The sequence below is a fragment of the Lathamus discolor genome, chromosome 4 (genome assembly GCF_037157495.1).
Source record: "Lathamus discolor isolate bLatDis1 chromosome 4, bLatDis1.hap1, whole genome shotgun sequence".
Taxonomy (NCBI): Eukaryota; Metazoa; Chordata; class Aves; order Psittaciformes; family Psittacidae; genus Lathamus; species Lathamus discolor.
The window spans coordinates 9,928,940-10,001,028 of record NC_088887.1 but is presented as its reverse complement, the minus strand read 5'-3'; the positions used below and the strand labels follow the sequence as shown (position 1 = coordinate 10,001,028).

General features: G+C 44.1%; 1 long non-coding RNA gene across 2 annotated transcripts; it reads right to left on the bottom strand.

Moving 5' to 3' along the window:
* Positions 1 to 37,692: 37,692 nt before the first annotated feature.
* On the bottom strand, positions 37,693 to 65,936 carry LOC136012553 (uncharacterized). 2 transcript variants are annotated; one of them, XR_010611807.1, is made up of 4 exons: positions 65,858 to 65,936; positions 59,138 to 59,223; positions 42,730 to 42,814; positions 37,693 to 38,225 (listed from the first exon to the last, which is right to left on the bottom strand). It is a non-coding gene; the product is annotated as an uncharacterized LOC136012553 (long non-coding RNA). The 2 variants fall into 2 exon arrangements; XR_010611808.1 differs by lacking the exons at positions 59,138 to 59,223; positions 65,858 to 65,936 and adding an exon at positions 43,802 to 43,913.
* Positions 65,937 to 72,089: the final 6,153 nt, after the last annotated feature.

The following is a 72,089-nucleotide window of genomic DNA, read 5'->3' as shown; positions in this document are numbered from 1 at the left end:
GTTTGACTGAAGAGACAGGAAAAGGCAGGGACTTCTTTGGACCTCTTCTGTGAGGATGCAGTCAGGTGTGGTGGAAGGTGTCTAGCTGCCCCCACAGAGATAATGTTGGGTCCAGTCTGGCTGCATTTGGTTGTGCAGAGTAAAAGCCATGTGGAAGTCTAGGTGCCAGCCTTGGTTTGTCAAATCTGAGGCCAAATTAAACTAATTATGGAATCATGGAATACCAGGTTGGAAGGGACCTCAAGTATCATCTGGTCCAACCATTCTTGACAAAAGCACTGACTAGACAAGATGTCCCAGAACCCTGAATCTTAAAAGTGTCCAAAGTTGGGTATCCCACCACTCCCCTGGGGAGTAATCTCAATCCCAATGTCTGATTGTTCTCATTGTGAAATATTTTCCTCTGGTGTCCTACTGGAATCTCCCAGGGAGTAACTTGTACCCATATTACCCTATGTCTTTCCATGTGACTTTCTGTAAAAACAAAGTCTCCATCTCCTTTGTAGCCACCCTTTAAATACTGGAACATGGTGATAAGGTCACCCCTAAACTCTCTTTTCTCTGGGCTGAGCAAACCCAGTTCTCTCAGCCTTTCCTCATGTGGCTTCCCAGTCCTTTGAGGATCTTTGGGCCCTTCTCTGGACCCTTTCCAGACTGTTCACATCTTTTTTGTATAGTGGAGACCAAAGCTGAACACAGTATTCCATGTATGTCCTGACAAGCACTGAGCAGAGTGGGATAATGGCTTCTTTATGCCTGCTGGTGGTGCCCTTGTTGATGTAACCCAGCATCCTGTTGGCTTTCTTTGCCACAGCAGCACACTGCTCACTCCTATTGAGCTTATGTCCTCCAGGACACCCAGGTACCTTTCCACAGAGCTTCTCCCCACGCAGGCAGATCCCAGCCTGTGCTGTGCTCTTGGGTTGTGCTTACCCAGGTGCAAGGCCTTACACTTGTCCTTGTTGAACTCCATAAGGTTCTTGTTATCCCACTCTTCCAGCCTACCCAGGTCTTCCTGCAGGGTGGCTCTCCCTTCCAGAGTGTCCACTTTCCCACTCAGTTTGGTATCATCAGCCAATTTGGTCAGGGTACACTTGATCCCATCTTCCAGGTCATTTAGGAAGATATTGAACAGAATTGGGCCCAATGTTGATCCCTTGGGGACCCCACTGGTGACAGGTTCCCAGTTTGAAAAGGTGACCCTCTGGGCACAGCCTGTCAGGCAGTTTTCCACCCTCTGCACACACCACTTGTCTAGACCACAACACATCAGTTTCTCCAGGAGGAGACTGTGGGAAATTGTTTCAAAAACCTTGGAGAAATCCAGGTAGACAATGTCCACCATTCACTCTGTAGCAACCGGGCAGGTTACTTTATCATTGAAGGCGAACAGATTTGTTAAGCACGATTTGCCCTTGGTGAATCTGTGCTGGCTTTCCCCAATCACGTGTTTCATTTGACCTGTGATAGCGCCCAGGAGGACTCATTCCATAACTGTCCTGGGGACAGAAGTAAGATTGATGGGCCTATAATTTCCTGGATCCTCCCTCCTTTGGGCCCTTCTTGTAGGTGGGGGGTGACATTTGCCTTCTTCCAGTCTTCTGGGATGTCCCACAATCTCCATGACTTCTCAAAGATTATGGAGAACAGCTTTGCAATGACAGTAACCAGCTCTCTTAACACCCTTGGGTGGATATTGTCAGGACCCATCGATCTGTAGAGGTCAAGTTCCTGTAATAGTTCGTACACCAACTCTTCCTTCATTGATGGTGGGTCTGTGTTTGCATCAACCTGGATTTTCGTTCCCAAGACTTGAGGCTCAATAGTGCTGGTAAAGAGAGAGGTGAGGAACTGCTTAGCTATTCAGCCTAGGTTTAGGTGTTTATCTGAGTGAGCCTGTAACATGTTGGGTTACACTTAAGGTCAGGAAAGCTTCAGCAGGATGCAGCTGAACTGAATGCACAAACGAATGTGCCAAGTCAGGAGACCTGGCCAAACAGAGAGGGAAACCAGGGAATCAACTCATAGTTTAAAACCAAAAAGCTTTTCCTCCATTTCTCTTCCACCACCTTCCCAAATGTTATGTAGAAGGAGGACCAAAGCAGAATGCGATGCAGAGATGATAATGGTGGAGACTGGAAGGCTTGTGTGCCCCTGCAGCTCTTCGCAGCAATGACCACTGTCATGCTGTGATGGTAAAGAAATAAGTCAAGAGCTAACACAGTTTCATAGTAAAGAGGTGAGAGTGTCTGCATTAGTATGTAGGCAAACAGTGCTCCCATGAGGCTGTGAAATCAGACGATTAAGTGAATGTAGCAGAATTTACCTGTACATCATCTCCTATTTTCTAGCTCCCAGGATCCTCTCCCCTTTTACCTTTTGAGTCCTTCTGCTTCTAGAAAGGAACAGCATACTTTATTTATTGCTTCTCCTCCTCATCTCATCATTTCAGCTGCTGAAGGCACATGGATAGCAATTCAGTGTCCTGAGCAGCAATTCAGTCTCTGAATCAGTGCAAAGAGATGGCCAATAGGTGAGAACATTTCCAGAGCAGCTGCAGCTGACCCACTGCAAAAGACACACAGAGCTATTCACTGTTGTAATAGACTTATGTTTCTTAGTGTACCTGTCACAACTATTTCTGAGGTCAAAAGCAAATAGCATCTTCCTTCCAGGGTGAGAAATTAAAGTTACTTCACCCACATGATTACTTTAACTAGGGAACTGCTAAATAGCTTTAATTGCTGGCAGCAGCTGAGATTCTGCAACACAGGCCAATGATTGTTACAGAGAGAGTTTGTACTCCTCTGCCTTGAAGGAACAGAGCTTTACCCATTTGAGGTATCGCATGAAAAGAAAAGAGGTAAATGAAAAAGGGCACTGTAAAAAAAAATAAGACTGGGATAGATGAACAACAGCAGAAAAGACACAGTGATTATCTCAAATAGCCTGGCAGAGGAGATTAGTTGATAAACAAATTTTAGCAGGCAGGGAGAAGGGAAAGCAAGCCAGGTAATCCGCCTTGACTTTCTCATTGGCCTGCATCTCCTGCTCCTTTGCTTTAGCATGAGTGCTGCCACATGGCGGTTCACCAGAAAAATCCCAGTGAGGAGGTCAAGTGATGCTAAAGCTGCAACAAGGGAGCTGGAAATGGGTACCAATGGGGAGCTAGAGGTTGTCCCTGGGGCCAAAGCAGTGGGACAGCTCTTGTGATGCAGCTCTATGTGGGCTAGGTCCCTGCCAGAGCAGTTTTGAATCAGCCTGCTGCAGCCAGGATGGCAGTGGGGTGCCTGGTCTCTCACGTTCACATCAGGGCTGTGTCAGCCACTGGGTTACTCACACATCAGAGTACTCAGAGAGTGAAGAAGAAGCTGTTGTGTTGCTGTCAGCAGTTTGCGGTATGCCGAGATAGAGCAGTTCAGAGACACAGCTGGAGATGGTCAGGAAAGGAGGGAGAGAGCTGCAACTCTTTTCAAGGATATAACCACCTTCATAGCCAATCAAACCAATTGTCCAGCTGTTGTAACACCTTGTCTCGGACAGTGCTTAGCACCAAGGATAGATGTAAAACACTTAAAATGGGAAATAACTAACTAATACGTCCATTGGGGAAGTTTCTTTATAACCCCAGGCAGTTAGTGGCTGGATTTATGCCCTGAATCTCAAGGGCTGATATTTCTTATAAATTTTTTATTTTCTCTAATGTAACTGTGAATGTTCTCACTATCCACACAAATAGCTTCCTTTCCTTTCCGCCCCCCCTTTTTTTTTTCCCTAAGCCTGGAAGCTCAGTGGAGTTCCACAGGGTTCCACCATTAAAAACTCATATTCTCCACATTTCCAGATCTGTGTTGCCTTTTAATTTCAAAGGGTACCCTTTTGTCCCAGTGCTGGGAACCTTTTTAAGTATTATTATTTATATACTTCTAACATCCCCCTTCTTATTCATCTCTTCTCTGAACAATATCTTCCTTCATCTTTTACAGTATCTCCTTATCAGAAAATCCTTCCAAGCCTCCAAACGGTTTTCACTGCCTATCTCCAAGTCCTGCTATATTCTTCTTTTTTTAAGAGAAGCTGATGAGAAATTAGCTAAGTATGAAAGGTGAGGATTTATCAGTAACTCTATGATGGTATTATATCTTTAATGTTAATTTCTGTCCTACTCTGTAGATATTTTTTCTGTGCATCTAGTTATGCTAAGTTCAAGGGAAGAGGGGGGATCTAACTTCTCTGAATAAGCATCTTTGTACAACAGCTATCTCCTGCTGTTCCTCATCCCTGTGAATACAGCTCTCATCTTCTGTCTTAGAGCACATTATCAGACTGTGTTTCTTGTTGGGGATTGTCATTAGAATGGCGACCTGCTAGGGTTATGTAGCTGCCCAACTCCTATCAAATAAGAACTTAAAACAGTTTTCTGTTATTTTTAAATACAGCCTTGTACCGCCTCGTTTAACTTTAATGTTCTATTTGAATGCATCTCTCTGTAGTCATCTAAGGGAATGCTCCACAAGGAAAAAACACTGGGAAAAAAAAATTGCTTTTTTTTTTCTCCATTAAATTCTGCTCTGAAGTGATGCTCAAAGAGGAAGGATTGCCTGGGTGATAGGAGTAGTCCAAAGCACTATGGTAGAAAGAGTCAAATCCCTGCTCTGCTCTCCCTTCTGCTCTCTCATGCAACCTTGTCACTAGCTGAGACTATGGGTAGGCAATCATAAGTGGTCAAGTTTCTGATGCTTAACTAGGTACTGTTCATCATCTGAACCATAGAAACAAAGATGTCTACATTTCATGTCCATAGAGAGAGCAAAATAAGATCTCCCCACTTAAACTTCCTTCTAGGAGCACACCAAAGGGTGATTAAAGCTGGCCAGCTGTCACTCAGTCAGCTATGAAAGCACATCCTTTCTCTCCAGGTTTCTGCACCTGTAATGATTCCTTAACTCACAAGAGAGTGGAGAGAAAGCAGCAGGAAAAGTGTAAAGGACATGTATAGAAAAATCTGTCACAGCACTGCAGCCCCATGGCTGCGTGTAGATTGCATGCCTGAGAATATAAATCAGCAGCAGCAGCTATGGCACCACACAGAAAAGTGGCTTCTTGACCCAGGCCCCCCTTCTCCCCTCAGTAAAACTCATTACAAGGACCAGAAGCCCAGCCATATGGGGCAAAAAGAGAAGGTGTAGTGGGGGAGGTCTTGGAGCCATAGTGATGCTCCTGACACTGCCAGTGGAAGGATGGCACCAAGAACATGTATCAGGGTAGGCTGGCACAGCAGAGTCCATCTCTGCCCTTTGCTGCTGGGCAGTGTGCAATCTGAAGTAGACACTGCTGCCAAGAGAGGTAAAACCCACATTCTCCAGGGAAAACCACAGGCAAAGTAAGCAGCTTGACTAAGGTCAGTGTTTGGTTAAGGCAGTGGAACAGCTCCAGAAGCAGCCCATTTTGGCTATACTTGAAGCTGGCTCTGAGCTTCCATGGCGCAAGTGCTCTTTGGTGTGAAGGAGAAATATAAAGTTGACAAACACTGCTAATAGGAAGAAGAAGAAAAATAAAAGAACCTTCTCCTCATTACTCCACATTATTATATGATTTTCAGGGTTGTTTTTTTGCAGGTTTGGAAATAAACTCTGAGCTGTTTTGCAAGCCCTTCATATTCAGTGCAAACATTTTGTTATCTGCTTCTTTGTTGCTGGGTTTCTTTCTTCCTTCTTCTCCTTTTCTTTTTCTTTTTCATTTTCATTTAATCCATTCAACAATTTCTTGGATCTTCTATTCTCCAGTGTGCATTTCTTCCATGCTACACTATCTCCTGCTTTTCACAGATAAACACCTCACACCTGGAAGACAGGCTCTTCTAATTAGTATTAAAACCTGAAGATTTTTTTTCCAGCCCTCTTCGAAGCTTTCTAGAATGGCTTTTCATGAATAATAATGTCCTCAATTCAATATAATGCAACGCTCAATCAAAAGGTGCTGTAGCAATCGCTTCTCAGTAAGACTCATTGGCCCTTTCTCCTTCTTCTGTACAGCTGATGATGAGGCAATCGGAAGTCCAGCCTGGAAGAGGTGCTCAGAAGTTGGGGTTTCCACTTGCCCTCAGCACGGTCTATGCAGAAGGCTCAGTGTCTTTCACCAAAGTCCCAGACACTATGAATGCCTACACTTCAGACCACTTCCAGTGGAGTCTTCCTTCAGTAATCTGTGGCATCTGCTATCTTCCAACAGAATATCTAGGCTTCAATGGTTGGGAAAAACAGCATTCTTCAACAACAATCTGTTTCTGGCAGTCCTCCTAAGCACTTCTATTCAGAAACTATCTAGAGTCACAGCCTCTGCTCCCTGGAGCCAGTCAAGCATTACCATTTCATAAATGGTGCTACCAGCAACAGAGAATGTACCTAAGGCTAGATATTGGCTATTACATCCTGGGTCACCCAGTCCTGCAATCTTTAGCATTATTATTCCTTATATTAATATTTTAATAGTGAATTTGTTTGTGTGCACATGCAAATGCACAGAGAAACATTTGTAGGCACATGCTAAAATGCTGAACAGTGGAACTCAAATGCTGTTGTAGGAACATCTGTAACTCGGCACCCTTACACAGGGACCAATGCTACTATCCTTAGGAAGTTCAAATGAGCCTGAGAGGTTTAGGAGCCTCAGCTTTCCCCTTTCTCTCCATTTATTACAATTGCTCTTCCAGTTCCACTCAGCTGCTTCCAAAAAGCCCACTCAGTAAGATTGTATTCTGCTGTACACTGCACCACTGAACTCAGTGGGGCAAGCTGCAAAGCACGATCAAGAATGACAACAGCTCGTAAATAGGTTTTAGAATAAAACAGCTAAGTAAAGAGAGTATTCTAACATCAGTCCATAGCAGGGCAGAGGCACTGACAGTTTTACCTCCACGGAAACTTTTGAAGGCTGTTCCAGTTTGTTACTTCAACTGATCTCAAATATCCAAATCAAAGTAATGCCATAAACATGAAGGACTCAAGTGTATGAACATCAGCCTGTTGTACTACCTGAGATACCAAAGGGTTGCTGGGATGTCTGTGATGTGAGAAAAGAAAACCATGGGACAGCCCTCCAGAGAGGCAGCCAGAGTAGCTACAGAACTGCTTGTCTACCTATGGGTGTCTTCAGGCACTCAGTGGAGAAAGACAGCCTCAAGTTAGGCAGCAGGACCTGTGCTCTGTGGGGTTTCTTGTACCTCCTCAGGCATCTAGTACTGGACCCTGTCACAAGGCAAGGTGCCAAGCTGGACACACTGCTGCTCTTGGATTTTTAATTAAACACAAATCATTGCCTTTCACAGCAACACATCCTTCACTGAGGACAATCTGAGAGTGATAATGGTATATTTCTTTGCTGCTGGACATGGTGCATACATTCATGTCCAACTCAGCTGAGAATTTCTTCCCACACACATTTGATTTGTACCAGTTGCTTTTGGTCTTTTGATGCACAAAGCCAGTGCTGGATGGCAAAGATTCCCACCCCTGATTCAAAACATCAGGGGGAGCATGAGAACGTAGCATGTAATTATTGCATTTTGCTTTTCATTAAATGTTTCTCACCAGTCTCTCCTTCCCCCATCCCATCCCTCTCCTCCCCTCCCAATAAAGAACTAGCTAGGCTCGGTGCACTTCTGAACATGATCTAAATGCCCGCTGGGCTGAGGGGTCAGGCAGTTCACCAACCATATCAATTAAATGCTGGTTATTACTCTTTCATTATTATACAAACTAATCCCATACATCTAGTGAGCTGCTGCTGAGGTGACTTCACGCTCCTTAAAACTCGTAACATTAATTAGAGTGCACTCAGCTCTCCTCTGGCATGCAGCTCCCCCTTCTCCCCATCACCCCTGCAGCCCTGTGTCTCTGTACCCACCGTGCTCCTGGTACCCCTGACTCCTGCCTTGCAGCTCCCTCTCTACCCCAAAGCTGGGGTCCCCATTAATGGCTGTGCCTGTTTTCCTTGCTTTTTCCCTTTTGTTCCTGAGCTCCCCTCACACATTTCTGCTTCTCACCCTGATTTTGAAGCCTCTCTCCACTTTTCTGAGACCCTTGCCTATTGAACCAGCTTTTGCTTGGACAGAACCAGCTAATCATATTGAATTATGCCAGATTTTATGTGGCTTCCTAACATAGACACATGCCCATAGGGATCCAGGCTGAGAACACCAAGCCCACATCATCTTTGATCTAAGACACTACAAGATATAAACCCTTCATCATATTCCTCATGCTAATTAGTCACCACCTTCTCCTTCCTAAGATATATGTGTCTAAGAACATTGTTGCTGATTTGGCCAAGGACAAATTAATTGTTGTATATGCAGAACGTAGTGGTATTCCTATAATGTTTAATAGTAGGGAAGTGGTTGCATTGAATCAAAAATTATGAACTTTTTGCAGCTCTCCTGTAATTGCTATTCAGGGAGTCGTTCTAATAGCAAGCCTCCAAAAGAAAATGAGCAGCAGCGTTTTTGTAACAAAAGCAAAATGTCTTCCACAAAAACCACAGTCCCTCTGTTCCTGGAAGAATTATACCCTGAGAGGTGAAGGCTCGGATCTAAAACACCGACTCCAGCCCTATAATACCTTATCACTTTCTGTAATTTCTACACTGAATCTACTATCATGTAACAATTGCAAAACCAACAATGGTGCATACCCCTTATTTGCTCTGAAGAGTAGCGGCAACGTATCCCTCAGCCACTATCAGGAATCACACTACAGTTCATGCTCTCACGCTACTACAAAATGATCTCACATAATGAACCACACAGGGTGTAATTGACGGAAGCCATATAACTCATGCAAACAAATGGATGTCTAACAAATAAACATATCCAAAATGAATTTGCACTGTTTGTGTGCTCAGCTGAGATAGGAACTGCTGGTGATGAAAAGTGATAGAGATTGGCAAAAGGAAATGAAAACCTAAATATTTACTAATTTAATCAGTTCTTCACTTGTTCTTAACATCTGGTGGAATGTACTGACTAGCAGTCTGACTTTTAATCCCAAGTCTGAGTTCCAGTCCTAAGGTTTTGAGGGACCTAGTATAGAGGCATGAGAATTGCTCCATTAAAAGGTTATGTATGAAGATTTCCACTGGCTGATGTATAATTACTGAATTCCATTTTAAAATCTGGCACCAGGGACAAATGGACTTATTAAATAATGGCTTCAGTTGAAGATTTAGAAACTCTCACAAAGTAGACATTTAAAGATGGCCATTGAAATTCAGGCCTGTTTTCCTCATATTTCTTTGGGTTTCACTATCTTAAATCACATATGCTGTGCACACATCACATTTCACCCAGTATCTCATCTTTACAATCTTTCAGACATAGGGCAGGTATTGGGACTTGAAACGAAGACCTTTAAAAGTTATTTCTATCATTTTTTTGCAACTGGATTTAGCCTAGCAGGGAAAACCAATAGATGCGTGAGCTGTCATCAACACCATGCTCTGCTATGCATCAAGGTGAGAAAGAGACCTTTGTGCACAATGTAGTTTATGGACATTGCATTTCACTTAATGAAAGGGAGTAAAATACAGATGCCTTTTCCAAATAGCAGGGTCTCCTCCTGCTTCACTTTCAAGTGTATTGTCAGCGTAAATGGAAACAAGCAAAACCAAGCCCAAACGGCCCATATCTTTGATAGGAAAAAACAAAAGTTAGGCTCTTAACTCATCGTAACTGCATAGGTGCAAAAGGCTTGTAAAGAAGGAGCCACATTCACAAAGTGCAAGCTAGGAGTGGGTCCTGGCTCCTGACTCATGTGAGAACAACAACTGCTTTGTTTCTCCTAAGATTTTCCCCAGGTTAGCTGCTGTCCTTCCTTGCCAGCAGAAAACCCTGCCAGGATGTCTGTAAGTTAACAGCAGACAGCACTGTGGGAAGCTGACTCGGGTGCACATAAGCAAACAGTAGTGATGGTCTCAGAAGTCACCTCTTCTTAGCAGCCTGTTTCCAAGTCAATCTGCTTGCCACTGCTGCCTGCAGAAGAACTTACTTTAGTTTCTGCTGCCATACACAGCAGCAAACCAAACTCACCTTCCCCAGCAGCTTCTCTTGGCACCTTGGGCTGCCAGCAGCAGATATGCCATCTCTCTACTGGTTTTGGTTCCAGAGGCAGAGAGTGTGGGCAGGCACCAGGGGGTAGCTGTGGCAGCAATACCTGCTAAACACCTAATACCACTGCTGCCAGAAACATTAAGCTGTTAGCCACACTGAAACAAGAACCCAAAGTGCCACCTGAGGTCTTGCTTGCGAGAGAAAGGTCCTGCAGTCATGTCAGTGGGGATGTAGATATGAAATTGAGCAGAATGAATCCCAGCATGGACACCATTATCTTCATATGAGAAAAGGTGGCTTAGGGGTAGAGGGCTGGGGTATTGGAAACAGCTTACCAAGTGACATCAGCTAACCTGAAACAAGCTCTTCTAATGGCCGAAAGATTGCACCCTGGACAAGGATTATACCTGTGAACCCTATCAGTTTAAATCTACCTCTGCAGTCATATTAGAAGGATGTTTCCATACAGGCAGAGTCTAAAGAAGGGATAAAGCACACGACAGGAGGAGCTGGGGACATGCAGGGTCAAGGGGAGAAGAGCTGAAGCACAGCTTGAGAGGAAAGCTGGGAGGGCAGGTCTGACATACCATTGGTTAGGAGTGTGAGGGAAGATAAAATGCCCTTCAGGAGGAGGTTCTTGGGAATATAGCTCTACACCCTTGAGCACACTGCTGTACAGCAGACATGGTAATAATTAATAACAAGGAAATGATTCTCGCCCTGTTCTGGTCACCTTATTAAAGCGAGGATATTGTGGAAATGGAAAAATCCCAGCAGGACAGCACCTGGGATGATAGATGGATGGGATGCATTTTTAACAGAGCTCACTACATTTCAGGAAACATATTTCCGAGGGAAGAGGGGCCGCAATGCTTTTCTATTCCTTTTCTACTCCGCTGATACCAGCTGCTGTCAGAGACAGGACAGGACAAAGTGAGGAGGACCCTTGCCCTGACTGACTGGTGGCCAATTATATTGTGCTCTGCAGCCCTAAAATGGGTGGCCAAGCCTGCACCTCTGCCTTTTGTCACCATTCTCCTTTGCCCTTTGGGTTCTGACTGAGGTAAGGAACAGAATCTGTTAAAATAATGCAAACCAAGATGCTGTTTCTGCATGCCCAGAGCAACCCACAAAATCTGGAAAGACATGGTGTTTGCCCATAGGACTCCTAAAATCTGTTTTTCAACTGTTAGGCCAAACTGTGGTTTCTAATTTAATAAGGGATGCTCTCAAGTAGTCTCAGCATAAGAAGTCAAAACAGGCTTTGAGTGGGTATCCAGGTGTGGCGAAACTGAATTGAACATAAACATGGGACTCGCACCTACACAAATGCACAAGAGGGAACAGATTCCGGCAAGGCTGTGCCAGCCTTTTAGCCACAATAGCTCTGTAAAGCCCGGAGGTCACTTGTGTGAAAGCAAACCAGGATTCCAGCAAAGAAAACTTCCCATGTGAGCTTTGAGTGCTTTCTGCTCTGCCAGTGCAAATGCAGCCCCACGCTGCAGCCCCTCTTGCCAAGGCTTTTTAGGTGACATGGTGGGCTAACAGCAAATGGGCCAGTCACCCTGCTCCCCCCCACTGAGCCATAAAGGACAGACCTCATGAAAGGACCTGTGTTACAGTTTAAAGGGGAGGGAAGAAAGAGAAAGAAACAAAGGGAAACCTTAGCCCTCCAAAACAATTGAATAAGTATGTCCCCAGTTAATAAATAACAGGCTCGGCTGGGGAACTGTAATTGTGTGTATAATGCATCTCAGATCTATGGTATAATTACACTCTGGAAACCATTGACTAATAAAAGGCACCAGCCAGGCGAAAGGATGCCTTCTTGCCATGGTTGACAGGCAAGCAACAAACAAGGTGGACTTTTTCACCTTCTATTCAATAAAATCAGTGTATTAAATATGCAGGCAGAGCACCTCCATTAAGCAATTCACTTCCTTTTCTTTCTCTCTTTTTTTCTTTCTCTTCTCCTCCTTTTGTTTCCATCAAGACAGGGAAGGTTAAGAAAAAAAACAAAAGAGCTATATATGAAACCCCTGGCTATACGTGAGCTGTGTTTTAATGAGGCTGCATCTTGGTCCCTCTGCTATACTAAGTAAACATGTTTCTCCCCCTGCAAAGAAAGGCTTTGCTTGTCTGGGCCAAAGGGAAAAAAGCTTGGGGAATACCAGGAGGCTTTTTCTCTTCCCACACCCCTTCCTCCACTCCCACTAAAATAAAACCCTTCCTTACATTACAGAATGAATGCTTCTTCACAGAGTAAGGGCAACAAGAGCTATTTCCATACAATTCACAATGCATATGGACTCTTACAGGAAATCAGAGACCAAGGAACTCACCTGAAAATCATGTTTCAGTTTCTAAAACTTCTCGAATCACACTTGGATTTAAACAAAAAAGCCATCTCCTTTCCTTCTGCATGCTCTGAACCAATGCATACCTCCAGCCTCGCTGGATTCCAAGCCTGATTAAAGAACTGAAAACCAAGAGCATTACATGACTATTTTGAGGCTCTGGGAACCATAAGTATGGTGCTTTGCTATGGGAGCCCCAGCATGATAGAGAAGGGATGGATAGTGTAACAGGTTCAATTCACAAGCACAATGTAAGCCCCTTTTCAGCCTCTCATTGCACCACTGAGCAGGACTGAAGGACAGGAGCATGGCCATGCCTTTGCCTCATCTTCCTGGGAGCCTAACTCTCAGCTGGTGCTGCCATGTCTCTGCAAGGAAAGAGGCAGCATGAGCCCCACACACACACAAGAAGGAGAGCACTAGCATGAATCCCTGCTTTCTTTGCCTATCACAAGCCCCTAGCATAGACGATTGCTTGGGTCTGAGATGGGTGAACACAGCTGAGCTCCTTCAGCCTCCTCATGCACCCTGTGTTGAGATGCGTGTCTGTAGGCATTTGCTTCTCCTCCATTGCTGAGGAAGGAAGCAGAAGAGACACACTTCCCACAGGCTGAGGAGTCTGCTATTAAACTAGAAACCTGCATCCGCATGCCCCAAGTGGGTGAGCTGCTAACTCAGAATCCCCGCAGCTGATTAGCAAACACTTCTGGTTTCAGATGCTTCCAGCCGATGCACCTCATTTCCCACCCGTGCCTGCAAGAGTGCAAGTCCAGCAATGATCCCACTGAGCTCCCCAGGATGTGGAGCCTGGCCTTGGAAACACACAAGGGAGAGCAATTGAGCTGTGTTCGCTGTCACTGCCTTCTTCCCTGGTCCTGGGGAGGGAGCGGAGAGAGAGGAGTTGAGTCGGGAGCATTTCCTGACTCAGCAGTAACGTGCTCGTTGGCGGAGGCACTGCTGCTGCCACTGCTAATAGGTTGTGGTAATGGAGAGGCGTCTCGCAGGCAGGACGGTGGGAGGCTGATCAGCTCCAGCAGCAGAAGTGAGGTCAGTGGTAATGAGCGACAGCGGAGAGGAATGCAAATTGCGGGAGGATTTATGGAGCGGTTTCTGCTCAGCGAGCAAATTCCAGACAAGTGGACTGTTAATAAGGCAGGCAAACCTGTGCCAGCTGTTAGATGGGGACTGGCATGGGGTTTTGACTGGCATTCACACGAGACCAGGTGCAAGGGTGCCCATAGCACAGACACCATTCCCTCACTGCACACACTCATGCTGTGTTCTGCCGCTACACCGCAAGATAGGTACTTGTGCCAGGACCAAGGAAAGCTGAAAGCAAGCAGGATGGGTGGCATGGGGCTTACCAGCACACAAAGGGAAAGCTGACGAAGAGCATGGCTTAGCAGGCCCAAGCCCTAACTAAAGCCATTTTTATCCTCTCTTCTTTTCATCCCTCCCTCCTTCCTTGGTGTCAGAATATGCTCTGGTGTTAGATGAGTATGTCTCACCAGCCCTTCCCTGAGATGAAGGGACCTGAAGGCATGCACAGCAAATCCCAGCAGAGCCAGCAAGAGCAAGCTTATTTTGCCCACATCTTGCCTGCTTGGGCTTGAGTCTCTGAGGAGCATTGCTGCTGTGAATTACTAATGGTAGGTGTCACGGACTCTGCTGAGGAATGCCACTCTTGGGCCAGTCTGCAGCATGCTGGTGACATACTGGAAATCTTTCTTTCTTTTGGTATTATTCCATTTAAAAGCTGTGGGATTTTTTCACAATAAGCCTCTCAGCATCAGGAGAGTAGCCAGTTTCCCAGCCAACATCACTGCCACCCTTAGCTGCTTGGTGTGGTGACACTCCAGAGCCTGCAAAACATCCCACCGCCGGCCTTGCACCTTTCCTCCAAGCCATCTGCTTGCCTGTGGATTGTTAGATCTTAGTCTCCAGGTTAAGGAGCCCTCACAGACTAGCTGCCATTGAGCCCTCATTGTTGGTAGGATCAAGGTGACCCCAGCAGAGGAGGTGAGCTATGACATCCCAGTCAAAGTGCTTGTTGTAATTCCTGAGATGGGGGCTTGTCGTGGTTTAAACCGAAACACAAACCTCGTTTGTTCACTTCCCCCCCTTCTTGCCCTTCCCCTGCTCCTGGAGGGATGGAGAGGAGAACTGAAAAGAATGCAACTCCCACGGGTTGAGATAAGAACAGTTTAGTAACTAAGGTATAACACAAATCACTACTGCTACCACCAATAATAATAATGATAAAGGAAATAACAAGAGGAAAGAATACAACACCTCAACACCAGCCGACCAATAACTCGCCCCACTCCCCCCAGCCGAGCACCGACCCATACCTCGTCCAACCCTGCAGTCCCAGCCCTTCCAGGTAACTCCCCGTTACATCCTGGGCATGACGTGCTGTGGTATGGAATACCTCTTTGGTCAGTTTGGGTCAGGTGTCCTGTCTCTGCTTCCTCCCGGCCTCCCCTCCTCCCTAGCAGAGCATGAGGCTCAGAAAGTCCTTGGCCAGACCAAACATTCGAGCAGCAACTGAAAACATCGGTGCTATCAGCACTGATCCCAGGCCAAAAAAATGAAAACATAGCATTGCACTAGCTCCTAAGAAGGAGAAAAATGACTGCTGCTGCTGAACCCAGGACAGGGCTGCCCACCAGACTGTGCCCTCGAGAAGGAAAGGTGATGTAAGCATAATTTCTGAAGTGACCATCCGTAGGAGAGAGGAACAGTGATGGGGCCTCTCTAACACTGGACAAAACAGAGCAAGGTCCCAGGCTAAAGGGCCTCCCTTCCCATTCCTGTTCTGAGCCAGCACACAGATATGCATGCACTGGGTGACATGGACAGGGATCCTGGGTCATTCTGCAGCAGTCACTGCACAGAATGTGCTATTTGCAGGACCCCAGCAGCAACTTGGGTTCCTTGGCTTCATGGCAGTACCAGATCTCCTGGATACATTCAGACACATCCTTCTGGAGCAGCAGAGGGTTATGGTACTGTACATCTGCATCTTAGCAGCACCACAACAGGGGGGTGAGAGACAGGAACCAAATGAGCTAATTTCATCCTGAATACATGAGACCTGACAAGTCTATTAAAGGGCTGGAGCTTGCTGTGTCTCATTATGAAAAATTAGTGCTGTCCTATAAAAATTCTGGATACAGTGTGTCACTTACGGAAAGGATGGCTTGAGGATACAGTCTTTTCTTAATAGGCCCTATATCATCAGGGACATACATACCTCAGGAGGGAGGCAGAAGGATTCAGACCCGAGAGCTGAAACCTCTTAAGTCTGACACTCTCAGGATGCTCTAGTTTGCTCATCTCTTTCTGATGGAATGAGGAGAAGCAGCAGCAGCCAGGGGCCAAACGGAACAAGGAAGGGTTTCTCTTGTTTCTTGCAGTGTCTTGGTAAGAAACCCAGTAAGAAAAACAATAAGTTTGACCCAAACAGTAACAAAACTATGAGAAGATTTTCAACAAAATGGAAGTAAATCACAACAATTTTCATCTTGGCCTAATCCCAAACTGGGTCAGTCCAAATGCAATGGTTTATTTCTTCCCTGGGTTATTCAAGCTGTTGCTTAGACTTCTTGTTTTTTCTTAATGTCAATCAGTGCTAATGCTATTTCAAAAAACAAAGACATTTCTCTGAAGAGAACGGAAAAATTAAACATCTGAGCATTTCAAAAAGGAATCTACACTCAAACTCAAGATGTTTCGACATTTATAGTAATTCTTATCTCTCTTCTCTCCCTGCGTTTTGTGGGGGCTTGGGTTTTATTTGCTAAAAGTTTTTTGCCAAATTCTGACTAAACATACCCACAATTTTGGCTTTCCATTTCTCTCCTCATCCCAGGCTCTGCCCCGCCTCTGTTAAAAGCTTTTGTCTTCCTCTGTTTGCAAGGCTGAACCTTCTCTGTGTTTCACTCCATCTCTCCCCCAGCACTGGAAAAGACCCCAGAAACTCAAACAGCTCTGTGACTTCTAGAGCTTTGCTAGCTTTGCTAGCTTTGCTATTACCATGGGCAAGCAAGCAAGCATGTCAACTATATAGAAGTGAATGATCAGTGGAAAGGCAGGATGAGTCCTTCTAAGCTGAGCATCTTTACTGTAGGAATGCATGACCCTCACAGGCAAAAATCTCTAGCTACCCCTGATGAAGTGCGCCAAAGCCCTACCAAGAGAGCTATAGCTGTAATGAGGAGAAGACCTGCAGCATCTCTTGCTGTAACAGAGGCACACTGGACTGGTCAGCCCACTCACACATCAGTTCTTCACATCTCAGGGATGTTCAAACAAAGCTTAACTCAGTACATTTTTCTTGACCTCTTTTCTTGTAATTAAAGTGAAAAGATTTCTCCTGCTAGCTACCTCTCTAGGAATGTTGTCTTCCAGACAGGCAGAGGAAAGAACATATATGACAGCTGGAAGAGAAACCAAAGTGCTTTGTCTCAAAAGAAAATACAAATGAGCAATCTGAGTGACATCAAACCTGCTGTGAGATAGAAAGAGAGAGAGATCCAGGTGGGATCAAATCTCTTGTTAGACTTTAAGCTCCCTGGAATTAGGCCACTTTAAGAAGAAAAGGGACTAGAATTTAAAGGATTCAGAGAATTTCCCATTTCTTCAGACAACTCTGACCTTTGCAAAGAAACTACAAAGAACCCAAAGCATAAGGGAATGAAACATCAGTGTCTTTCCTTTTTCCTCTCTCTCTCAGCTTTCTTTGTAGAAATGGGTAATTGTGCTGCCCTTTCTTGGGAAGAAGCAGATCTCCCTCAGTTAGAGCTTCTTAATGCAAGTGCCAGTACTGCTGCCCCTGGCCTGATGGAAAACCTGTGTGGACACTACAGCTGTGTGAAACTCATCATTAAAAATCTGCCTTCACAATATGCTCTGGAGGAGAGGCAGAAAAGATCCAAAGCCTAAATCCAAACCTACCCTAAAACCATTGAACACCTAGTCTGGTCTGGGAAGGCTCCCAGGTACATTGTGTCCACTGATGCTCCACTCAGATTTGAATCTGGGTGAGGCAAATCTACCTGCTGCTATGTACACTGTGCTTTCCTGTCAGTCTACAACAAAGGCTTACATGCTTGGAAGAATACCCAGCTGTAACCAGCTATAGAGAAGTAACTAGATGTTGCTAGTGTGTGAGCCACAGGAAGCAGGCAAAAGGTGAGAACAAAAGGGGATTTAAAGAGTTTTTTTGCCATGGAAAGAAAGAGTATATATCTTCCATACAGAGACCACTGTGTAGTGACAGGAGCAGTGAGCACAGCACACCTATCACATGTATAGAGCAGCAAAGGTACTCACTGTGGTACCCCTGTATACACAGCCTGCATGGGCACACAAGGAGCTAGAGACACTCAGAAAGACAACTTGAATGGAGAGAGTCAAAACCCAGGCTTGCACCCTGGCAGCTGTTATCGTAAACTCAGGTGTGAATAAAAACCTCTGGGGACATGCAGTCATGTCCACAGACTCAGACAATTCCTGGCATTCGGGCCTGCAGCTGCTCTCATGGTACAAGCTATCCACACTGTGTGACAGACATCGCACATCGTGTGATGTATCCCTCTTTCCAACACATGTATATATGGTGACTGATTTACACATGAGCACAAATACCCTGTTCCTGATAGGTTTCCACACAAACTCAGTAATAAACATCCACGCACACCACTGAACGACTAATTTACCTCTCAGGTATTCCTAGCCACAACCCATGCATGCACAGGCAAACGGATGCAGATCAGTAGTAGGCATAGGAATACCTGCTTACCAGACTACTATGGTGAATGACCAGAAATCACAGCCTCATTGATGAAGGTCTGCCTAACTCTTAGGAACTCAGCCTTTTTCTTTAAAGTTCAGCTTCTTCACCAACTTGGTGTTCTTCTTTGTCTGCAAAAGCTCTTTCCATCGCTCTTTCCCTCTGAAACTCTCTTCAGAGAATAATAACACAGCTGAACTAGTAGGCTAGCACATAGCTGTCTGATGGCCTTCCCTTCACACCTGCCACTTGTCCACGTGAACAAATGCACGTGTAGCTGCCAGTTGTAGCGCAATCCAAAAAAAGCTTAGAAGGGAAATGAAAGGGAGAAAAACTTCAGGGGTAAATCCCTCTCTGGGTGCCAGGCAGCTAAAATCAACAGCATAAGAGGGCTGAACTTGGCACAGCGTGGTGTTGTGACGAACTAAACAATTAATTAACAAATATCTCCCCAGCAGATCTCTTCTTGCAGCAGAGTCTGCGAGGAACACACAGATCCATGTAAGAGCTCTATCGCCACCATTACATGCTGGAGAATAGCATCTAATTAATTATAACGATGGCAAAGATTAGATCCAAATTCCTCTACACAGTGTGTACACAGCCCAAACAGACAAAATAAATCAGAGCACCATACTCTAATCCAGCCGTTTCAGAGGATTAAATAGGTGCATTCTAATCACTGGCTTAAAGCAACCCCGCTTAGTATGCGCTGAGCTGCCCTTGTACGCGACCATGTCTAAGGGATCCCGGGAAAGGTATCTCACTTCAAATGGAAAACGTAACTCAGGCCTTGCCTGCCTGTCATCACTTACAACTTCCTGGCTTGCTTTCCCTCCTCAGATTTTAACCTACGCGTCCCAGGCAAATTCCAGGGGTAATAATTCATCTCCCTGTAAGCCTCTCCTGCAGTGTCAGCTGGGGAAGACACTAGTTTTCATTGCTCTACTAACATGCTGCTGTGTTCTGTTGCTTAACAGTCTAGAGGCAGCAGCATTGCAGACAGAAGGAGGGAAAGATCATCCATGCCCCACTCCCCCAAGACATTTTATTCAGAGGAAGGTGCTTTCTTTCTCTTAATTTTGCATATAGGATCTATATGAGAAGATTGGGGTTACACTGCTCATAAAGTAGGTCTGCTCTCTGTCCATCGAGAATGATTTCCAAATTCCTGTGAAAAAAGTTGCTTCCCAGAATGCAAAAATAAAATACTAAAGAAACACATCTTTCCATGCAATGAGAGTAAAAATCATTAATTGTGTCACCATCATTGGCTTAGCTCCACCCCGGGGGTGGCTGAGACTGAATGAATCCCATTGCACCTACAGTGAAACTGAGCTCTTGTGTTAGCTAAGAATAGAACTGGGTGGTCCAACCCATGCAAAACACCACAATTTGCTGGAGTGAAAAGCTTAATTAATACATATCTCTAAAGGAACACCTTAAAAAAAACAGAACTGGAAATACAGCCATTTTTCCACTTCTCCGATCCAAACAACGTTCTTTTGACATTCCTTGAAACTGAACACTTCATTTTGGGAATGCACTCTTCAGCTCAGTGTATTTCAGACAAGCAGACCAGTCCACAAGAGAGATGTATGTACAACACATCCAAACTACAACTCCCATGAGGTACCACAGCCCCATGGGCAGGTGCTGCTTAATGTCAGATAAATGTACAGCAAAATGCTTTGATTCGCTTCAGCAAGTACAGACGTTCGAAGCAATCCAAGTCAAAACATTCTGTTCAGAGTCTAACATTATAAAGCTGTCAAATGGTGCTTTATTTATGATAGTAAAGAAAGTCATGTTTTCCCTTGGAAAATAATTTCCATAGGAAATCTCATGCCTGGGGGAGTTCTGGAAGCTAAAATCCTTGGTAAATGTTCCTCTTGTCTTTCACAGAGGGTACATCTTCACTGCAACTGAATGCAGGGTAAACTGCAGGAAGCTTGGGCATACATGAGCTAGCTTGGTCTCACACGCTGCTGGTATGACTAGCAGTAAAGTTACAAGAGGTCTGTATGAGTTCACCCGAGAAGATGTGTAAATAAACTGCTAGCCCACACTAGCATTCATGAAGTTCACCACTACTTTCATTTAGTTAGGGTGGTTATTTCTATTCGTGTCTCCAATGTGGACTTGTCATCCACAGGCTGGCTCTGTATCTGATCAAGAGCAAGGCACAGCACCTAGACACATCCCAGATGGGTGAAATGAGATCTTCCAGAGGAATTTTCCTAAGAAGATGGCCTTAAAGTAAAGATAGCAGGGTACTAACATAGGGTGAAAAGAGAGCATGGATCCTTAGGGCTCAGTAACTCACCTGGAGAATTCCATTCATCCAGGAAAAAAAAGGGAAAAAGAAACTAAATCCACACATCCACATGTTCTTGCATCTCTGCCCCTCTTTTTCTGTCTTTCTAAGAGAGAAGGTATAATATATCCTTCATCATTTCATCACAGCCTCGTGCTTGAACCAGTCAATACCTTTTATTGTCACTTATTATCACAAAAGCTGCAACGCTCTCTGATCCATCTTGGAAGGAGCAAGGTCCTGTTCCACCTGCTATTGTACAAGCAGAGAAGAAAAAGACAGTCTTTGCCCAAATTCAAATCTGAATATAAGGCAAGAGAGTGGTTGGCTAGAGACAGGTGGGGAAGAAGGAGGCAATGAGACCATGCATGTCACAGTAACAAACAGACCTCTATACACTGAGTGCTTGACAGTTGTGCTTTTGGTTTGGGGTGGGTTATTTTGGTTTCTTTGAGAGGGACAAGGAATATGTGTTACAATAAAGACGGATTTGAGGGCAGAACACAGAGGTGCCTTTGCAGATACTAGTAGTAAGCAGAAAGAAGCCCTTCTGCAGACCTGGTAAGTGTGTGGCTGGTGCGAACACAAAGAATAGACCAGGGAACAGAGTTGATCTGCTGTGGCTGGGCAGGGAGGCTGTAACGGGCCAATGAATCAAAAGCAAGCTCGTTGTGTTAGAGAGAGGCTGAGGAAAGCTGGACAGAGGGTTGTCAAAGACGAGCAGCAGAGGGTAGACTTTGCACAGCGTCCTGAAAAGTCTTCATCAATGTCCAAGCAAAACGTGCCATAACAGCCAGGGGAAGAGAGGCTTAGCTCTGAGCTGAGGCCCTGGCTTAGAGATGCTGTGCTTGAGAAAGGATCTGCAGCTGCAGAGGTTGAAATGTGTGTGTGGGTAGTGTTACATTTTGCCCTTCGACCATTGTGCTGGGCCTGGCCACTCACAAATACTAGCTGGAAACAAGGAGAGTAAGGCTGAGCATTCAGAAGACCCCTGATTGCAGACCTGGGTTTCAAGGGTGCTGATGTGTGAATCAAGCCAAAACCTGTGTCGTAGAGGATTGTATTCTGAAATCTAAAAAGCATTTTAAACAGCAGCTTTCTCAGAGCTTTCTCCTGAAGTGAACAGAGAAGCATTTTTCTGTCTCCTTTTCCGTTCTTTACCTTTTCCTCTAATTTCTTTTCCTTTGTGAGGAAACACTGAAACCAGAAGGATCTCCCAGACACCAGACCTGACCAAGCGTGGGGCAGAATCTGCTCATTCCAATTATCTGCCAGCCTAATCATAAAAACATCACGGTGCACGCTCCATATGTCATTTTTATTGAATTCATTCAGGAGTTTCTCGATTAATCTTTTATTATTCCTTTCCAAATCCCAAGGTTCCCATAACAGGAGCTGATCGGCTAAAGCAGTTCTTGCAGAGAAGAGGAAATGGTGAGAATTATCTTGGCTCTCACATTCTTCTGTCCCGTTACCTGTATTCCCTATGGCCTCCTCTTCTAGTGCCTCCTGCCTGAAGAAGATCCTCAATGCCTCTTAGCCCCCTGGTGCTTATCCCTCCAGGCAGGAGAGCCTAACCCACCCCAAGGACAGAGCCTAGGTACAATCTTCACAGCACTCCATCTGAAGGAGGAGAAATGAACACTTTCACACTGAATAACCCCAGACATGACAGGTCCGCTCTCGACACCTCTGTGGAGACATCCAGCACAGACCACTAGCATCTTGGTAGTTGTACTAAACTTAGCATCAACGGCATCAGGTAGATCCAATCGAAGGAAGAAGCAGGATTCCTTTTCAACCTAATGTCTCCCTCTTGCTTCCCCTTCTCTAAGAAACATGGATCTTCCGCTGACCTAGCAACAGCATCCCTACTCACGATTCTTTAAGCCATCTCTGCTTATGTTATCAGTTCCTGTGCTGCCACATGCATCACAGACACTATAACGCTCTTGCTTCATCTATACCAGCTCAATAAAAAAGGCAATAAATGAGCTTTCCATCCCACATCTGGGATACATCCCCCCTCTACAATTCTCTATAACCAGGCAGAATGAGACCTGAAGGTACTGAGAGCTTCCTCAGGCAGTAGTGTTGCTAGTGAAAAAAATACTACTGAGAGAATAGTAGCTAACTGTTATCTCTGGGGTGGGGTATTCCTGTCCCAGTATCTTGTTTGGCATCTTCATCACCACCTCATTAAAGCTTCAGTTCATTAATTAAATATTTAATACATTAAATGAGATTCCTTTTGTACGGAGGAGCTGAGATCTTGTTGCTGGTGAGCATGATGCTCTGCTATCCTCCTGGGATGCTCCAATTTGCCATACTAATTGCATAGAGGCTCTTCAAAAAGCCCTGTGCTGAATCTTCAGCTGCTGAGCAAATTGCACACTCCATCTCAACAGGAAAGGAGCTTGGGATGGAGAAGACACAGGGCAGCAGCTCAGTCCTCTCCCTGGGCCCTGGCAGTCACAGGAACTCACTCATATGACAGGACACTGCACAAAGCAAAAACCCCAAGACTACAAGTAACCTTCAGTCCTCATCTACACTGATGATGCAGCAGTCCCCAGCCTTGCTAAATCTGGGACAAGCCTTGCTAATTTGGGCTGTTAGGTGGGAACCAGTTAAAAGCCTTCTATTAACATTTTAAAACATCCCACAACTGTACCAGAGATTTCTGCTCCCTTGGTTATATATTGCAGTTGTGCTCACAGTTGGATCAATGCAATAAAGATGGACAGAAGCCTCTGGTAGGTGCAGAGGTGCAGAAAGCAGAGGCTGAAAGAAAGGAAAGGGTGCAGGAATCTCCCAAAGCAGATGGGCTGCTGGTGGTACTGAAACTTGGACCGGCTGTAAAACCATACTGCTGGCCTACTCTGCCCTCATCTACACTTTCTTGTCCCCAGCCTGCTGTTTGCTTCCACCTCTGTCATTGTGGTGAGAAATCAACTATTCACGTGGCTGAGCTGTGATAAAAAGGGTTGACATTGCTGGCAAGAGAGGGCAGAAAAGCTAATTATTTTTGTAAACCTTTGTCCAGCCCCTTCCCCTGCCTCTTTCACACACACCCATCCCTGATCATACCTATACAGAAAAATTAACAGCCTTCCTTCTATTGATATCCACATAAAGCTAAGGAACTAAACTCCCTGAGGAAACTACAATGTCTTAATCATGTAGTTTACCTCATAGGAGGCCTGTTTCTTAGGCTGAAGGAGAGACACATCATTACCCTACCACTGAGAACATCATCATGTTATAGATCTGTTTGAAATCCAGTAGCTAAACTGCGAAGTCTATGGGCAGTAGAGATTGGGATCCCTGATTTCCAGTATCAGAAGCATGGCTTTTGTAAGATAAATAAATCCTTTACGAATAGGTGGCACAGGGAATTGGAAGTGGCTTGGCTTTCAATGGGAAAAGATGATGTCTACGTGTGAGAGATTTTTAAGCAGCACATGTGGCTTGGACAATTAGGTAACAAAGCTTAAAAAGAGTTTAAAAGGGTTATTGAGCTTAAGTTTTGAGGTGGTAGGGCTTCCCAGGGAGGTGAAAATGTAGATGGGTGAAGGCTTTATTCTGGGAAAGTAAAGGGAGAGGAGGAGGGATGGCAGAGAGAACACAAACTACAGTAGTGGGCTGAAGTACTGAACTGATAAAGAAACAATCAGGAGTCATCAGGTTGTGTCTGGTTAGGAGACTCTTTAAAGAATCAAATCAGGCTGCTAAACAGGGCCAGCAAAGCCCTATTTTACACAGTGACAGCAGGATCTTCCTCCTAGTGATGACCTGCAGCCTCAGAGTAGGTTTGTCTTGGCTACAAGGCACTTGCCCCAGATTGCTTTTGCTGCACTTGCTCTTCAGCTGCTTTTCCAAACTGTGTTCCCCTCAGCTTGAGTGGAAGAGGCCCCCACGTCACATCCTCCCCCTCTTTCTTTTCCCATTGCCCAGGGAGAACAAGGTAATGGAAGAAGCATACCACAAGACATAAGTCACTGAGCAGGTCTCTGTAGGTCACCCAAAGGGACTGACTACTGAGAAATCAGATTCTTAGTGCACAGGGAGGGGAGAGGACACCCACATTGGAGTAGGCAAATCTTGCTGGCTTCTTTTTGCCCTGACACATTTTTCATTACTTTTTTATTCCTCCTTTTAGTGCTATGTTAAGAAAAGGAAGCTCTATAAAACTAAAAAAAAAACCTAAGAGATGGGTAGAATATCAAAAACTGCTGAAGCATTTGGGGGAAAATGGAATTAATTGTCCTTTGGGATGGGGAAGCCACCAGCTGGAATAACTATCTGAGACATCCTCTTCCCAGGAGTGGGATGTAAAGGGGGTGCTGGCTTCTTCTTTCTGGACACCAGAGTGGACACAGACTGCCCAAGCATGGAGCAGCACACAGAAACCACCATGATGGATACAACAGGTGAAGAAATTAATTCTCAGCTAGTGAAATACTTCCATGAGGTTAGGTACATCTTGGTGCTTAATAAATAAGATTTAGTACACTGACAGGGGACAACACTTCAAGAGCTGTTTGGCCATGAGTAAGGACCATCAGCTACAGATGTAGGAAGCAAATCACGTAGACAGCACACGCCTCGTCCAAGATCATGTTGCAGATCAGTGATGAAATCAGAGATCCAATCAGCCCAAGTCCGCTGATATACAATCTCCTGCTCTGCTCAGGAGATCTACTCCACTGCTCACTAAATCCAAGTACCACATATGAGCAACTGTATTGAAGTCAGTGTGGTTACTCTGTCGTGTTTTGTAGAACTGTAGAGTTGAAAGGACAGAAGGTCTTCCTCAGCCCCTAAACCATGCTGGAGAGGAAAAAGGCCTATTGGGAGGGCTAGGTCAGGCTGAAGAAAAGTTTGCTCGTATGAAACTTAGTAGATGGTAATATGAGTCCATAAGTCTTCACTATCCTCCATTTGGCCCCTTCTATAACACTGAATTCGCCTGAAACCATGCACACTTGAAAAATCTCAGTGATGTCCAGGCAAGCTCTATCTTTCTCCAGCAAACCTCAGAGAACATCATCTCCCATGGCAGTCAAAGATCGATGTGCTCCACAGAGAAAATTTTGCCATTACTTATTCCAGAATGAACAGTTCTGATGTTGCAGATCTTTCTCAAATAAAACCCCTGGTATAGTACAGTATAAACACCTGATCGCATGTAAGTCTAATCCATGTCTGTTGGCTGTAAATTGCAAGGTGACCTGTAGCGGACATTGGAACAAAGTCTGAATGCCCAGGATCACAGAACGAGATGAGTGTGAAAGCAGTGTCAAAATATCCCATTACATGAAAATGAATATATATCCAGATTTCTGTTTGTGAAAGCTGCTATGACATGTATTGTCCAAAAACATGCTTTACTTGGGAAGGGGCTGAGAGATTGCCAAAATATATGTATTTTCCCTTGCTAGCTCTAAAACAAATAAATAAATAAAGCCGACAGTTGTTACCGCTTTGGATTGACATATTCTATTTGCCTGGGTCTTATATTTTTCATGCCCTTGCTGCTGATACTGCTGCTGTGCACTAAAGCTATAATAAGTTAGGTAAATCCCAAACTACTCTTAAACAAACACAAGCTCTGGGTTACGAACATTTCCTTCCCAGACTTTTGGGGGCAGGGAAGCAGGATGGTTGTCTTCTTTGTTCCAGCTCTTCTTTCCTATAATACTGAGTTGTTTTGAAAGACACCTATCATCTGCGTTTTATACTCTGAATCACAATTCCACCTCTCCCCCACCAGAAGGTTCTTCGTTTTAAGGCTAATTTCTCACAAAGAACAGGAGGCAAAGTTTTCCCAAGGTATTACCCAGTGAAGTGCTACCAGTGGAGAATTTTGTCATACAGGACTTGAAGCCCATTAGATACCCAGCTCAAAGCCCTGGCTGGGGTGAAAACCTATGCGGTTAGTGCCTGTGCTGCAGTGAGAGCCATGATACTTTCCCATCAACAGCCCACACTCAAGCAATTTATTGTGTTTGGATGCAATTGCTGGCAATGACTTAACTGCCAGCATGGACACGACAAATCACTTTCAGCATCATGTCAGCTCTCTGTGATTAAACTGTGGATCTTAGAAGGCCCAGCCTCATGGGATCTGTATATAAGAACAGGCACAGATAGCTGTGAGTGTTGCCAGGGCCGCATCCAGGTGTGAAATGGATAGTTCTGCACAGACACACAACTATTGCTGTACCCCATGACTTGGAGCATGATGTCAGGGAAAGCTAATGAGGGGGAACAGACCTGTCTGAGCTCTCTCCTTCAGTGTGCATGTGAAATGCATGCCTGAATGTTACATAGGGAGATGCCATCTGTTTAGTCTAGGTCAAGGATATGCTACCCTTTGATTAGGGTAATTCTAAGTAAGGAAACTGAGGGAGGTGGAGGCTAAAGCCAGAAGTAGGGAGCTAAGAAGGGAATGAATTCTCATTCCTGTGGGTCTGCTCCAGGTGGGATCAGGTGGAAAGATAGGGAGCTGAAGTGAGGACGGAGACAGGGGCTCCGGGGACCCTACCCAAAGAGTGGTAATAAGGAAGGGTAGGAAACTCCTGCCAAGCATGGACCAGGACTATGCCACAAGAAGAAAGATTAACTAACAGCTAAGGAACTGACTGTAACAGCAACAGCCAGTTCAATCAAACCGCTTCCAACACACAGTAACACCATTTATCAGGTCCTTATAGGCTACCCAAAACCACAGTACCTAAAAGCTTTCCACAGATGGTGGCAGATCATTACTGTTAGCCCTGTGCTTGTTTGGCCAATGTACTATCCACAGTACATTAGCCATCCAACTGTACAGATGCCTAAAGAAAAGGCAGAGCTCTATGAAACAGCTAGAAAACACACTCTGCAACAGAAGACTGGTTTAAACAAGCCTGGCCTTCCCTTTTGTGTCCATAAACACCTGCTGTGGTGGTTCTGCATGTCTCCATGTAGCATCTTGCAAATTCAGAGCAGAATATGTTTTGTAAATGAACAGAAGCTGTAAATTAATGAAAGACTAAGCAAAGATGGTGGAAGTACCCAAGAGTGATCTTCCCTTCTTCCTTACATAGAAAAGATGCAGGCTAAAGGCAAACAGGGTAATTCTCATCTCAGTTACACAGCACCACTGAAAAGGCAGTCCACAGTCTTTCAGAAGGCATTGATATGATTGCGATCAAAACCTGGCCAAAGGCTGCTAAAAGTGAAACTAAATTCCTTAACTATCTCAAATCTCAAAGGATGGCTGCAGTAAGAGCACAACCATAGTCTCAGGTAGAGGGAGCAGGACTACCCACATCCCTGAACCAAATCTACCTTTAGCAGTAGCTCTAACTGTGCATGAAGCTGAGCAGCACAAATACTTCACAGCATTTACCCAGGGTGTTTTTTTGCCCCTTCATCTAAAAATAGCAAACCCCACACACTCCTCTGGATTTAATTTTCATTGCATATAATATGGGTATTTACCCCAAGGTCTACAAACGAGGGAGGGACAGCCTTTGCACAGTAGAAGGTCTGTGACTTACTACTGAGTTATCATTCTGGTGACTGAAGGTGTAAGACAGACCAGATGTCTACTGGGTTTACTTGAAAATGCTGCTATCTGCAGGGCCTGCAGAGCTGCCTGTTACCAAACGCAGGGAAAGGTGCCACCTCCTCATACCTGCCAGGGAAATTGCTTGCATGATCATTCCCTAAGCCATGGCAGTTGAAACAATGCAGATTAGAGCTGAGCGGGATCATTTTGATGGGCACTTCTTTGGCAGACCACTCACACTAACATCTGTGTGGCATAGGAGGCTGTAAAGGGTAGGCAACCTCTTCCACTGCTCCAGCTGAATTCAGAAAGGGACATGCACTCTGAATCAGACTAGGACTAATCTCCTTTTTATAAATAAGAATCAGAAGCTTCTTTTTGGCATAATCCCTTCACCTTTGTAGCTACTTTTCTGTCTCACTGGACACACTGCTGCCAGTTTTCAGAGGAATGGTGATGCACTCCTGCAATGAAAGGGGAGGCTTGCAGGAGAAGCCTCCAGGTTGTCTGACCCAGTGCTGAAAGGTAGCTACAGAGGCAAATCCCACACTATCTCTCCTGCAGAGTCTAGGGGGTTCAATTTGATTGCTTAAACACAGACATCTAGAGCCATGGGACGATACCCACATGATCTCAAACTAGAAGGGCACAGGTATCCTATGGTCTTTGGTAATCTGCAGAAGTCTCAGATACCCTAGAGCATCTTCAGTGGGAAGAGTCAGCTAAATTTAGATAACTAAACTAAGATATTAGCTCAGCAATAGATTCTTCTTTCTGACAGTGGCTGTGGCAAACATCAGCCAGAGGCAAAAGTTGCCAAGCCACAATTCAACAAATACATTTAAAGTCTTATATGAAACAATATGGGCACCTGAGGAATGTGGGCCTGCATCTGAGAGACCAAAAGATGCAGTTAGACACATTCAGTATTTAGGAGCCAGCACACAGGATCCTAACTGCCGCTGAAATCAACACCAAGGCAATTTGCAGCATCCTGTTAGATACCTTCAGTGCCTTTCAAAAGTCCAGCTCCCTACACTAAATACCAACATAGATCTCCAAGTGGGAGCAGAGTCCACAGTCCCCAGACAGCACAAATGCAGTTAGGCAGAAGGTACAAGAGCACACAACTACATCCTCTGCAGCTAGAGCTAAAGGTTGTGAAATACATGTGGCTAGGCAAGCTGGGCAAGGACAGAGATACAGCTTTGCTACCAATAGAATACAATCAGTCCTGATGATTGCTTTCTGTGAGTGCAATGAGGAAAAAATAATTCAACTCTTGATGAAATAACATGTAACTTTTGAAATAACATATAAGTCACCATGTAACATTTTTTTCCCCATAGTAGTGGGGCTTCGAGTTTAAATCCAATTCCTACAAAAGAAAAATCAACCCTAATTTCATTTCTCCTCTCTTCCCAACTTATTCATTCCCTCTCCCAAACCACAATGACTTACATATGCCTTCTTCATGTTGTTGACTACACTTACCCAGTCAGAGGCAGGGAAGGAAGAGGGCAATGCCGTGCGAATAAATCTGACCAATAGTCTTTTGTCACTGCAATACCCAATAACAAACACACTTAGGAAACCTGGTTAGTGAGGAATCCACAGGCTGCAATTTGCTCATAAGCAGCACTCATTGAATAAGTTAGCAAATACATATGTAAAATTAAAGTTTGTTGAAGCTGCATCGATCAGACAGGTAGCTCTTAAAAGTCAGTTTGTCTCTCCCACATTAGTCAAACAAGAGGCTAGATAGACAAGCAGATAGGCTGACAAACGGAGAGATAGAATTGTTCCTGCAAAGCTGCAGGTTGCATTTGCAGAGAGGCAGTTCGTGTGGAATCAATAAACCAATTTCTGGAAGCTGGAGTGCTGCTAGTAATTAGAAAAAGGCCTCTGCAGCCACCCCATGCTCAGCTGTGAGATCTCCCTTCATGGGTTTCAATGAGAGCGAAATTGAGTGACTTCAATAATTTCATGCCGGGTTATGGGAGGGAGGTGAGGAAGGGTGAGTTCCCAACCATCTAATAGGTCTCTAACAGCTCGATAATTGGCCCATCCTGTGGGTGATTAAGGATGAAAATAACTAATTTCCGTTCATCTTACAGACTAATCAGATCACCTCACCCCTATCATTTTCTCCTCTATTTAAAGACACAATCTCTTTCTTTCTGGCATCAAAGGCTTGCAGGATGCAATCATTTAAGTTAGAAAAGTAGCTGGTTTAGGCCAGGCTGGAGTTAGTGCATTAAAGACACCAGCTCTTCAATTGCTTGCTCTGTAATAAACCTTTTTGCTTCTGGTTTCTGCTGCAGAGCTCCAGCCCTGCATGCAGCATGCGAATCCTGCTACACGAACCAAGTGCTGTGTGCTGGAAAGGGGGAGCAATAGGCTAAGACCTGAACCAAACTCTGGACGTAGCAGTGCTTGGGCACCCTCCCCAGCCTTCGCTTCCTAGCCAATTCCTTATGCATTCAGCAGTCCATCTGTCAAACCCCATGTCGCTCCAGTTTAAAGATAAGGAGGACACATGGGACAACATCAAATGCTTTGCACAAGTCCAAGTGGATGAAGTCAGTTGCTCTTCCCTTATGCACGAACACTGCCACCCTGTCATAGCAGGCCACCACCAAATGCCCTTAGTGAAGCCAGCATGGAACCAGCTTTCTTCTTCAGTAAGAAAGAAGCAAGCAAGATTTTTCCTGAGGTAGAAAAAGATATAAGCAGCTTAATGGAAAGAAGAAAAAGCTGGTTGGCAGAGCCCCCTTGTATTGCGCTTGCCATTCTGGCTACCAAGCACGCTCTTCTAAACGTCTGCAAAGAGCAGAATATGGTTCATACAGAAAACTCAATCACAACTGCTTCAATCCCATGAGTCTCTGCCAGGACAACAGAGATCAAGACGATGGAATCGAGACTGGGACCTCATGGGTGGCCCCTGCACTGCTGTTCCTTTGCATTGAGCAATTAAGCAGTATTCACAGACGGAGAACTCCAGCAGCGGAGTTGAATTGGGTCAGCTCACTAGCATAATCCTGATTATTTGCAAAGAATGCCAGTGTCAAGCCCTATTTCCCTGAATGTAGCAGCAACCATAATGAACAACAGTTTTCTCTCTCATTATTTTCAGGTCTGTTTTTCCAGTTAGTTTGGTATCCAACACATCTTACTTACCTGCTTGCTTTCAGTGCCACATTCACAACTGTTTCCCTCCCTTCATTTTTATCCCTGTTTTGCTGTTATTACCCTAGAGACCTCTTGGCCCCCATAACTTTTGCCTCATGCCTTAAGCTGTAGCCTTTTCTTCACCTGTAGAGAGGACAGAAGCATCCTGCCTGAAAGGAAAGATCAAAGTCACAGCCACTGACTTTCATCATGTCTCTGCCAAGAAGGATGGCACTGTTGTAGCTGCTCTATGGGACTTCTCTTTCAGGCACATCCTTCATTGCCTTTCCTATGGAACTAAAAAGTCATCCTCTCCCCAGAAGAAAGCCGCCAATGCACGCTTAGCACTACACACACTCATTCACAAGAGATGAACAAGGCTGTAGGTATGACAAGCCAAAACTTCTTACCGCTCATTCTGCTCTCATCAAAAACACATCTCTCTTCAGGACATAACAATCCCATAGCAGAAGCAGCTGCTAGTATTCCCTATCATCACTGCTTCCCTGTTTCTCACCAGAGGTATCCCATCTCCAACCACCAGACACAGCCTGCCAGCTCATTTTCTGTGTGCTGCTCTACAAGGCTAGAATTTCCAGTCAGGAGCGGGCCCGGTAGCTAATGGCAAACGTGCCCATGCAAGGACATCTCCTGCTATCTTGAACTTCAGCCTGGGCTCCTGTGTGTTTACTAACACCCTCAGACAGCCCATCAACAAAGATGATGGAACACCAGTCATTTGCAAGGCAAGGACTGAAGGCTGAGTCAGCCTCACCAAGGCTTTGAAGCCCATTACAGTATGCAAGAACATTTATGGGTGCCCTCTGGGCAATTGTTTCAGAGGTTCAGGGAACCATAGCCAAGCGGCTGTGGAGCTGTCACAGACTGAATGAGTGAGGTTTTAAGCTTCTGAGCTGAAATGCGTAGCAAAAGTACACCGCAAAACTATGGCTCAGAGAAAGGTGAACCCTCCTGCCCCTTTCAAGGGCTCCCACTTCTCCCTAGCAGGAGAAAGGGCACTAGTGTTAACTGTTTCACTGCTGGTTGATAAAAGAAGAAAGTAAAAGCACCATACTGAGAACTACAGTAGGGATTTCATACGGCACCTCAGTGTGGTGTTTGCAGCTCATAGGCTAAGCTTGGAAAAACATTCCCTCTTTCATTCCTTTTTCATCTATTCTGCCTGCAGTGTAAGTGATCTGGGATCCTCTGAAATAACCAAAGTGTTAATTCACCCTTTGACAAACTAAGGCAAACAGAACAAATTCTTAACAACAAATATTTTACTCAATGAAATGCAAGTATTTTTCTCCCCTCTATCCCAGCTTGTGGAACATTCCTGTGCAAATAGCAATTTCCTTACATCTCTATGCTACTGAAATTGATGTGAGAAATACCCATATTTTAGCACATATTTTGATGGTGGAGTGACCCCAGATATTCAGTTTGAGATTGCAGTGCTTAGCCCCAGTTGGTAACTTCCTGCTTATCCACTGGAAGAGCTTATAAGCATTTCCAGTGTGAAAACCTCCTTATGGGGTTTTTCAACTAAATTCTCTTGATTGCAAGCTCTTTCACAAGTCCTCAAGTTAAGTGTGCTAACAATTCACTTCTTTGTATCAGTAATACCTAAAACCGCTTCCCAGTGGGCACAGTGAGAAGAGGAGGGTATGGAGGAAGGGGTGGAAACCAGGCACCCAATGATTCCATTCACTGAAAGAGGAGTTTACACCTTTTTGAACACATTTACACATTCTTCTTAATGATTTGCCAAGCTCCAGGGTGGACTCAGCAGCAAGATCAGAAGTGCAGAGAGTCCAATGTACTTTCAAGTATCTCACACAGCTCAAGGCTTCCATTAAGCACACATTTGAGCATGTGCGTTATTCCTAATACCCAGACAGCTATTTCCAGCTTTTCCAGGAAATCCTGTTGTAAGACTCTCTAAAGAGGCACATGCTTATGTGCATGGCTGAATAAAGAAAGAGTGCTTAGCTGAGGTTTTCATTAGTAACATATGCATGTGTACACTCACACACACATGCAGGATGCATGGCTTTTACCTGTTCTGGTACACTTTGCCTCCAGCACAACGCGCCGTATTCACTCACAGGATTGATCTGCCCTTAAAACCACTTCTCTCACATTTCTAAATCTCTTAGCGTAAAACCTGTTATTCTCTTGACATTAGGCTATTCAACACCTGTCACTTCCCCCCCCTTAGCAAAAAAATTGACTTCCGAGTGACATTATATGATAAGCAGTTATATACTGAGACTTCTAACCAGATGGAGCCCTTCCATCACTGCAGACAACACAGAGCACATGGGATAAATGTTTGCCGTCGCATAGTCCCTCTGCTCACAGCCTCGCAGAAGAAGCTGCTCCTTGTGTTGCAAAGCCCTGCTGTTTGAACCTGCTCTGCAGCTCTGAGAAAGACTTTCTACATGGACATCAGCAGTGATAGAAAGGCTTGTGCTCTCTAGGGCATATTCACAGCCAGATTCAAGCCCTCTGGTTTTTTCCCCTATTTATCCCATTTTATCAATTTACATTTCAGCCATTAATACTGGACAAAAGTCTGGCCCGGTAGCTTTTGGGGCTAGGGAAAGACCCCACACATTGTTCCAAACCTGTAAATGAATCCATGGTGCATCTCACCCTGAAAAGACCCTCACATCTTTCCAAACAAAGGATCATTCAACACAAAACATGCCTCCAGACTGCAAAGCAGTACAGAACCATGGTACAAGTGAGCTTGGACTGATAATGAAACAGAGTCAATACTTCACTGAAAGCAAACAGCAAACTGCAGAGGAAGACTGGGTATGGCCGAGACATTAGGACTCAATACCTAGTTTTATGGTTAGTAGGTCCAAGAGGGTGTCACTCATACTTTGCAGACGGTTGTAGGCACTTCCATCATCAGTGTCCTTGCCCTGCTGTGCCAGTACAGAGCACTTCTGGTCAGCACTCACCTATTACCCCAAAGCTCCCATTTTGTGTTTTCATGGGAGTTGCAGGATGCCTCAGAGGTCAATAATAATCAGTAATGTTATTATTGTAATAGCACTCAAATAGGGAAAAGAAGCTCATACTTTTAGCATCTTAGAGTTTTCTGGGTTGTAAAACCAGGCCACCCAGCCAGCAGTTTGTCATGGAGCTTAGTTCAGCCATAAAATGCTAATCAGCCTGAACAGTCACGTCCCCCCTGTGCCATATCTTTTTATGAGCACATTAACATGGTCGTTAGGAAGAGGGGACTCATATGGACACAAACACGTTCTGCAATCATTTATTCCCCCCTCAAACTCCATCCCCAGTGACTCTAACTCATTTGCAAGAAGCAGTTTTCCTTCCCCTCCACTGAGGTGGTTTCTGGTTTCCAGAAGCCCAGACCACCAAGCTGTCATGTCACCATATTGCACCATTTTCCTCCTGTGACAGATGTCACAGGAGAAGGTAGAGCCACCTCCTCCATCAGAGAGAGCACTCATGCTCTCTGGGGTCTTTGTGAGGAGTCGCATCACATGGATCACTAGATGCAGCTATCTTTTGCTTAGCGAAGATTTGATAAAAGTCACCTTTCTCCTTCAAACACTAAAACCGATCCCTCTGTATGTGATATAAAGATAGAGCTGGGAATAAAGTTCAGTAATTCAGATATAGAGATACAGGTCACTGCCACTCAAGCTAAGATAGAGCTAAAGACAATTTTAGGAGCAGATAGGCAATCTCTAGAGGGCACCTTCATACACACAGGCCACGTAGTGTGGAGTAAAAGAGAGGAAATAACTGACAGCAAAGAGCACAAGGATACTGGTCTTGTGGGTACAGCCCCCTGACTGGCAAGGGAGACAATGACCCCCACCTCTGCAGCACTGCAAACAGACAGAGACTGTCACTGAATCCTGCTTGCTTAGTCCCCTTCTTAGAGTCAGCTGCATCCACTTGGCTGAAACAAGAATAGGGCAGTAGTCACTTTTAGTGCAAACGAATCATTTTTTCCCTAATTCTTTCTTTTCCCCCCATCGGTGAATTGTCCCCTCCTTCCATCTCCTATTCACTCTCTATCTCACTGTATGCAAACCACAATCCCCCTTTTCTTCTATCTGCTTTATTTTCCTGAACACTCATTAACTACTCACAAAGGACTGTGCCTGGCAGATCGGAGCTGCAATTATCTCCTGGTTCTGACCCGTGTGCGGCGGTCAGAGATTAGCATCAGCAATAATAACAGAGTGTGAGATGCAGGCAGCTGTGTGTTGGGGATTTGACAAGTGTCCAGGCTGCTGGAGCCAATGTGAGGGGAAGGGAATCCACACAGGGGGCTGTGTCCTCAGGAAAGTGGATGTGGACACTCCAGTTTTGTCAGGGGGTAATTCCAACACACCCCTCATGCCTGCTGAGTGAGCAGCATGTTCTCCAGTATCCCAGTCCTAAATCCTGCCTCTGCTCCCGTACATTTTGATGCGCCCGTGGACCTAAGGCAAGCAGATCATTCCAGCTACAGTTACCCTCTTGACTTCAGACTTGACACTTCCCTTTTTCTATTTGCAAAGTGCAAAAACCACTGAGAAAATATATCACCGACTCACTCACATTAGCAAGGCAATACCTCCTAAACCTATAAAATAAACAGTCCTGCCTTTTCCCACCCCCAGGAAATGATAGAGAAAATATTAGACTGACTTTACTGACCTCTGAAGTGCCTCCCCCTGAGGATTCCCATGCACCTTCCATCCTTTCTGTCTACCCACTCATCTGTTTAAGGACTGCCTCCCATCTCCGCCGTCTCAGGGCACCATACTGCAATTAAGATTCCACAGCAGGATTCAGTGTGGGTCTCCTTCTCATTTCTCTTAGGTTTTTAGCAGCTTCTTTCTCTAAATTAAGTGGGGTTTTGTATATGGGTTTATGATTTCTTGCTTTCAGCTACTGCAAGCAGGTTCTGACTCTTGCCTCAAACAGACAAGTCCTCTAATAACGCTTGGAAAAATAGTCGATCTTTGGCTAAGTCTTATCTCCTCTATCCATCAGCTCTATTAGGGCTGTCTCTATGTCACATCCTTGGCTGAACCTTCATCGCAAGTAGTCCAGGGTGTCAAAACTTTTCAGGGAATGTCAGAATTGGCTTGTCACTTAACACTTTCTGGACACTGGGAGTTCCACCATGACCCACCCCGCCTCCCCCCCGCCACCAGTGAGGAGTCTGTGGACAGGATTCTTAAGTTCAGGGATATATGAGTTCAGGATAAAACCTCATCTGTTCATCTAGTTAGGAATATCATTATAAGCTTAGCTGGTAAGCAGCAAAACCTAATAGATTCAGGTACAGCTATTAAGAAAATGGCTATGGACTTTGCTCATCCTCATTTCTAGTTAAGATCCTCAATCCGTTCCTGACCTCATTGGAAATACCCAGTCTTCTGGAAAACAGGGACACAATTCCCATCAAAGCAAACTCTTTCAAGAGAAGACTTCAAATTCATCCTGCTTCTCAGGGGTTGGAACTAGATAACCTTAAGGTCTTTTCCAACCCTAACCATTCTATGATTCTATGATACTATGATCTCAAAAATAACACAGGAATAGACCCTATCAGGGCATTTATCAGTGCTCCCTGACTCTGATATCTGTTGACACCTGGACATTTGGAAATGTAGAGATTCTGAAAAGCAAGCAAAAAATAAAAAGCTAACTGAAACCTTATACTGCAGCTGATTAACCTTGTTCATCCTAAAAACATCCCTGTATTTCACAGTTACATCTGAAAAATGTCACAAAGAAAATGCTCAGAAACAATTGCTTGAGCTGTTGTTAAATGTTTGGGGTTCGAGTGGCCTCACACCCACTTTTGTGAGCTGCTTTAATTATAAAAATAGGTTTTATTTTTTATTGGTACAAGAACATTCAGTAATCAGCTTTAGCTTTCTGTAGGCAAGTAGGTACCAGGAGCTGCTACCTGCTGGCTGCCCCTAAGGAAGAAACCATACTGTGAGTTAGATGACCAATTATAACCACAAACCAAGTGAAGACAAAGAGCTAAGCAGTGGAAGTGGGGAATAAAAAAGGGGGGTCAAAGTGGCAGCATTCCGCTTTTCTAAGCACAGAATATGAGTTGAAGACTGCCAAGTTTGTAATCAATTCCAATATGCCAGTTTCAAAGGCAAAAGGGGTTCAAGAAGATTTGTAGCACCATCTCCAGCTTTGCCTGGAGGACTTCTATACCAGGCCAACCATAGATCCATTTTATCATGTAAACCATTTTGAGTTACTATAGTGAAATCATTAATTGATCATTTATTGCCCCACTTAGAAATCGGTAAGTTGCCACCTCTGCTCTCATCCTTGTTCAGAAAAGCACAGGATTTTGTCACTGAATGTAGTAGGGAGATAACCCTAGTTCTTCACACATATACAACCTTCTAGCTATATTAAATCCAAGACATGCTGCTACTGCTGAGTGAAAGTCTGCACTCCCATGCATTAGTTATTCCCATTTGGTATGTGAACAGAGGATGCTGTCGATCCAGCAAGAAACTCACTTTGGAAAACTGTTTTTAAAGAAGAGAATATCTGCATGAGGGAGGAGAGATGCGAGGGGAAATAAATCTCCTGGTAATTTTGTTCATTATTTAAAGCAACTGTTATTTTCTCTCTCACTTTTGCTTTCAAATTTGATATCCAAGAAAGAAGATTTCTTTTACCAGGCACCACTGGGGGAAACAGACCGTGCAATCAGAGTTTCAGAGAACACTTCATTCTGGCGTTTCAGGCAGGAGGAAGGTCCAGAGGAGACGGAACAAGCAGCAACGGGGAATCTGAAAAGACTTTGAAATGCAGCTCTGATCTCTGCTGGTTCAAACCTCACATGAGCCACTGCTCCAGGTGCCCGCGTACCTCTTCTAACACTGCCAAATACAGAATGCAAGGAAGGGAAAACAAGGAAGTAACAATGTCTGTTAACGTAAGGGAATTTATCAGAGCTCCTCCTTCCAAACTGCTTTGCAGGCAGCCACTGCAATAAGCATCTGACCAGTGTGCTCAACTCCCCACATCTCTGAAATGGTTGTCTTGTGGTTCACCAGTGTCTGCTCTGCTCAGGTCAGGCTTCACCAAGTTGCAAACACAAACATTAAAGAAGCTACAATGCCTGATTGTATCCATCAGTTTCTTACACAGCCCTGCTCCTCAGAGGACTTCAGGTTTCTTTACTTAAAAAGCATAGTCTGGGCTCAAACATGAACTTAGGACCTCAGTGTCAGCCCTGATGATACTTGGTGCAGTGTCGTAACCGAACTCTGCAGCTGGTCCTGTCTCTCTAATGAACCAAACAGGAGCCTGAATCCAAGCATACTACTTTGTGCATTTATTTCGAGACCAGCAATTAGCCAAGCGTAACACATGTGCTATACAGAAGGCCATCAGATAAATGCAGACTGCATAACGTGGAGTGCCTTTTATGAGACATTTCCCTTTTATAAGGGAAAAAACCAAGTATATAGTGGGATTTCAGGTGGGGAGTACAGCATCAGCTAGCTTCAGGGAAGAACTTTATTAGCGAAGTACTTTTACTGAGCTACTTGGTAACTTTGGATGAGGTAAGAGGAGTCTGGAGGATATGTTAACTTTGTGCATAGGCAGAATGGGCAAGTCTTGTGACTGTTAATAGCGTTGTTAAATCATTTCTCTTAGCGAGTCTGTAATAAAGGATTGCTTCAACTTCCCTCATTTTTTAAGCTGCTTTGAAACTTACAAATGGAAAGTATGAAGTGACAGCATTACATATGTAAAATTAAGTCCCTAAAAAGGTCAAAGTCATCAGTTTAATTTCTGCTAAGCAGATTGAGCAACACTGGGATCTCAGGGTATCTTGATTAGCTGGACCTTACAAGGTTTTTTTCTATTGTCTGCTCTACCTTACTTTGACTGTGTTTTCTCGCTCAAAGGTTTCTGGATGTTTTAAGCTAATTTTGTGGTAGCATAATGTACCAGACTGCCAAATTGCAAGAGAAAGGGATCCTGTGTGTTTAGATCTTAGAGCAATATCAGAAGTAGATTAGACAGCTTCTCTGTTCATTATCCCATCTCTATTTCCCTCACTCCTTTCCTACCTAAAAAAACCCAGCAATTAAGTTGAGAAGGGGCTCACAGAAGGAAGAAAAATTGCAGTCCTTGTGTCTAATTCTGTCCCAGGCCTTTCTGGCTAACTGCCCAACAGGAAGGCTATTTATACCAGCAGATGAAGAGCTCTGCTGTATCTCATCTACCCATCTGATGGGCAACCAAGCTGTCAAATCAGAACCATTTTCAGATGTGGAGCTGAGTCAGAAGCCAAAGGTGAGAAGCATTAGACATCCTTCCATTTTGCATGCATGTAGCCACATGAGCATGAGTTCTGGGTGGAAAAAGGTAATATCCACCAAAGCAACAGTGAACAATGAAAAATGTGAACAAAGCAGCCTCTGTTTTGACCATCAGCTCCCTCTCAAAATCATAGAATTGTGGAATGATTTGGGTTGGAAAAGACCTTAAAGATCGTATACTTTCAACCTTCCTGCCAGGGGAAGGGACACTTTTCACTAGATCAAGTTGCGCAAAGGTTGTCTGAAAGAAGCAGAGATGTTCAGGTTGACAAGCAAATGGGACAACATGCACTTCAGCATGCTGTCACTGTGCCACAAGTATCCCACCCTTAGAGTAGAAAATAAACAGTTAACCAAGCTGTTTTAGTGCGGTACAATTACAATGCCAATAATTTTTCAGAGCATGCTAAACTTAAACCCTTCGAGAAATCTATGGACTCTGTCGCCTTGGAAATCCCAGCTTCATTTGATCAGTACGGGGAGCCCCTGTGTTATTTATCACACAGAAAAACATTGCTCTGCAGGACCATCAATCCAGCCTGAAATTCAGTGTGTTGAAACAAAAGGAAATCTGCATGGTAAAAAACAAAGGAAAACCACAAGCCTTCCAAAGGCAGTTGACACTGGGGAAACAAAGATGCAGTTTTTCTATCTCAAGGCAGGGGAAAGGGTCATCTGTGGTGGGCAAAAAGGGGAGAAATGAATATGTTGGAGAAGTGGTTCTATGAGAAGTATTCAGAGTTAGGTTTTGGAGTAAAATTGAAAAAAACAATTAAGATGAACAAGGCCTAGATATAACCCTTCAGAGGTTTTTAGCCTGTCTCCAAATGCATGGAAACCATTACTGAGAATCAATATATATGTGTTTAGATTTCCTTTCCCTTTCCAGTAGGAGGGCTGGAAATGCACAGGGCTTTCTATTTCAGTGCCAAAATTTATCACAAAACATGTTTTCAACAACCAGTGGGACATATAACCAGTCCAACCTCCTTCACACTCCTAAAGGCACCTAGGTCTTCACCCCTGAGGCCCACAGACCCTCTTTCTTCAAAAATCTATTCCTTCTTGTAGTCCTCAAGAAGTCAGTGTAAAAGTCTTTCTTCTTCAGAAACAAAATGTGGCAAAAATATCCTGATCTGTAAAAAAACCCACAAACCCACACCTAATCACCCAAGGACCACCCAATGAATACCCCAACATTTGTCAGAGAGAAGGAAGAGGAATTGTTTTCTCCCTTTGCCTATCATACTGCTGGCTCCACTATCCTCTGCACAAAGACTTTTCTATCCATGGCTAAAGGAGTTTATATTTCTCTTTCTCAAAGAGGAGGACATAGGAACAGAAGGCCTCCTAACTCTTTTCATCAGGCAGCGTGGCTGAAGAGAACTGCCCTTTGTCAGTAAGAACTACAGCAACACTGCGCAGGGTGGCTAGCAAGAGGAGTTCAGACCTAGACATCTAAACTATGCATGTTTAAGATCTTAGCAGATGAAGCTCCACCTCCATCTCCCATGAGAAATGCTGCCAGCTTGCTTTAGGAACCCAACTTCACTGACACCCAAACTACAACTTTCTTGATACTTCAGCAGCACTGTATCATCACACTATCCTGAGTTTCAGACCAAATGTTTCACCTTCTTCCTCAGAAAACTGTGCTCTTCTATCAGTGGGGAAAAACACCTCTGTCAGCTCTTGGAGAAAAACAAACCAACAGAAGTCAGTACGCATAAGGGTTACTTTGTGTGTCTTTATCCATCATGTAAAGAACTGCACACACAAACACCCACCACAGAACAGACAACTAAAAATTAACAGTAATGAAACGAACAAGATGAATCTTGCAGAAAGATCAAAAATTTCCAATGCATTCATAGAGCCTCATTCAAGAGAAAAGAGAATCAGTGATCTGTGACTCATCTATTCTTGTCTCTTCTCTTGCTGTGACTTACAGCTTGATAATACAGCAGGGTTCTATTTTACTGAACTTCCCTTAAAGGGATCATTTGAGTCAGGAGATGAAACCTGACTTCCCCGCCTCTCTGTGTGGGCAGATGTCTGATACCTGTTGATTACAGAGCCATCAGCTGGATCAGGTTGGGGGTGGTGATTTATTTCAATAGTTCCCGAAGATAGGAAAGAAATGGACATCTCTTACATAAGGTGTTAATTAAAGCCAATTAGAACCTGCCTGACCCATGGTGGTATTAAAACACCTACAGCAGAACCGAACTGTGTCCCTGCAAAACGGAGACATTACATTTCTGCAGCCAACTTATGGGGAGATGAGAGGAGGGAAGGGAAGGCTCCTGCTGCGCAGTTCTTCCATCCTTTGCCTGAACAGATCCAAATGGGTACACCTGAACGGCATAAACCAAGGGAATTCAGCTGTATGGGGACTTCAGCTGTTTCATATTCCATTGTTTGGACAGGGGGGTTCACATGATGAGCATCCCTCTTGTACCACAACACAGAAGTCACTCCCAAATTGAGTCAAAAGACTAAGATTAAATATGCAGATTTGCCTAATGAACATTCATCTATTGCTTATATAATTATCTACTTTTGTAATTATTGATCTAGCCTTCGCAGCTTCATACCTTCCATCCTCCTGAACAGAAGTCCCTTCACGGTGCCTCTGGCTACGTGCTGATCCCTGCCTTTCAGAAGTAGTTGGGCTCCACAAAGTCATGCTTTTGCTAATGCCACACTCAGAGGGGAGACACCAGGCTTTAGCTGCTGCTTTAGCACTGGCCAGAACAGGACACATACTCCAAGCCACATGTCAAAATATGCTTAAATTGAGACCATGAAATGAAGAGATGGGATACTTGTTTTTCAAGGCCCCTACACAGCAGTTTGCAGGAGAAGCAGGACATGAGCTGGGCTCACTTAAACCCTAAGATGACACACAAACTGCACGGCTACGTTTTCCCTCCACTGATTACTTCAGCTGCTACTTGTGTCGCTACTTTTCTAGTTACAGAAAAGGAAAAAACAGTACAAAACAGTACCTGAAAACTTCCATCTGAATAAGATCAAACCAGCTTACTTCTAGGGATTCGTGGGCCCACATTCTTCATTTATCTTCATTTCACACTGTTGTTCATGCCAGATAAGTTGTCTCTGCCAGGAAGCTTTTGGAAAGAGGAATTGTCATGAGAAACACTGCAATTATAGATCTAAACCCACACCAGCTGGGTCAGTGCAGCCATTTCAGAAACTTTTTGTGGTTAGGACCATGTGTTCATATATATGTGTATATATATATGCACACCTCTATTTTCTTGCATGTCTGTTTCTTCTCCTTTTGCTTTGTTAAGCTAAGGGTACCACTCTGCTCACGTTCACAACTGTTTGCTGCCAAACTCTAGATGTTTGCAGCAATTAGAGGTTTGCATCAAGCTGAAAAGAAAAGCTGAGTTCATGGCGTGGGTGCATTTTGGAGCAGTGATCCCTGAACTCCACGCAGGGAGGTCATACAAAGCAGTCCTTAGCAGGCCTGTGAAATTGCACTGATCAGTAACACACACAAATGCAGCGGATAAGGGAAAAACGTAAATGGGGACCTTGGTGAGTTGTAGGAAGGGCTGAGGTTGGCCAGAGCATTGTCAGAGGGCTGGTTTAAGCAACTCTTTCAGCATATTGTTTCACATGCTCCTTTCTAGGGGGCCCAGCTTAAAAACAAACCTGTCTTAAGAAGGTCCAGGTTTGTCTTCACAGGTTGAACAGTATAGTCTGACTCTCAACCTATACCTAGTTTCCCTCCACATAATCCTAATAACAGATGATCTAGAATGGCAGAAAAGGCAGCACAAGGGGCAAGAATTACTTAAAATCCTCACACCTTGTCCATACAAGGTCCATACATGTGCATCCTTGTGCCTTGGGAAGGTACTCCTTTTCATTTGCTGATGTGCCTGCAGCTATACGTGCCTCACCAAGAGGATAAAAAGGGTGTACAAGGAAGAGTGATAGGTGCAGTTTGGAGCAGTTCATAACCTAAGCAGGGGCCAAATGGATTCAAGCAAGGCAAAAGCAAAGGGAGGAGGAAACAGCCCACAGCTGCTCCAGGATGTGTTTGTCCCCCAAAGCACTCCACAGCATCTAATTAGCGAACAAACCTTGGGTTGGTTGTGGTCTGCTGAGTTGGAACATCTCAGGGGCGTTCTTCTGGAGCGTGCTCTTGAGTGTATCCTACCCTTCCACAGCATTGTGCAGGCTCACCGTGCAAAGCCTTCCTAGATCTTATCACGAAATGGAAATTCAGGGATGTAAAAAAACCCACAGTGCTTTCAAAAGAAGCCAGAGCCTGATTTATGGCTTTGTATCCACCCAGTGCTAGCTTGGTTGGGAGATTCAGAGTTCTTGCAAGGAGAAGGCTGTATTGAAACCTCCTGAACTTTTCTGAGCCAGGAAAAGGTCTGGAGGAAAGCCTTACTTTATTTCCCCAGTGCTGCCTGTGACAATCCCCCAGCGAGACATTTGCTAGCCAGCAGAAACAGGGATTCAGTCTCTGCAGCAGTGCAGGATACAAACAGCAGTATGCCACTGCTTGGGCTGGGGCAGGGCAGGCTGGGCAGACCTGGCACAGCAATTTGGCATGCAATGGCTTCAGAGTGCAGTGGCCCCACCTTTGCTACACCCTGTCCACCCCAGACAGTGTGCCGGGGAGATGGGCAGTGCTGCATGCAGAATGCATGCCTGTACCCAGGCTTTGGCTGTACAGACCTGACAGAGAAGCTGCAAGGGTACAGCAGGACTAGGGCCCTGGCACAGTACAAGCACTGCTTGAAGGCTGGTTCCCCCCACTCATGTTAGCCACTGCACTCTCCTGCCATGCAACAGGCTGTACTGAGAGTCCAAAGCACCTGAAGACATCCGTACCCCTCCTCTCACACATTAAACACTATGGGGTATTTTTACAGCTGGGTTTTTTTATTACTCTTCCCCCTAGAGCATCTGCCTTCTTTATCCTGCTTCTCCAAGATCTCATGCTGCATGCTTGGAGAAGAAAGGCTGCTGTGCTCACTCTTTCCTCCCCTTGCAGCACAGCTGCTGCTCTTGCACCCTTCTCACCACGAGGAACCCTTCCAGGATACTCAGGCATTGTGGTAGGATGTACCTTGCACAGATTACATCCTGAGAGACAGCCCTGGCTGTCCCTCTGCACCATGCCATCCTTACCCGCACACTTCCCAGCCCCTGCACAACATCCACTCAGGTGGCCCAGTCATTCCCATAATCCTTTCTGGAAACTTTGACTCACAGGACAACAGGCATAATGCGCCTGTGACTTTCCCCTAATTCTCACAACCCTCCCTTCTCTCTGTCCCTGCCAGGCACAGATGACGTGTAGTGGTTTCAGAGCAATACTTTAAAACCTCATGAGCCAACCCCTAGTATCCCTCAATATTTGCTCCCAGCATGTAAGTGATGCTTCATGCTGTTTCCTTCCTTGACCTCAATATCCAATTCCTGCTCCCCCTGGTCGCTTCCCTTGCGGGAATAATATCATCTGTGGTGAAGATAATACCCTGTAGCAGCTCCTCAAGACACGTGGTAGTTCTGATTTCTTCCACCAAACGCCCTATGAGGCAAAGCGAGGTGCCATGTGTAACCCACATGTTCAGCTAACACAGAAAGCCTTTAACAGGAGCTCCTTTAAAACCTCAGACTAATCCTATTAACTCTTAACAGCTACTGCAAAGGGGTGGGTACACCCCGGTTCTGTGCCTCCCACAGGTACAGAGATGCTCATGGGGTGCTCATACTCTCATAGGCAAGCACACAAATGTTCTCCCACGCACAGACCTGTTCACACACACACCCCACGCAGCACTCGCATGAAGTTCTGCTCAATAACGTTTTACTGGGAGAGATAAGCTGCACAGACGTTGTTAGGGTGTAAAGAGAAAGCAGAGCTCCAGGTCTGCATCAGAGGTAGGCACAGGCTTCAATGCATGGCAGTGATTTTATCTCCTATGTCCATTTGTCGTTAGCATCAATTGCTGATTTGGTGGCATACCGATAGCACGATGCAATCTCTGTTGTCTCTCTTTTCCCCTGGGGTTAGGCACTGCTTTTTCTCATTACCTTTTTGCTGAAAAGTGTTTATCATGGCAGATAATCTGAGAGAAAGCTTCTTCTTGAAATCATTTGTCTTTTAGCTATGGGAGTAGGAAGTGTCTCACAGTTGCAGTCTCTCCTCTCATTTCAGAGAGTCATTCTTCTTCCTTACACTACTGTACTGCAGCTCTGGCAATCCAGCTTTAAGATGTGGCCTGCATTTTTGCACATGTGGCCAAAGATATAATAAGTCACACTTGGCATAATAATTTCTGGGTGCAGGAGAGTCAGTAGAAGGGTCTCATACCTTTGCTCAAGCTCCCTATCTGCCTGTTGAACTATGTCTATCTCCCCTCACACGACAGGTTTAATGCTGGCAGAGTTAGAGATGCTCTCACTGCCAACAGTAGGTGTCTGCCCCAGCAGTACTGTGGTTAGGTGAACGTGTAGTGCCCTACAGAAGACAACACTGCTTTCACTCGGGTTTCACTTCTGAGCTTCCAATGCTTTAAAGCACAGAGCTGCCCAGTTCAAATCAAGTAAAATGAAGTACAGCAGCCTTTTTGGTTAGAAATGGGGAAGGAAAACTCTGTTCCGTAGGTAATTTTATGGGAGTCATTGTATAGCATAGAGGAAAACTTAGTGAGATTAAGAGCTTTTTATCTCTTGGGAAACCTAAAGATTTTTTTCATTGTAAGCAGGTGATAAAAAAATGGTATTTCTTTTCTTTCCATGGGATGGAAACGCCAAGTCAGAACAGTGACATTTTTGATCAAAAACGGTTTTTATGATCTCAAAAAATCAAAGTATTTAGTTTTCCAGAAGTAGCATGTTCTATTTTAAATTCTTTCAAGAAACTAAAAGTCCCTCGAACTCAGCTGCTTACAGGAATTGCCTCCTGGCCTGATTACGGTGCCAGTAACACACTGAGATACAGGACTCACACAGGGTGCTGCCTCAAATTGATCAGACAAAACTCCCTGCATCGCCTTATGGGTTTATAGGACTTCAGTTGTACCTAGCACAGGGTAGAGAAGGGGGTGTTGAAAGGCAATCTGTGAAAGTGAAGCACCCTAAGGGGAGAAACACAGTTTGGAATCAGTTCAGAACAAACCGACATTTTTCCCCGGAAGGAAGGAAAAAAAAACCCATTTGTGAGGAATATTTTCACATAGGTCTAGTATGGGTGGCACTGGAGAATGCAAATATCCCGTTATAGAATTATCTTGCTGCTGTAACGACACATATAGCTTGTTACCTTTCAAAAGCAGCCCCACTCTGTACCCAAGCATCACAGAGTGGACCCACATGCCACCTGGTGCCTCTTATGAAGGGATCCACATGCAACAGCGTGTTTCTACATGCACACATAGGTCAGAGCTCGCATTGTCATAACCCGCAACACAAGCCTGCAGGATTCATACACCTATGCAAAAGTCAAGAAAAGGGATAACATACCCTGATAACCTATATACAGTTACATAGCCAGAGAGTCACAGAATGGTTTGTGTTGGAAAGGACCTTAGAGCTCACCCAGTTCCAACCCTGTACCATGGGCAGGGACACCTTCCACTAGAGCAGGTTGCTCCAAGCCCCATACAACCTGACCTTGAACACTGCCAGTGATGGGGCAGCCACAGCTTCTCTGGGCACCCTGTGCCAGCGCCTCAGCACCCTCACAGGGAAGAATTTTTTCCTTATATCTAACCTGAACCTCCCCCGTTTCAGTTTGAGTCCGTTACCCCTTGTCCTATCGCTACAGTCCCTGATGAAGAGTCCCTCTCCAGCATCCTTTTAGGCCCCCTTCAGATACTGGAAGCTGCTCTGAGGTCTCAGAGCGAGTCTTCCACACACTCATGCTCAGGTACATGCAGGACTTGCAACATCTTTTCCTATATCTCCTTGGAATTGCCCTAGGACCAGACGCACTTCTTGCTTTAATCCCAAACACACATAACGTTCAGTCCTGCCACTCACAAATCATCCCAGCTCCCTCGGGAGAGCAGATCTGGCAGCCCTGTCTCCGCTGAGACAGAGACTGTGGTTTGTGCCAACGAGGAAGGAAATCCCGCCAAAACCTCAAGAACAGCCTTGGGCTCATTCACATTTTCTTCTGTTCCTGAGGGGAAAGAAGGGAAAAAACCCAGCTGTGAATTTATTGACTCTCCCTTAAGGATCTCTGGAGCAGTAAATTCCACCTTCACGGCACTGGTTAATTATGCATTTATTTAACTCTGTTGCTGTGGTGTTTTTAATGACTCGCCGCTGTTGTTTGAAGTTCACTGTCTATTATTTGCAATAAAACTCTCTGTCATATTTTTGCCTCATTATTCCTCACAATTAGCGCATTTCCTGCACACACCCCCCCACCTCTTCCCTCTCTCTTCTCCCCCTCTATATTGCTCCCTGCCACCCTCACCTTTCCTACTAGCACTTGCAGAGTTTCAAAGACCAGCTGTTCTGTCTAGGGAGTGCTTTTGAGGAACTTCTATCATGGGCTATGGAGCAGCAGGGGCTGCTGAATAAAATACCAGTCCTTCAAAAACGAATTAAGGCAGAGAACAAAAGCAACAAGGAGAAGGAGAGAAGAGTCAGGACCTGCAGCCCCCTCCCACCCAGCAGTTTGAAAGAGGGAGCCCTTCGGTGTCATGCCATGGTAGTGACCCGCAGATGTGGTGGCCAGTTAATCGATGACGATTGCTTTTTAGCATGAGAAAGGGAAGAAGTGCTGAAACACTCTTCTTAAGAGTAGAAGTAGCGCAACAGTCTTAGTTCAGTGATAACAAGCTCTTGAGAACAAGTTTTATCTGCTAACTGCAACTTGCAGGATCCAACTCCACTCTCTGACTTCCTTACCCTTTCCCAAGCTTCACTATAGAAACATTTCTTCCAACTCAAGAAATGGCTTTAAAACTTGTTAATATTTATTCCAGGTAAACCATAATTTTTCCCAAACCAAGTGAAAAAACCGAAGTGGATTGATGCACTTGGTTTCCACTGATAATTTCCAGATCGGCAAGCACCACCCCTATCTTCAGGAAGGGCAAGAAGGAGCTGTTGGTAATTACAGGCCCATCAGCCTTATCTTGATTCCTGGGAAGATGATGGAACAAATGCTTCTGGAAATCATTTCCAGACATATTAAGGATAAAAAAGAAAGTAATTGGGAGCAGTTGGCATGGATTTATGAAGTAGAAATCGTGCCTGACCAACCTGATAGCCTTCTACAATGAAACGACTAGTTTCGAAGGTGAAAAAAGGGCAATAGATAAGTGGAGAGTGAGGTTGACAACTGGCTGAAGTGCTGGGCTTTAAGGGTTGTGGTCAGTGGCACAAAGCCTGGCTTGAGGTTGGTCACTAGTGATGTACTCCAGGCAGTCCAATACCACTCAGAAGTTGTGCTGCCATTCAGAAGGACTTCAGTGGGCTAAAGAATTGCAGGAATCTCAAAACGTTCAAAGGGAAATTTAAAGTCCCAAACTAGGGGAGAAATAACCTCATGCACCAGCACGTGCTGGGGTCTGACTGGTTGCAAAGCAGCTCTGCAGAAGAGGGTCTCGGAGTCCTGACAACAACAAAACTATCGATGAGCCACCAATGTGCCCTTGTGATAAAGGCCGTCAGCACCCTCCTATGAAGAAAAGCATTGACAGCAGGTCAAGGGAGGTGATCCTTCTCCTGTATCCAGCACTAGAGAAACAAAGTTCGAGGTGCTGTGGCCTCATCTGGGCTCCCCAGTGCAATAAAGACATGGACATGCAGGACTCTGTCCAGCAATGGGCCACCAAGATGATTAAGGACTTCGAGCATTTGATGAGGCATTGACGGAGTTAGGACCTGGCCTCAAGAAAGAAGGGTTTAGGGTGAACCTTATCAGTATAAATACCTGATGGCAGGCAGTACAGAAAACAAGGTCAGAAAGAGCAAGCTGCAGTGGGTACAATGAAATACAGGAAATTCACTTTAAACATAAGAATGCCCAAACTTTTTTATAGCGAGGGTGGTCAAACACTGGTATAGGTTGCCCAGAGGGGCAGTAGAGTCTCTAGCCTGGCAGCTATTCAAAACCCATCCAGTCACAGCTTTACTTGACCTTGCACATTCAGTAGGGGAGTTAGACTAGAAAATCTCCTTCCAGCTTGAATAATTCTGTGACTAGAGGTTCTCTGAACATCAACCACACTTCAGACAGATGTCAGAACAGTCTGATGAGAACTAGGAATCCAGTATTTTTCATTTAACCTAAAAATGAGATGTCTCAACAGATTCAGAATGATTCCAATTTGAAGAAGCAATCAAAACTCACCCCTTTAACCACAGCCTCTCTTCAGATTTTGTATAAGAAAAATGATTCAGCTTCCTCTGCTTATGCTCTGCCATTATGCAGCATGTTTAACTGGAAGAAAAAATATTGACTCATTTGGAACCCTTGGCCAGTGCAAGAGAGTTTCCACAGGGAAGGATGTGTACCCACATTTTCTGTTGCTCTTTGTCAGGCGCACTGCAAAAGCCCCACACCACAGGATGCCTTCTGTCTCACCAAGTTAAGACATCTCATTGTCACAGTTTTCTGCCATCCAATGTGAAATTTTAGCTTAGGTTATTAAAATGCCCTAATCAGGTCTGTGCTTTCCAGGCTTTACTGCTCTCCAAATATCCAGACAATTAGCGTAAATCCTTTCTTCATAACTTAGCCAAGTTGTACACATTTAAATCTGTCCTTGTAAATAAGGTCACTCCAACCCCTGATTACGGTTGTTGCTCTGAGCTCTGTTCAACCTGCCAGACATTCTGAAAGTCAAGTGTCCAAACTGCAACATTGCATTATAAAGTGGTTGCACTAGAGCTATGTAAAAGAGGGTGTTCCCCCCACCTCCATGCCATGACACTTTTACACATGCAGTCCCAAATTGGAGCACTCTGATTCTCTGTTTAGCAGCTCCCATAGCTGCTTTCAGCATCACCAGGGCTGCTTTCTTTTGCTTCATGCAAAGTAAACGCATGTTTTGGATGGGACAGGTAAAAATTACATGCAAACATGTTATGGAGATTGGAACTGGATGATCTTAAGGTCTTTTCCAATCCTAACCTTTCTATGATTCTATGTTACACACATTTACACATGGAGAGATATAGATATGTTTATTCCTCCTACCTTTGAAAAGGAGTGATTTGGAGCAGAACATTTCTGGAACTCATGCCCAACTCATCCAAGTGTACTAGTTAAAAACACTTTCACATTTCACCACATCTTACTTCAGTGTATTTAAAGCAGAATAACAAACTTGAAACAATGTTTTACCTAGAATTCTACTAAATTTTCTCGGAATTTTAAAAGCACAAAGTTTCACTCCAAACCCAAGAATGTGATTCCCCCCCCCCAAAAAAAAAAAAAAACACTGATATTTTCACCAGTTTCTCTCAAAAGACCAATAATTTCTTTAAAAAGAGGAAAAAAGCAGATCTTTCACAGACCTAATTCTGTATTCAGCCTTAATCAAATACAATAGCTTCTATTTACCAATTAAATGTCATCTCACTAGTTTCTGTTCTCTCTAATGATCTGGCACCTCATTAGTGAGTTTAGATTAACTTTTCCACATATTCAGTACTCTTAAACTGTTATTTGCAGTATCATGCCTAGTTTGGTGACATCCTACCTCAAGACACATCAATTTCAACTATTCCAGTGGAGAACAGGCATGTCTGCAGTTCTACAAAATATGAGTATTAATAAAGATCAAGGTTTGGGCTCGTTCAGTGAAAGAGAAAAGACAGGGGCAAGATGACATGTAAAACTTCATTAAAGAGTTGGATTATTAAATGTTCGGTATGTCTGCGGTAGACCAAGCAAGAACCTCCAGGATATAATTGCAGTAAAAGAGATTTGATTTAAACACTAGGAAAAGCTCTCTTGCTGGAAGGATAGATAGAGGCTGAAGCTGCTTAGCTAGAGAAGGCTCTGAGGATATAAATCTGCACTGTGTAGTGTTGAGTCGGCTTTTGAGAGTGGTGGGGAACAAATGATGTTGCAACATCACAGGCACAATGAGATCTTAGAGGACAGAGTGTCCATTTCAAAACCAAAACTGATTTTAGTCAAACAGCCTTTGTTACCTGCCCACAAAGCAAGAAGGTATGTGACAAGAGGTCTGTCCAGAGTTCAGGCACCAAGCAGGAGTTAGTTTGTCCACTTACCTTCCTGCCATCATCTTCTCATAACTTGAAAGATTTTCTTTTTTATTCCCCTTGACCTAAGCATCCTGGGAAGATGAAATTAGAGGTGCTGGTATCTGAATGACGTGCTACTCTGGGAACCAATGACACATTGCCCACCTTCTCTTTCCACATTACTTCGTCATTCATACCAGTTTTGGCATATCTATTAGTTCTTTTCCATCCTTTTCAGCTATATGACCTTTAATGAACCATTACTGGAGCTCCTTTCATTCTCTAACATGAGAAACGCACATTATTAGCCTTCCTCTTCCCAATTTCCCCTAGATCCCTCAAAACTGCCAGGGAAGTCCACAATGAAGACATTCAAGGCAAGTGGCAGTGGGGAATCAGTTCCTCAGGCAGAGGAGAAAGCAAAGAACCAATCTAAGAGTTTCTCTCCCAATATTAATAACCTGCAATGTATCAGGGCCTATCAAAGCTGAAGAGCTACACAGAGTATTTTCCTTCAAAGAGGGCTAGTTGAAGCAGGTCTATGAATACCAAACTATGAGGAATGCCACCATCACATGAGTAGATTGACGGGTGTGTGGCAAATTTAAGCATGAAGTCTTGCTCCTGGACAAAGCAGACAGTATGGACAAAGAGCAACATTAGCACACTCTGTGGCTGGATTTACAAACCTGTTCACTATGAAGAGATGCCTTAAAAGGTTAGGATGTGAGACAGCTGGATGTGGGACAGGTAAATAAACAGGAAGCTGCATTTCTGCCTTAAAGAGATAAGCCTGGCACTAGGGGACATAAAAACATCAAGGCAATCCACAATCCTTTTGTTGCAGGGCTTTAACGTCCTGATGGGAAAGGTGGAATGGAAAGGCCGTATATTTCTTCTGCCTATAGCCTTACAGTACTTTCCAGCTCAGCCCCTGGAGCTCTGATATAAACCGTTCCTAAGGGAAATCTGAAAAAGTGACTTTGAGAATTAAGTTTATTACCAGTGGGGCCCAACTCACTACACCAGGATCTAAACCACCCCTGGAATGAACACATCTGTGGTGCCCACGAATGGAAAGAGGCTCAAAATTGCCACTCTAATTGACTACACGCACTTAAATTGCCGATCGGGTTAGGATTCAGAAAGCTGAAACTTCAATTGCAAAACATAGCCTGAGGCCACAACATGTCTGAGGCACAGGTTTGACAGAAGGGACTCTCATAGTGCTTCACTGACTAATGAGATTAAAGGGTTTTCATTACATCAGTTGTAGTTGTAAGGCTTTCACCTTATTGCACTTGCATCTTAAAATGCTAAGTGCTACTGTACAATTTGATACATTTGACTCAGAAAAAATTAGCAGTCAGTCTGAAGTTTTCCATTCAAAGTGATCCAGTATCAAAAGCCTCACTTGAACCCCAGGAGTCTGGGTGTGAGGCTGGCTTGAATTCTGGTATCCAGATGTGGACAGAGATCTTGCTGTCTTGCTTCCAATCAGTTGAAATGCTTTTCAAATAAAAGTAACCCGTATTTAAAGGTGTTATAGGTTCATCTATGAAGATATTTGATTTAAGTCTGTAACTACCCCAAATTACTTAAGCGGTGATAATTTTAAGAGTTTCAAGGTCTATCAGGTCACAGGCAGGTATCTGGTAACAAAAGTAGGTAGAAGGCAGCTAATGTAAAACCCTCACAGATCTGTCAAATGCTGGATTTCCTCCATTTCTGCTACACTATGCTTTCTGTTATGTATTAGAGATCATCTACTGTCTGATGGTAGTCTACCACTGGCAAAAATAAGCCCAGAGTTTCACAATGGATTTGATGATCAAATTTGAAGAAAGATACTGGGTGAAAGGAAAAAGTACCTTGACTAGCGGCTAATGCAGATGAAGAATCAGAGGATGCAAGCCCAGACCTCAGATTTGTTAGACTCTCAATCCCATCTCAAATCTATATCTTCATTTCTCTGTTGCACAGAAGGGGATGAATTAGCTACACACATAAATACAAACGCCTCAGCACTCTGAGGTACCTCACAGGCAAATGTAATGGGGGGAGCAGTTTAGTAACATACACATTTTCCCCAGTATATTTCCCCAGCTAGGACAGCCCTGTTGTACTACATATATGTAGTTAAGGCCTGCAATGGGAAAGATGTTCAGCATGACAGCTGCAGCCTGACTAAGCGTCTCACAGAGATTGTTACTGAGCTATGAGCATTAACAGAATACAATACCTTTTTCACTGTAGTCTCTGCATACTGAAGCATTTGTGAGACACATTAGAATGCAGCAAGATGTATGTAGAGAAGGCTTAATGTTATATTAGAAAGCATCAAGATCTCCTCATGCAGTCATATCAGCAACTGTACATTATCACTATACATTTAAGGAAAACCAGTGGGTGCTTTTTGTCACAGTCCCCCATGGTCACAGCTGTAGCTGGTAGTCAGAAACTACCCAGACTACAAACTACCAACAATTGGAACCCTACCACCATCGTCCTTCAACCCACCCTTGGGCAGTTACAGTCCAGATTTTCTGGATACCTAAGTAAAAGGGCAATGGTCTTAAGCCACACAGGGAGAACACAACCTTCAAAGTGTCAGCAAATGTTTTACTGAGCATCTTGAGCAAATTTCACAATACATGGCTGCTACAATTAGCAGCATGGCCTTCAAACAGAATATGGAAGTATGTGGAAGAAACTTACTAATGTACTATGACAGTACTTCATGCTGGGATTCTGACTGGGGGATCCAGTTCAGCCGCTCTTCTCGTGATCTGTTCTGCTCCTGTATGAAGGACCCCCAGACTCTGGGACTTCATTTGCCACAGCAGTAGGTGGAGTCCGCCTCAAGAACAGCCACAGTCAATATTTGATGCCTCAGATAAAAGCTGCCCAGGGTATTCAGAAAGATCATTTAACAAAGGAGAAGACTGCCGCCTGTGTCCTGCAAAGTTTTGTGTTATCTCAGCAAGACCCTCTCCCAGGGAATAAGACTGCACCACGTTATCTCCATATTCACTGGAACAAGGCTGGGTGTCTGCTACAAAAGAGCTCTAGTGATCATCAAGGCCAGGTTGGATGGAGTCTTGGGTGACGTGGTTTAGTGTGTGGTGCCCCTGCCTATGGCAGGGGGTTGGAAGTAGATAATCTTAAGGTCCTTTTCAGCCCTAACTGTTCTATGATTCTATAATCATGCTCCCAGACCTCACATAACCATGGAGAAAAGCAGGAGTAGCAGCCTCTGTCGCCAGAGCCATGTCTTTCCTTCTAACCAGGACATTTCTGAAGTATTATTTTAAACACTTCAGTTCAGCCTCTCAATATTTTCATTGAGCTACGTGGCTATTGCCCAGGTTCTCTGGGAACACAGCCTTTGTTGAGGTGCAGAGTGAAAAACTGAGCAAGTTGCTAAAGGAAAGAGGAAAATCAGGGAAATAATCTTGAGATTTTTTGCACATACGGCCATTCCTTTTAGAAAGGTAACTGAAAGCAAGCCTTTGACAGCAGAGGTGAGAGGGAAGGAAAGCATATTTCAGTGAAGAGATTTATTAAGGCCTGTCTTTTCTTTAACTGCAGCTGTACACAAGATTGACATATCCTGTAAGCTACCTTTGATAAAGTCCCTGGTCTTGCTGCAGCAATGCAAGGAAGCCCATTTCATCTGCAGTGCATTTACAACTATAGTTTACAGGATTTTCTACTTTCATACCCCAGCCTCAGTTGCTAAGTGTCTCTCAGGTCAGTCTTTTACTAGCCTGCAGTTTGTCAGCTACTGCCTGCACTATCTACTTCCTAACAACTCTTCCAAAATAAAAACCCCCAGAATAACAGAGCAAGGTAGAGTTCAGAAAGCAGATGACTCTTGAACCCTGATCCTGAATGGGAGACCTGCAAGTAAGTTTGAGTTTCATTGATCCTGGAGACAAGGAAAATGATGGGCAGAGACCATAACTTCTGGATGCCTCTCCAGTAGTACCCTAGAGGACGGTTTTGGCACTGTATGTTCCCTATCCAGCGAACACAAGTTGCAAGCATGAATACATGAGAAGCTGGCACAGGAAGGTCCCAAAGTCACTGCTCACTGTTCTTGAATGGCAGTTTTGATTTAGAAATTAAAAACATCTTCTCTTGAGGTCAAATGGAGTAGTCATAATCAGATTCATCATTGACAGATCATGAAAAAGTAGGGCCAGAAAGCCCCTCCTGGCCTTTCTTAACGAAGTGGAGAGCCTTACGTTGGTTATTTCTGAAGATCCTTATCCAAGTACTTCAAAAAATAAAATGAGGATAATTCTAATGGATTATTGAGGCATCTATCGAGAGCAAATTGTCTGACCTTATTTCATATTCTCTCCACCCGCAAGAGGGTAACTTACTTAACATTCTCCCACTACCCCCAAGACTCTTATATTCCCATCTGTCTCTGTATCAGCGCTTCCCCTGAGAGGCTTCTTCACAATGTTCCTTTTCCCTAGAGCCTGTTTCTCCAAAGCTGTTACCAAGGCTGAGCAAAAATGCTCCAGCTAAAGCCTCCTTAAAAGTAGTCCCCAACTTCCTTATATACAAGTATTACTCTAATCCTGCCTTTAATCAGCATAGGTCCCCCTCCCGTTTTTTTTTCCCCTCGAAGATGGAATGAGACTCTTGCCATTTGCAGATTATTTAATCCAACACATCTTCCTTAGTGCTGCTGCTGAGAGAGTCATCCCCATTTTTACTGGTTCATTTGATTTCTCCTTCTTAAGGGCAAATCTCTACACTTGTCTCAAATTCCATCTGCTTAATTTTGAACAGTATCTCCACTTGATCAAAATCCTCTTGAATTCCTAATCAATCTTCCCCAAAACCTTGCAGTCAATCTCAGCTAGCTAAGGTAGTACTAAAATCTCAAACCAGCATGAAAGGAATAAAGAAAGGTTGCACTGCAGTGGAACTAGCAGGCTGCAGGATGATCAGACGCTGCAATGTAACAAGTCGCATGCGGGTTGAGTTGTGAGAAGAAAGAGTAACACACAATTGCTGGCACACAAATAGCGATAAACTGTGTTGCTATTATATATAGTTTCTGAATATTAATGTACTTTGGTTTCAAATTGAGGTTAACCTTGTGAGAGAAAGTACTCAGACTTTCCAAGTTGAAGCAAACACATGGTCAAAGGGTTACAAAAGACTGAAGGGGCTGTCTATGCACTTACGTATCTTCTGCCACCTACTCAAACAAAAGAGCAATTCGTCTGCCTCAAGAGAACACACAGCAAAAGTGCTTCAGATGCAGTATGAATTTCAGGGACAAACATCAGCATTGCTCTAAAAGGGGTCACTCCTTTCCTTTCCATCTGCTTCATACTCAGTGACTGTGTGATCTCTTATTTTCCGACTTCCCTTCAGCAGTTCTGGGACCCGCCCCTACTCCATCACATTTCTGTGTTGTTAGTATATTCTATACCTTTACAGTAACACAGGGAACAGTTCAAACTCAATTGCACCTAGTAAGTACCTTGATTTATATATTAGGAAATAACCCAAGCTACAAGCATAACACTGTCCTCCTATTCTGCCTTTCACTTCAAATTCCAGGTTAGTACCTGGAGCCTTTCCATTTTCAGTGTTTGTTTCAAGGCTGTGTTTTGAGATGATTCCCCAAGAAGTAGGATTGGTGAGGGGAGAAAAGAGGGTGAAATTTAAGAAAAGATCTAATTCTCCCCCAAACATTTCATAAAAATTGTGTCCTGTCTTGTAAGTGGGGGTCAATATTCAAAGTGTGCAAATAGGCTTCACACTGAGTCTGAAATTCCCCAGACACAAGTAAATGGTATCATGCCCTGCAGACAACTGAGTTGCTATGGACTTAACCGGGCCTTATTAAAAATACTTAATGCTCACAGTAGGCAAGACTTTGCCCCTTGTCCTGACTAAGGAACGGGTTGGTAGTAAAAGGCTGGAGTCCTTTAATATTCATGAATATGAAATTAATAGACCAGCCAGGATCTTAGGCTGTCAGAGCAGATGAGGGTAGGAGTCTCTGTAGAATGAAAATGCACTTTAAAGGCTTGTAGGAGAGAACGAGTTTTGAAACAGGGAGGAAGAGAGGAGGGAGGCTCAGAATCAGGGCCAAAAAATCTGGGTACAGGAGAGGCAGGAAGAGAAAAACACCAGATTTTTTTTGTTAAGTATTCGTACAGATCAGATGAACATACTTTGTCTACAGAATCATCGTGTCCTCTAAACATATTTTTAGTGTTCTAAACACTTTAAGTAAAACTTCACATAGAAAACTTCAAGAGCAATTAAAAGACTGTCAGAGCTTTGGTAATTCAGAGACAGGGATTCAGGCACCACAAGTAGCAGGACTAAAACCATCACTTCAGATAATCCAGAAGTAAAGCAATGCTTCTCTGTAGAGCAACATGAGCCACTTAAAGAGCTGGTGACAGAATCTTTCTATGAACACCAGAACTGCAAGAGGAGACAGAAGGAGACCTTCCGCTTCTCAGGATGGTGCTAGTGTTACAAATAACGGTTGCTATTTCTCAAGGTCAATCTTTTGTAAATACCCCCCCTGAAGTCAGTACTAAGGCAGACACCCTACCATAGGATGACTTCTAGTCATGTTGAATAATAGGGTAGGCCAGAGTTTCTCTAATGGTAGACTTGGATCCTGATGTAAAATAGGAAGCAGAGCAGAGATGGGCCCAACCATTCTTTCTCCTTCCAGTCAGTTGGTTAGAAGCACCTATCCTCAAAAATGAACAAGTAAACCCAGCAATTAATTTATTAGTTATTAAGCTCTCTTTTTTGTATATGAGCCTTTGCAAATGCTTATGGCTTTCCATGTCATCTGACATCTTATTTTGAATGGCCCTTAGTGAATTTCATTCTCAAAGCATATAGCGGTAGCCTGAAAATAACTACAACCCACTATCTGGTCTTCAACAACAGAGGCTCTAGAAAATTCAGAGGAACTTCCTGGAAGGGTAGTTCAAACACACAGATACATAGACAACCTTCAACTTTGACACTGTATGGCTTAAGAAATCCCTGCACAGATTTACCTACCTCCACATTCTGAATTGGTACCCTAAACTTCATGGTGCAAGGCATTTGAAGCCACACCTGCATTACAGAAATGGTGTTGGTGCTTCTTATTGCTGTACTGTCCCCCCCAAAAAAAAGGATTAAAAATATATAAAATAAAAAGCTTTTACCTCTTTTACCTCTCAGGAGGTCAGTGAGGTATACAGGATTTCACAGCAACTGCGACACAGGCCGATGCACTACACTGAAAGCAAACCTAGGAGGAAAGCAGCAGAAGGAACTGAAGTGAATCCACATGGGCTATTAGCCCCACATTAACACTTAAATAGCACATTATTTCATCTTTTGCCAAAGCTCAGACGAGACCTAACCTTTAGCTTATCTAGTCAGGAGGAACTAAACTGGGGGGCATCTGGGATGGTTTTAGCTATTTGAAACACTGATGTGAAAATCTCAGGGTCTGGATCAATAGATAGAAGTTCAAGGAAAGTCTTAAAGATCCAATTTTAAAAATCAGGAACTACCTCAGGCTGTTTTCAACCCACAGCTCCACAGAATTTCTGCAGAGGAGTTTGGTGCATCTCTATATCATAAAAGTGACAGGAAAGCACAGAGCTTACATCTAGAGATGTGCTACATCCCCCAGAAAAGAAGAAAAAAGTGTTACTACAGAAATATCAGAGGAGTTCTACTAAACACCCTGAGCTTCTAGATGGGTTTTCTTTACAACCAGAGCAGCAAGCCTAATGAAGGTGGTGAAGGATTTTCAGACTAGCTGAAGCTTATTGGTCCGTTAAGAGCCTGATGGAAGCTAGAATCCAGCAAAGTGCTAACAATTAAACACTCTTCAGAAAGAATTTGCAGAGAAAAAGAGTTTGTCAAGTCATCTGCGCTCTTCACATCCTCAGAAGGGCAGGATTCTCTGTCCTTAGTGCCTTTCCTGGTATAAGCCAATAAGTTACGTGGAAATGCTATGCTCTACAACAGTCACAATGTTGTGGCTTCTCACACTGCTGTCTGCCACCAGATGATTCTCATAGCCAATGGTCTCCAGCCTCCCACACATGAGGAAGCAGAAATAAGATTACAGAAGTGTCAAGAAGGCATGACTTCAGATGGGAATTCAACCGCCCTCATGAGCATCTGTCCCTGAATGTCTACTGACATGGGGAGGGTATGGGGAAAATGATGAAAGAGGCCGCTTACATGAGAGCCTCACTAGAGGAATCCAAGCCACAAGCTTAAGGGAAAATGTTCATTCTCAATTAAGTTGAGAAATTCAGTTGCAAAAGATAAAGGTGATTCTACTGCATTTCTTTCCTCATCTGAGTTTTTTAATCTTAAATATCTGAAAGAGGCAAAAATCTATTTTAGTGACATTCTCAAGGGAGGCTGATCATATTTGATATGACTTACCCTAATCCTATGTTACCTTGAAAGTAAGAGTTAAGATTTTCTATAAAAACTGTCTCCAGTCCTCTCCTACACAGCATATGGTTCTACTAGGAATCGCTACTGAACGAAGGCATTACTTTTGACAGCAGCTCCCACCATGTCTCCTGGTTAGATGCAACAAGACCAGGTTCATGGTGGCACATTCATCCCTCTTGAGAACACAGAGAAGTGACCACAAGTTGTACACCGGATTGCCACAGGAGAGCAGCACACAGTCCTTTTAAGTTATCATTTGAGAGCTGCCATTTGTCCCCTCTTCATACCTCCCTTTGGTCTGGAACAGGAAGAGGGAGAATAGAGCCCATTCTGGCTTCTCTCTTTCTCAAGAACCTGTTTTACACATACATTCTTTTCCATCAGATAATTTAGTGTTTCCTATTAGCTAACAAGTAATCAGCTTACATTCCTATAGTAAGTTTCAAGAGAGGGAGTGTTAATTGCCTGCAGCTCTTCAGGACAGAAACTGTGTTCTGTTAGGATAACTAATGCAGCATAGGACCAGGACTTTAACTAGCAGCTGTAGCCAGCAACATACTGAGTGTGCCAAGCCTGGCACATATTAAAGAAATCTCTTGCTCATCATCTCTGAAGTCTGCAGGTGCTGCCGATGCCCTGTAGCAATGGGTGAGGTGATATCAGGAGTACCACAGCTGGTTCTAATCGAATTCTCTTAATGACATCCTGCACTAAGGGCTGGAAAGCTATCAGAAACATAAGGGTTTGGGTTGGTTTGTTTGGTTTTTCCCCCCCCCAAAAAAAGATGGAATTTTGCAGGTTATACACGTCATTTTTGACAGGAGAATACTCCTGTGGTTTAGAAGGCAGGATGGAAGCATGGGGAGCAGGATTAGAAGCATGGGCGAGGATTGCACCAGAATAACCAACATTCCAGGGACTGCATTGTGTGTATTGTAGATAAGCACCTTTGCCCTACCAAGTTCAGAACTAAGACATTGAGACTAACACACTCAGTAAGGCAGTATTGCCTTATGGCAAAGGCAAGCCCAGGGGTCTTCTGCCTCAACTGTTTCATTATAGGGTCAACATGAGGGGAATAACTCACTCAGCTGCTTAGCTGACCTTTCTGGAAATGGTCATAGCCAGCAGGTGATTTAAGTAAGGGGTTGGGTTGTTGTGTGTTGTAGGTTTAGGGGTCTTTTTGTTCATTTATTTAGTTTTGGTTGGGTTTTTTGGAGTGATGATTTTTTTAACCAGCAGTTAATTCCATTACTTTCCTATTTTAGAGAGACTTGAAATTACTCCACTCAAGTTGTGGGAACAGGAGGGTTCCTTTCCCAATCACTAGGTATTACATTTCATAATGCCTCCCTCCCAGGAGGCTATTGAACTAGCTACTTCCTGAATCAACACGAAGTTCACAGGAAAGGAGCTCTCTGCATTTCAAGTCCTACTTGCAAGCCTGCTTAGGGTAGGGGAGGAAAGAAATAGGAGTAGCTGTAGTTTGCTTTCCTTAAGAGACATGCCTTTTAGTCATGAAGGATTTCTTGTTTGTTTGTTTTTAAAGTTAGGTATGAACACTGTCCAGCTGCAGCCACAACAAGGGTCACACAGTTGTCTTAAAGAAAAGATTTCTAATACCACAACAACACTACAGACTAGTCAGTTTAATTTGCAAACTCTTCAGGGGTGTTCTAGAGCCATTGTAGGAACCATCTCCTCATGATGAAGGACACAGACTATGAATTGCTTTTTGAGTAAATGGCATTTTGTTTTTATAGCACAAAGCTACTAAATTAGACACAAATGTTACCTCCAGATGTTCCACTCGAAGTGACACTAGCTCTGCATTGCGATGTCTGCAGAACTATTCCAAAGACTGAAGATCTCTTATGGTTAGGCCTTGGTAGCACGCTCTACAGAACTGTATGAATAGCTAATTATGAAACCCATTCAGTTCTCCTCCATTATTGACAGTCCTTACCATTGTCATTCCAAACCACCTGTGTTTCTATGGAGACCCAGAGAAACACAGTCTCTTGGGTCATACCAGAATCCTTCTCTTTACATCCTGCCCAAGACGAAAAACAATTCACTGCAAGCAAGCTCATCTGGGGCAGAACAGCACTGCACAGGCTGCTCTTTGTAGCATCTACAGCCAAAAGGGGCAATAAGGAGTTACACCAGCTTGATTTCCACTGTGAAGTATGCTTGTGGTTTGTAGAGAGCTATAGACCATCCTTGTTCTTATCATCCTTACCCTGAGAAGCATCCATGTCTTTTAAGTACAAAGGGGGTCTCCACAGAAGTCCCTCATAACATTTGCAAGCGTTTCTCCACTACAGATGTTCAAGTTGACACCACATATGGTGAGCTTAGCAAACATTTCAGTTCCTTTTCACGGAAAGGCATCTTTTCCTTTGGTCCAGAAAGTTATCACAAGATAACAGAGAAGAGATAAAAGCCTAAGTTAAGGCAACAGTGTGTCCTGCCTAACCCTCACCTTATTTCTAAAAGAATACTGTTGCCCTCTACAAAGGCAATATATCTCAAGTCCTCAGTCTTCTATCACCCGTTATCTGCTTTGGAACCATTTCTTGGCTAGGTGTCCTTAACCACCTTCATTTAAACTCAAAGAAGGTACCTTACTCCATCAGAGCTTTCCACTTGCATGAACCATCACAGCCATCTCGTCAATTTAGGAGCTGTCAGGTTCTCTCTAAAGTATTACCTTGTCTTCACACACCAAGAATCACACTGAAGCTAGTCAGTCATGCTGTTGCCACGCTGATCTCTACTTCTCTGAGGAGGAAACAGCAGTTCTCTTCTTCCAGAACAGGGAGCATTGGAAAAGCTAGAATTACTCGCTACAAGTATTTGTGCTGACCAGGGAGCAGACAAACACTTTTTATTGTTGCTATCAATTCCAGTCCTCCAGGACAGGGGTATATATAGTGCTTTTGGCTCCCAGTGGCCACAGCTGGTTACTATCCCCTCACTCTGGGCTATTGAGTTCTTATCTTCAGAGAAACAGTAAGTTACTTAACAGCAGCTGAGGCCACCTTTTGTATTTTTCTGGGGATTCTCTAGAGTCCCACTGTCCAGACAGCATTATATGATAGCATTCATCATGTTTCCACACACACAGCCAAAACCATCATTCCATGGTTTATAGGATTTCATTTTCAATGTAAATGAGCCTGGAGTTAAACTGTGACCGAGAAACACAGACAAAAGGTTAAGAGCCAGACCTACAAAGAAGACTCTAACACATTTTTTTTCTATATCTTAAGGGCCTTGTGTCTGCTTTTGATCCAAATGCTCTAGTAAGAGGTAATGGGCTCCAACAAGGCTCCAGCAAAGGTAATGGACTCCAACAAAGCAGCTCCTGTTCCACCACACCTTGATCACTTATTCTCCTCAGCCCAACGCTCAGAGGATGGTAAAGCAGCTTGAGTAATTCTAGACAGCATTGCCAAACTCTGTTATCCAGTCACAGACAATGGATTGATAGCATTTGAGATAGCTTAATGTATAAGGCTAGGAGTCACAAGGAAAAGGTTATAATTTTCTCTAGTTTAAAGAGCAGGAAAGATGAAAACATTTTGACAGAGGCTTGAAGCTTTGCTTCAGTTTCAGAAGCTGCCACCTCTCCTTTCTAACTCATAGTCCAATACCTACAAAGAAATGTGTCATGTCACACTGAGTGGTGGCAGAAGGTCTTTTAGCTCAAGGAAAGGTCTACCTTTCAGGCCATTTAATATGTAGGAAGTGAACAGCAGCTATCACAGTCCTGCCACTGAGATCGGGCCGCCGCCAGCAACATTAAGCAGAGGATAGGGCTGCCCTTGGAACATCCAGGCATAAAAGCCACAGTTACATGCCTCAGACTCCCAGGTGATGTCTACAAGCCAACAGCCAAGTTATCCACCTTCCCATCCCTGTTCCAAGGGGAGCATTTATAAAGCAAATCCATACATCTAATAAGCTTTTTAGAAAGTAATTACTGTTTCTTACTCAGGCTTTTGCAACCAGACAGCTCTATGCAGAGAGCAGGTTCTTTACCATTGACTGCAGGCTTCAGTTTTATCACATCTACCATATGAACTAAGAAAAGACACCTGCAGAAGAACACCAAAGCCTGCACGTACAAACGTGCATTCAGACTGCAAGGATGGTTTTGGAAGCTTGTGCTTCTCCCAGACCTTTCTTCTTTTCACTCAGAAAGGTCACAACCTGCTGCCCCCAGTCACACCAGTTTGAACTGCTCAAACACCATCCTCAAAAGTTGATCTCTGGGGTGGGAGCATAAGCCTTGTTTCAGGAGAGTTTTCACAGGCAAACTGACAATCATGTAACAGTCCTCACTTGAAAAGAGGTCATTTTGCTGACCCCCATGGTTAGGTTGGGTTTACCATGGAAGCTTCTAACACAGAAACTTCTTACAAGCCTATACTTACCTCCAACAGAAGCAGAGGCTTCCTTTAGCAAGCTGGCACACTACTCCAGAGCACAATGCTCTTGGATGTTTACTCTTCCCTCCATACAGCAATCATAGGCACTTTTCCTTATAAGCTTTAGCTCATCCGTTTCTAATGCTGGCTCAATGACCTCTACAGTAACTGTGTGAGAGGTAACCAGCTTTTATTCCTAGCTGCTAATGTGATGTACACCCCACCAATTGCCCTTCTTTAAGGAGAAGGATCAGGCCTTAAAAGCAGGTAGGATCAGATCTTAAAGAAGCTCACAGCAATCAGAAGCTTAGCTGCTTTAAACAGAGAGGGGCTGTTTACTGATACAAGTTTGAGCACAACTGTGAAGCAGATACCAGGAGCACACGGACCTTGCAGAGAGTCAAATGCACTGCAGTTTCATCTGTGTGCATTATGGGCTCAGCCTTCCCCTTAGAGAAAGCATTACAAGACCTGCTGCACTACTGAAATAGAATAACAAGGGCAGAAATAACCTGCATCCCTTTTGGGCCACAGTTTTAGCAAGCAACAGCCACCTCAATGGAACACACAATTCACACTAAGGAGCTAGTAGTCTCCCTTTTACACTGTCTTCACATCATTTTAAACTGCAGTGAATCAGGCCCCAAAGGTATGCAACAGAGAGGACTAAGGGAGGGCAATGATAGATTGGGAAAGCAAAGTTCTCTCAATTTTACACTTGGTCACCCAGCTTTATCTAGAGACAAGAGGAAATCTCATTCCATGTAATTCACTTACCCACAGCACTCAGAAGGGAAATCATTGCAATGCTGATTGTGGGGAGGGTGAGAAGAATGCTTTTACAGCAGCAGCAAAGGATGCAATAGTCTCCCAGCATAATCACATCTCTAAAGCTATCAGGGGCCCTGAGGATCAACGAAAAGAAGCACCAGAGCACCCAAACCATAATTCCCAAAGGAGTCCCTGTCCATTTTGCTAGCTCCATCCTGTTCTTGCTACCCAGCAGATCATAAAAAACCCTACCTGCTTGCAGGAGAACACTTTTATACTCCTAATTGAGCTGCAATTGGACAGAACAGTCTTCTATCCACTTCAGGTAAGGCTACTACAGGATGGGCAATGAGAAAATCTATTTGCACCTTGCAGCCACTCCTCCCCATTTAAGCTGTCAGCACCTGCTCCATATTTATCCTCTTTTTGTTCTGCAATCAGTATACTAAACCCACCCCTATTTCCTACAGAAAAATCATCAGATTTCAGAATGCAAACAGAAGAGGCAGCATCTGAAATATACTCTCCAGTATCATTAGTGGGTAAGAATAATAGCAAATGTTATGTCCCCCTCCAAAAAGAAATCAATGTGGGCAGAAGGGAAAGGTCTGAATCACAGAAAGGGTGAAGTTCTTTATGGCATGTTCACACAGTGCTGAGCAATAAAACATACTCCTTGGCAAATAATGCAAATGCTTTGTATAATCTTACATGCACGTATGTGCAGCGTTTTTAGGTTCTGAGTAAACAGAACAATTTGTGGTCTCAAAAGGAAATGACTGCAGTGTGCGTGTGAATAGACAGACATATTCGTGAAGCACAGTGCATAAGGAGATCGGAAGTATTCATTGTAAGAATCCGGAGGTAACTCCACTACCACAGCCACATAGGCAGATATCTACAGCCCCTCTGAGCCTCTGTGACTCCAGGGTCAGAGATGCACTCAAGGGGAAGTAGTTACCACACTGCGACTTCGGGTGCTTTCATTCTGAGACTCAGACTTCACAAAACACAACAGGAGAGCAGCTGGTTAGAGCTTTAAAAGCTCATCTGAACAGAAGAACAGTCCCATGTAAAAGACTCAACTAAAGTCAAGAAAGCCTGAGTTAATTATGTTCTGCAAAACACAGAAATACTTACCCAAGCGTTCAGTTATTCCAGGATTTGAATAATCCTTTTTATAGTTTAGTGGTGGACTTGATAGTGCCAGGTTAACGGCTGAATTTGGTGATCTTAAAGCTATTTTCCATCCTAAACAATTCTATGGGTCTATAATTCAAACTTGAGGAAAGAAACCAGAAGCAGAGATCACAGCCTGTAAATACTGCCTTCATCCCTGAAGAAGCTGCTTTGCTTCTCAGCCCGTTCCCATCCGATGGTGGCTGGTCTAGCTACCTGGAATGGATTAATACTGCAGTAGCTAACCTATGGTAGCTGCCCAAGTGCACACTCTAACCTCCATTTCAGGATCACATCTACTGAGGTCAGTGCAATCACAAAGAAGGCTGCCACAGAGCAGTTAATGCACAGCAAATCTCTGGCGTAGCATTCCACACAGTGATTCATTTCTGTTGACATACTCCATAGCCAACTCAACTAGATGCTGGAATTGAACATGCAAAAAGGCGCTTACTTGTACAGCCAACTTAGAGAACTGTTTTACTTGTGCTGTTTTGGGTTTCCAAGGTACCTCTGCCTACAGAACTACAGTCATTCTGTTTTGAGGCAGAGCCATGTAGATGTCACAGAGGACACAGATGTTCTGATCTCTTCAATTGAGACCTTTTTACTTTTTACTTTTTTCCTATTTTTATGTAAACCAGAAACATTTTAGATTGAAAGGGCACAGAAAAGTAGAATTAACAAAAACCTGAGTTTAGTTCTATTGTCCAAAGGAGGGAAATAGAGCAAATAAACAAATGACATATACAGAACAGTGGGAATTAGCTTTTTGAAAATAGCTTTTAGTTTTAGTTATCTGAGATACCTTTTGTTTATGTCAAGAGTTCATTTTGTGTCTGAACTCTCTGTCTTGTGTGAATAAAATCTTCACCTTGGGGATCTGGATTTTCAAAACACTTTAACATTAAAACTCAGTTCTGTTTCCCCCCTGAAGTCAGGAAGTGGCATTTTATCATCAGTGGCAGTGAAAAGAAGTTGATCAGTACAGAGCTGAGCTCGCACAGATTCATGGGTAGATTTAGCTTCTAAAAATCACCACACATCATTTTCCTGCCCCTCTACTCTGCTCTCGTGGGACCACACTTGGAGCACTGTGTGCAGTTCTAGTGTCCTCGACATAAGGACATGGAGATGTTGGAGCAAGTCCAGAAGAAGCCACGAGGATGATTAGTGGCTGGACCACCTCCGTATGAAGACAGGCTGAGAAAGGTGGGGCTGTTCAGCCTGGAGAAAAGAAGCTATATGGAGACCTCATAGCAGCCTTCCAGTATCTGAAGGGGGGCTATAAGGATGCTGGAGAAGGACTCTTCATCAGTGACTGCAGTGATAGGACAAGGGGTGATGGGTTCAAACTAAAACAAGGGAAGTTCAGATTAGATATAAGGAAGAAGTTCTTTACTGTGAGGGTGGTGAGGCACTCGCACATGGTGCCTTAAACAAGTGGTAAATGCTTCATCCCTGGCAGAGTTCAAGTCCAGGATGGACAGAGCCTTGGGTGACATGGTCTAGTGTGAGGTGTCCCTGCCCATGGCAGGGGTTTGAAACTGGATGATCCTAAGGTCCTTTTCAACCCTCGCTATTCTATGATGCTATAATTCCTCTTCTGACAGTTTGCACCTATGAACATGCATGCACCAAACATGCAGGGTGCTTATGAATTTGGGACACAATTTAACATTTGTAGTCCAGGTCCATGTTGCAAATACATTTCAAGGAGAAAAAAAAAAAATATAGGGATTGTACATAAACCAAAAAGAAATGAAGAGGTTTTGTTCAGAACTGCAGAAAGTGTCTCCATATGAAAACTTGAAGCGGCAATAGTCTGATGCAAGACAGACTAGTTAAGGATAATAGGATAAAAAGAAATCAGAAGACATTTAGTCTGAATGAAGGCAAACTTTGCTTTTTTCTACAAGAGGGAATAAACAAACACAGTTCTGTCCAGTCTGACAGTTGCATTCAAAGAGACTGGCACAACATTTATTATCTGTGCTTGCAATTCTGCATCATCAAACAACTCACTGTGGTGTGCAGGAACCTCAGAGTTGCTTTAAACTGTGCCAGCTATTTGCAGAGGAGATACAATGCTCAGCAACATGAAGAAAAGGAATATTGTGAATGATGGTAAATTCCTCATTTTATGTCTGAGAAAGCTGACACAGAAAAGGGAAATCATGTGTCCAACACTCTAAACTAGATCCCGTATCCACGGTTGTTTTCTGCTCCCAGTAATGAGCAGAGCATTTGGTCCTGTCAGACTTGCATGGACGGACTGGTACTGGGGTATTATGATTTTTAATTGGTGCATTTCTGTGCATGACACAGTGGAGGAGAGGTAAGAACAGGATAAAGCTATTTCCAGGCTTGTGCCTAAGAGGAACTCAGCTTTGTTGCTCTACACCAGTCCTCCAAGCCTCCTTTTGTGCAGGCAGCATCCTGAGGAGATGGTTACTTATGCTGCCTGAGCAGCGCTGGGGGCTGTGGGTTGACAGTGAAATGTGCTTGTCATCAATATTGATGCAGGAGAAGGAAAAGCCCCTGCCTCTCTGACCACACTGGTCCAGGGCAGTGAAGACCCAGCCCTATATGCCTGACATGCTGTTCTGTGTATTAGCAGTGGCTTTGCATCTGCAGCAGGGACCAAGCCAGGTCACGGCGCTGGTGTTTGTTTTACAACAGGTCCTTGTGATACAAGTTCTGCATTGGAATAGGGTCCCTCTGAGGCAAAGGGGGACGAACTAGAAACACATCTCGTCTCTCCCAGTGGAGATCTAAGCCCAAGAATGAGAGCAGAGAAAAGCAAGAAGCATTTCCTGATACCCCAAAAGAAAAACATGAGTGCCTTGGTGTCCTGTGAGCCATGGTCAGCAGTGCGGAGCATCGGGCTATGTGGTTAGGAGGGAAAAAAGAGGCCAGAGAGACATTTGCTGATGGGCATGTGTGTGTGTTTGCCATTGTCCAACTCTCTCCCTCCCTCTGATCATACAATAGTCCACTTCCTTTCCCCTTCTGCCTGTGGGGATGTTGGACTTCAACAGCAGCAGCACAATCACACTATGGAAGGGAGACAGAAACTGAGAGAACTGGAAAAAGCCCAAGCTTTGAGAGTATCCTTCATTTTAAAAACACAGTATCATCTTTTGCACTGGGACTTCTGAAGCATCTCTCCTCCATGGCCTTGTGCCAGGTTCATCACATAGGCTGCTTCCCTGGTTTTACTCCAGCTGGGCACAAACCACAGACGTGCAGCGCTGCACCACACAGCTCTGCCAATGCCACTGGAATTGCTCAGGGGTTTTCTTCAGCTGCCTGGGAATGCAGGCAGCAGTAGTATGAAAAGGCATAGCTCTTAACTCATTTGCTCACAGATTCATGGAGAAAGGCAGGCACAGTTTTTCCTCTGGGCTGCCAAGTGTATGCTTTACCCTCAACCTTAAGCATGGCAAAGGCAGAGCCTTTAGTTTTGCAGTGGGACAAACCTGATAAAGCTAGACTGATGCTTTTGCCTGAGGTTGCCGAGGTAAAGTCAATGTGCTCTATTTCCACTGCTTTCCTCTTTGGCAGACTCATGTACATTACGACAATGAGGTTTAAAGATCTTTTCGCAAAGCTATTTTTGATTCCTTGTGTGTGTGTGTGTGTGTGCATGCGCGTATAGACACAAATTTAAGCCTGGGGTGGCTCACACTCTCCCATTTCCTCCTCCCCATGGCATCTGTTTTCCCTCTCACTAAAGCAGGAAGATATTAATTTTTTGCTCTGCTAGTCAGAAGATTAGAAGTATTAAGATGTATGCAGCATAACAGTGTTTATTTAGTTTGGGGGGTTTTATCTGAAGGCCAAAGAGAACTTAATTTAATTGGTGGGAAGATAAAATAGGGCTGCATTTACAAACAGGTTATCTTTCTCCTGTCAACTCATCTCTCCTGCTCTGTCAATCGGTGCAATTTAATTGTTCCAGGCCTCCTAGTTTCATAAAGCTCTTCCTCTCCTCTCACTCCCGATTATCCTGCCTCTGCGTAATACATTCTTCTCGCAGGTGACTGCAGGAAAACCTTAAAGGAGTGCATGATTGAAACAAGACATGTTAAGCAAAGCTAGAAAAGCCCAGGGCCAAATACTTGCACATAATATCCTAATATATTACTTAGAAGCTATAGCAGCCTCTCCATCTGCAGTTATCATGTATTTAGACCAGCTATTTTCCCAAGAGCTGCAGACAATTTAAATGATAGAGGGGAGAGGTGATGGGGCTTAAGACTGCCTATTATTGAATGTAGCTAGATGAGCTGGACCACAATGGTCCATTCTGGCCTTAACTCTGTGGAGCTGTGGATAGAGAAGTGTAGGCAAGATGCAAGCAGTTGAGTCTCCAGCAAAAAAACCTGCTCTGGCATCACTAAGTGACAGAAATACCCAAATCCCTTGAGTATATGACACAACCTGTGCAGTAGATTGAATTCTCTCTCCTCTCTGTTGCAGAGTCATGGCAGTACAGAGCTGAGCGTGCGCAATTCATGGGTAGATTTAGCAGCCTGGCCTGACCTCTGTGTTACAGCAGCTCCAAGCTAGCAGTATGTGAGCTGGCAAATGCATATCTAATTCAGGTACAGCTGTAGGAGCTACAGCCATATCTTGATTAAAATTAGATTAGCCTACCCCTGCATTAGGTAGGCTTCAGCCAACTCACATATGCTTCAGATAGCTATTTCCCCAGTCTTTCTTTAAGCCAGCACCACCACTATTATCAGGTTTGTCAGCACTTTGCAAAGGTTTTTCTACTTTTTTAATGACTGCATCCACACCATCCAAGGAGAAATGCAGTCTGGGCTGGCAAATGACTTCTTCAAGTTTTCAGATGAAATAAAATAACTCATCAAAGGACTTTTAAAGGCCCGGATGACCTCATACATACCAGTAAGCTAAAGTCATACTTTGAACTGTATTTTAAATGTACTACAGTCACAGTCCAGGAGAAAGTAGCAGCACACTGAAGCTTTCTATCTGCTCTCCTCCCTGTACTTACATTTTTATATAACCATAGAATCATAGAATGGTTTGGGTTGGAAAAGACCTCAAGATCATTCATTTCCAATCCCCTGCCATGGGCAGGGATGCCTCACACTAGACCATGTCACCCAACGCTCTGTCCAACCTAGCCTTCAACACTGCCAGGGATGGAGCATTCATTACTAAATCATATCATAGTATATCAAACCATATCATATCCATCTGCTTCTCAGATCTTGTCTGGGGCACAAGATGGGAATACATCCATGATTACACAACCAATTACAGCTTA